The 71,403-nt window shown below is 49.7% G+C and overlaps 1 long non-coding RNA gene across 1 annotated transcript; it reads left to right on the forward strand.

The window, feature by feature from the left end:
* The first annotated feature begins 14,605 nt into the window (after positions 1 to 14,605).
* Positions 14,606 to 40,074, forward strand: LOC311427551. The gene is made up of 3 exons (XR_014687422.1): positions 14,606 to 15,138; positions 15,175 to 16,329; positions 39,757 to 40,074. It is a non-coding gene; the product is annotated as an uncharacterized lncRNA (long non-coding RNA).
* The last annotated feature ends 31,329 nt before the right edge of the window (positions 40,075 to 71,403 follow it).

Raw genomic sequence — 71,403 nt, forward strand, 5'->3', positions numbered from 1 at the left:
CCAAAGTATAGAATCGAAGATGTTACTGAGTACAAATACCAGGTTAGAGTCATGGCCAGATATTTCATCATCTCATAAGCCACTGATACAACACACAGTACCATAATGGTCTGAAACCAGGGCCCGGAGAGGATAAACAACATGACAGAGAGCACATACGGAAAATAACGTGCTATAATACTCAATTTGGAAAACAGGCGCAGCACAGTTGAGATTAAAGCAATCAGCATTATGACAAGTGACTATTAAGCAGGTCTAAATCTTATACCAATTTTAGTTTAACACACTCTGGTCAGATCTGCCGTTATCTCAACCTTTCGAGCCCCACGTTGGGCGCCAAAAAGACTGTCGTGGTTTAACCCGGCTGGCAGCTAAACACCACGCAGCCGTTCGCTCACCCTCCCCCCTCCCTCTCTGGGACAGGGGAGAGAAATGGAAAGTGAAGCCCGTGAGTTGAGATAAAGGCAGTTTAATAAGACAGGAAAATAATAATAATAATAATAATAATAATAATAATAATAATAATAATAATACAATGATGATAATAGTACTACTACTACTAATATGTACAAACAAGTGATGCACAATGCAATTGCTCACCACCCGCTGACCGATGCCCAGCTTAACCCCGAGCAGTCCGGCCCCCTCCCCCGGCTAGCCACCCCTATATATTGTTTAGCATGACATCAGATGGTATGGAATACCCCTTTGGCTAGTTTGGGTCACCTGTCCTGGGTCTGTCCCCTCCCAGCTCTTACTGCACCCCCAGCCTGCCTGTTGGCAGGACAGAGCAAAAGGCTGAGATGTCCTTGGCTTGGTATAAGCACTGCTCTGCAACAATTAAAACATCGGGGTGTTATCAGCACTCTTCTCATCCTAAGCCAAAACACAGCATTCCACCAGCTACTAGGAAGAAAATTAATTCTGTTCTAACTGAAACCAGGACAGACATCCACTTCTGACCCCAAATAGTAGAGCAGTGCATCCGCGAGACCCTGCTTCTCTTCACTGGTGGCCTCTTGGACAAACAGGATGTGGAATTCTTCTTCAATGGTATTGGCATTCTTACCGTGCAAATAAAAGTGGTCGCCGTGATCTTCTTTACTGTCTGCATGCTGGAGGTGGCTGGCACTTGCAACATGCTCAAAATGCTTCTCATGGTGAATGGATCATGTCTTCGAAGAATATCAGGAGTGTGAGCGGGAGATAGCAACTCCCTGCCATGCCTGAAGGAAAGGCACCAGGGTGAGACACCCCAAAGAGTGGCGGAGCCGCTGACCTGCTGAGCAGAGGGAGCGGACCTAGGAGTTGAGGAGGAATGGAAAGAGGTCCCTGCTAGACATCGCAGGCAACCCCCTTCCCTACTGGCCCTGCCTTCCCAGGTGCCCTTACACAACAGGTTTGAGGCCCTGGAGCTTGAGAGACTGATGGGTGAGGACGAGGTGAACAGTCTACCCAGGAGGATGCCTAGGGCAAGGAAGTCAATTCCACGCTTCAGGACTGCCTCCACGAAGAAAGAAGGAAGGGTGATTGTTGTAGGTGACTCACTTCTCAGGGGAACAGAGGGCCCTATTTGTTGACATGACCCTCCCCGTAGAGAAGTCTGCTGCCTCCCTGTGGCCTGGGTCAGGGACATTGCCAGAAAGCTTCCCAACCTGGTTCACCCCTCTGACTATTATCCTCTTTTGATAGTCCAGGCTGGCAGAGATGATATTGAGGAGAGAAGCCTGAAGGCTATCAAATGGGACTTTAGGGGACTGGAACGATTAGTAGATGGAATGGGAGTACAGGTCATGCTTTCCTCCATCCCTACAATGGCAGGGAGGGGTATAGAAAGGACCCGGAAAGCCTACCTGATAAACAGGTGGCTCAGAGGCTGGTGCAGAAATTTTGTGTTTTTTTGACCATGGGGCGCTTTACTTGGCACCCGGCCTGATGGCTGCAGATGGGTCCCACCTGCAAGGGGAAAACAGACACTAGCGCAAGAGCTGGCAGGGATCATTGAGAGGGCTTTAAGCTAGGTAGGAAGCAGATGGGGATGAAATAAGGTTTGCTGGAGGTGTGCCAGGGGGAACAATGTCCGAGCTGGGGGAGCAGGCAATGGCCCAGCTGAAGTACGTCTACACTAATGCACGCAGCATGGGCAACAAACAGGAGGTCTTGGAATCATGCAGCAGGCAGGCTATGACTTGGTTGCCATCACTGAGACGTGGTGGGACCACTCCCATGACTGCAGTGCTGCAATGACTGGCTCTAGGCTGTTCAGAATGAACAGGCAGCACAGAAGGGGTGGTGGCATAGCTCTCTGTATTAGAGAGTGTTTTGATGTTTTGGAACTTGAGACTGGGAATGATAAGGTTGAGTCCCTGTGGGTTAGCATCAGCGGGAAGGCCAAGAAGGCAAGCATCCTGGTGGGGGTCTGTTACAGACCGCCAAACCAGGTTGAGGAGACGGATGAGGAATTCTACAGGCAGCTGGCACAAGTTGTGAAATCGTCAGCTCTTCTCCTTGTGGGGGACTTCAACTTCCCAGACATATCCTGGAAGTACAATACAGCTCAGAGGTAGCAGTCTAGGAGGCTTCTGGAGAGTGTGGAAGATAACTTCCTGACACAGCTGGTTAGTGAGCCTACCAAGGGAGACACCCCACTGGACCTGCTGTTCACAAAGAGAGAAGGACTGGTGGGACATGTGGTGTTTGGGAGCTGTCTTGGGCAGAGTGACCACGAAATGGTAGAGTTCTCTATTCTTGGCGAAGTCAGGAGGGGGACCACTAACACTGCTGTCTTGGACTTCCAGAGGGCTGACTTTGAGCTATTGAGGACACTGGTTGGTAGAGTCCCTTAGGAGGCAGCTCTGAAAGGCAGAGGAGTCCAGAAAGGCTAGGCACTCCTCAAGAAGGAAATCTTAATGGCTCAGGAGCGGTCTGTCCCCATGTGCCCAAAGACAAGCTGGCATAGAAGACCACCAGCCTGGCTGAACAGAGAGTTGGGGGTAGAGCTTAGAGGGTTTATGATCTTTGGAAAAGAGGGTGGGCCACTCAGAAGGATTATAAGGATGTTGTAAGGATGTGTAGGGACAAAATTAGAAAGGCCAAAGCTCATCGGGAGCTCAATCTGGCTACTGCTGTTAAGGATAACAGAAAATGTTTTTATAAATACAATAACAGAAAAAGGAGGACTCAGGAGAATCTCCATCCTTTACTGAATGTGGGAGGAAACTTTGTGACGAGAGATGAGGAAAAGGCTGAGGTGCTTAATGCCTTCTTTGCCTCAGTCTTTAGCGCAAAACCAGTTCTTCTCTGGATACCCAGTACCCTGAGCTGGTAGAAGGGGATGGGGAGCAGAATGTGGCCCTCATAATCCACCAGGAAATGTTTGGTGACCTGCTACAGCACTTGGATGTGTGCAAGTCAATTGGGCCATATGGGATCCACCCGAGGGTACTGAGAGAACTGGTGGAAGAGCTGGCCAAGCTGCTTTCCATCATTTATTGGCAGTCCTGGCTATGAGGGGAGGTCCCAGTTGACTGGCGGCTAGAAAACATGACGCCCATCTACAAGAAGGTAAATCCTGGGAAACTATAAGCCTGTCAGTTTGACCTCAGTGCCAGGGAAGCTCAAGGAGCAGATTATCTTGAGTGTCATCACACAGCGCTTGCAGGGCAACCAGGCGATCAGGCCCAGTCAGCATGGGTTTATGAGAGGCAGGTCCTGACTGATGAACCTGATCACCTTCTATGACAAAGTGACGCGCTTGGTGGATGAGGGAAAGGCTTCAGTAAGGCTTTTGACACCATTTCCCACAGCATTCTCCTTAAGAAACTGGCTGCTCTTGGCTTGGACTAGCGTACGCTTTGTTGGGTTAGAAACTGTTGAGGAATTCTGGAAAGAGCAAGGAGGCCATGACTTGCTGCAGCTGAGCAAAGCAAGCTACCAGGACGCCTATGAGGAGTTGCCATAACAATGTTCTTCTATCCCCCAATTGAGGAATTAAAAATATTGTTGCAAGCAGCTGGCACTTTCTTCGAGGACAAGGTCTACGTGACTGCTATCACAAGGGGGTTGTTTTCTTGTAGTTGTTTGTCTGAGTGCTTTTGACCAATAATCTTGTGTTAGATGCTGTACGCCCCTACTAGATTGGCATAAGAATCAGGCTATTCGGGTAATAAAGAGAGAGCATGATCTGATCATATTGGGGTATGTCATGACTTCGGCCGTTCTTCCTGCAACAAGAAACTGGCTGGGTAGCCTGGCACAAAGCGTCGTGGTGGATGGAGTTAAATGCAGTTGGAGGCCCATCACTAGTGGAGTCCCCTAGGGCTCAGCACTAGGGCCAGTTCTCTTTAATATCTTTATCGATGATCTGGATGAGGGGATCGAGTGCACCCTCCGTAAGTTTGCAGATGACACCAAGTTAGGTGCGTGTGTTGATCTGCTCGAGGGTAGGAAGGCTCTGCAGGAGGATCTGGATAGGCTGGACCGATGGGCTGAGGTCAACTGTATGAAGTTCACCAAGGCCAAGTGCCGGGTCCTGCACCTGGGGCACAACAACCCCAAGCAGAGCTACAGGCTGGGAGATGAGTGGTTGAAAAGCTGCCTGGCAGAGAAGGACCTGGGAGTGATGGTTGACAGTCGGCTGAATATGAGCCAGCAGTGTGCTCAGGTGGCCAAGAAGGCCAACAGCATCCTGGCTTGTATCAGAAGCAGCGTGGCCAGCAGGGAAGTGATTGTCCCCCTGTACTCGGCTCTGGTGAGGCCACACCTCGAGTACTGTGTTCAATTTTGGGCCCCTCGCTACAAGAAGGACATGGAGGTGCTCGAGCAAGTCCAGAAAAGGGCAACAAAGCTGTTGAAGGTCTGGAGAACAAGTCTTACAAGAAGTGCTCAAGGGTGACCTTATTGCTCTCTATAGGTACCTTAAAGGAGACTGTAGCAAGGTGGAGGTTGGTCTATTCTCCCAAGTGCCTGGCGACAGGACAAGGGGGAATGGGCTAAAGTTGCGCCAGGGGAGGTTTAGGTTGGATATTAGGAAGAAATTCTTTACCAAAAGAGTTGTTAGACATTGGAACAGGCTGCCCAGGGAAGTGGTGGAGTCACCATCCCTGGACGTCTTTAAAAGGCGTTTAAATGTAGAGCTTAGTGATATGGTTTAGTGGAGGAAGGGTTAGTGTTAGGTCAGAGGTTGGACTGTTTAAATATATCTCCAATCCATGTAGGCATTTAATTCATGTAAGCACTTCTTGTATGTCTCTGATATGTTTTCTTTTTTTTTAAGATATTTTGTCCCAAGCTTCTGGAATTTGTCCACACTGTTTCCTCATTTTCCACCACTGGATTTACAACTAGTGTGGTTACTGTCACATTGTGATGTTGCTGCACCATGAGTAAACAGAAGTTCTCACTGCTAAACTGATTTCTGTAGCTATAAGTGGTACCCTGCATGGTGGTTTTCCAGAGTTCATTAATGAGATGAAATTTACAGTTTTCTGGTAAACATGAGCAGTTTTTATTGCAAACACACTTTATCTCTGAAGCTATCCTTCCCAATTGTTATTCATACTCACAATATTATGTAAGACAAAATGGATTTGGTGGGACAATATACTGCAGCATTTGTCTTTCCTTTCCTTTCCTTTCCTTTCCTTTCCTTTCCTTTCCTTTCCTTTCCTTTCCTTTCCTTTCCTTTCCTTTCCTTTCCTTTCCTTTCCTTTCCTTTCCTTTCCTTTCCTTTCCTTTCCTTTCCTTTCCTTCCCTTCCCTTCCCTTCCCTTCCCTTCCCTTCCCTTCCCTTCCCTTCCCTTCCCTTCCCTTCCCTTCCCTTCCCTTCCCTTCCCTTCCCTTCCCTTCCCTTCCCTTCCCTTCCCTTCCCTTCCCTTCCCTTCCCTTCCCTTCCCTTCCCTTCCCTTCCTTCCCTTCCCTTCCCTTCCCTTCCCTTCCCTTCCCTTCCCTTCCCTTCCCTTCCCTTCCCTTCCCTTCCCTTCCCTTCCCTTCCCTTCCCTTCCCTTCCCTTCCCCTCCCTTCCCTTCCCTTCCCTTCCCTTCCCTTCCCTTCCCTTCCCTTCCCTTCCCTTCCCTTCCCTTCCCTTCCCTTCCCTTCCCTTCCCTTCCCTTCCCTTCCCTTCCCTTCCCTTCCCTTCCCTTCCCTTCCCTTCCCTTCCCTTCCCTTCCCTTCCCTTCCCTTCCCTTCCCTTCCCTTCCCTTCCCTTCCCTTCCCTTCCCTTCCCTTCCCTTCCCTTCCCTTCCCTTCCCTTCCCTTCCCTTCCCTTCCCTTCCCTTCCCTTCCCTTCCCTTCCCTTCCCTTCCCTTCCCTTCCCTTCCCTTCCCTTCCCTTCCCTTCCCTTCCCTTCCCTTCCCTTCCCTTCCCTTCCCTTCCCTTCCCTTCCCTTCCCTTCCCTTCCCTTCCCTTCCCTTCCCTTCCCTTCCCTTCCCTTCCCTTCCCTTCCCTTCCCTTCCCTTCCCTTCCCTTCCCTTCCCTTCCCTTCCCTTCCCTTCCCTTCCCTTCCCTTCCCTTCCCTTCCCTTCCCTTCCCTTCCCTTCCCTTCCCTTCCCTTCCCTTCCCTTCCCTTCCCTTCCCTTCCCTTCCCTTCCCTTCCCTTCCCTTCCCTTCCCTTCCCTTCCCTTCCCTTCCCTTCCCTTCCCTTTCCTTTCCTTCCCTTCCCTTCCCTTTCCTTTCCTTTCCTTTCCTTTTTTGAGTTTGCCTTTAGACATTTCTCTGCTGCGTGCTTTTTAAACACTTGTGGGATAAAGAAACATCCCCTCCCTCACATCCTCTCCCTTCCTCCTTTCTTCCCTCTCTTATTCCCTTCTTCCCCGTCTGCCTTAGAAAACATGCCTACATTAACTACAGTTAAGATATGAATGAATCCCCCCGGAGAGAAATGTATCTTTAAGAATGCAGCTAAAATTTGGAGATACAAGTTACAATGTTGTATGCATGGGACTATGCCTGGTTCACGGTAATTTTCTTCAGTCACCTTACCATGGCTACTCCAGGCAGAAGACACAGAAATATATTTGATTTAAAAATAAAAAAAGCCAGTGATCCACATCAGATGAACTGTGTGTTGCAACAACAGAAACTTCTAAACCTATACTTAAAGGACCTCACAGGGGTGTTTTTTTGTCCCTGAAGCCCAGAAATGAGCTTTATGAGCTGATCATCTTTTCTGAAACCAGCATAATACAGACCACAGAAGCTTTTCTAATATCTCAATTGAGCACATAAGTTGTCTTTAAGTCTCCCTAGCTTCTCTTTCAGAGTATGGCACAGTAACTGTGGGATCCAGAGCATCCATGGCATCCTTAGGTAAGTTTAGGACTTAGAATTAGATACCTGCTTGGGTACTGTACGTAGGCCTTTCAAAAGAGCCTTACTGATGTGGGCGATATTTATTTCAGCTAGTTCCATTTGTTCATCACTATCATGATATGGCCTTAGAGGAAACAGATGACAATACACATTGTGTACTTTGGGTTGAGATTGTCTCTCCACGTGGAGCAGAGAGCAGTGAGGCAGTGCTGACTGCAGTCAGGCCATATTCCAAAGAAATAGCTCCCTTGGGTGATGTGAATCAGACGTAGCCTTTTGCATAAGCCTTACCAAAACTGTTTTGGCTTTCTGAGCTCATTTTGATTCCAGGCTGTAAAATCTATAAGATTAGGAAAAGCTCCCTCATTTATTTCCCACTGTTGAGCCAGTACTGTGATACGTTCAGTGGCCAGAACATCACTATGAGTCTCTGCTGTGCTTCAAAGCTAGCATCTTCACCATCCAGAGCCATCCAGTACTGGGTGAGATAATTAATCTCCCACTGTAGGAGGTCAGGTTCAAGACAAGCTAAGGAACCGGAAGGGTGCACAAGTCCATGGGGCCTGATAAGATGGATCCAGGTCCTGAGGAAATTGGCCCATACCATGTCCCTCATGATATCTTTGTCTCTAAATTTGAGAGATTTGACAGATGGACCTTGATTTGACAGATGGACCACTTGGTGGGTAAGGAATTGGCTAGATGGTTGCACTCAAAGAATTGTAGTCAACAGCTTAATATCCAGGTGGAGATCAGTAATGACTGGTATTCCTCAGGGATCAGTATTTGGATTGGTACTGTTCAACATCTTTGTCGGTGACATGGACAGTGGGACTGAGTGCACAATCAGCAAGTTTGATGATGACACGAAGCTGTGTGGCACCGTAGACAGGCTGGAGGGAAGGGATGCCATCCAGAAGGACCCAGGCAGACCTGAGAATTGAGTTTTTGTGAACCTCATGGAGTTCAACCAGTCCAAGTGCAAGTCCTGCAATCCCCAGCACAAATAAAGGCTGGGAGAAAAATGGATTGAGAGCAGCTCTGAGGAGCAGGACCTGGGGGTGTTGGTTGACATGAAGGTCGACATTGTCAGCAATGTGTGATTGTAGCTCAGAAAGCCATCTATATCCTGGGTTGCATCAAAAGCAGCGTGGCCATCAGGGAGAGGGAGGTGATTGTTTCCCTCTGCTCTGATCTCATGAGACCCCACCAGGAGTGCTGCGTTCAGCTCTGGGGCCTCTACCCAGCACAGGAAGGACATGGATGTATTAGAACAAGCCCAGAGGAGGTCCACAAGGATGATCAAAGGGCTGGAGTACCTCTGCTATTAGGATGTTTGGAACTTTATTGTTTGAAACCCAAACAGCTCAGTAATGTACATAACAATGATGGATGGATGTATAAGTACATTATAACTTCAAGATTCTGCTGATTCATATGTTTAAAAAATAATAATAAGAAGAAAACAATAACAAGAATAAGAGAAGCAGGTGATACACAATGCAGCTGGTCACCACAAGCCAACTGAGGCCCACCTTGTCCCTGAGCAATAGTGGCCTCTCCCACCCACCCCCCCAGCGTTATTGTCCCACATGACACCACATGCTATGGGACATCCCTGTGGCCAGTTGGGGTCAGCTGTCCTGGCCGTGTCCCCTCCCACCTCCCTGTGCACCCCCAGCCTTCTCGGATTCACCAGGAGGAAGTCGTGCTTGATAAACCTCTTAAAATTATATAATGAAAGGACTGGCTTGGAAGACAAGAAGAGGGCATTGGATTATGGTGGTTTTACTTGGGTGGGCAGCCGAGCTCCAGCACAACCGCTATCTCATTCCCCCTCCTCAAAGAGGAACACGGAGAAAATACGATGAAAAGGACTCAAGGGTTGAGATATGAACAAGGAGATCACACAGTAATTATTGTGATGGGAAAAACAGACTCAGAATAGGGAGGTAGTAAGGTTTATTACCTATTACTAACAAGCTAGAGAAGTGAGAAACAGAGGAAAGAAACCAAAAGCACCTTCCCCCCCCATCCGCCCTCTTCCACCTCCTCCCCCCGAGTGGTGCAGGGGAACAGGGGAATGGGGGTTCTGGTCAGTCTATAGCACTTCTCTTCTGCTCCTTCTCGGTCACTCTCGTCCCCTGTGCTGTGGGGTCCCTCCCATGGGATGCAGTCCTTCATGAACTGATCCGGCATGGGCTTCCCACAGGCAGCAGCTCTTTCAGAACTGCTCCAGATATGGGTCCGTACCACGGGGTCCATCCCTCAGGAGCAAACTGCTCCAGCCTGGGTTCCCCACGGGCAGCAGCTCCTGTCAGGTCACCTGCTCCTGTGTGGTCTCCTCTACACAGGCTACAGGTCCAGCCCGGAATCTCTTCTCGGACCAGAATGTCTTCCACAGGCTGCAGCCTCCATCGGTGCAGGTCCAACTGCTCCACCCCGGTTTCCTCCATGGACTGTAGTGTGGAACCCTGCTCCACAGTGGTACTCCATGGGCTGTAGGGGGAAATGCTGCTCCACCATGGTCCTCACCACAGGCCGCAGGAGACTTCTGCTCTGGCACCTGCAGCACCTATCCCCCTCCTTCACTGACCTTGGTGCAGGCAAGGCTGTTCCTCACTCCTCTCCCAGCTGCTGTGTGGTGCAGCATTTTTCTCTCTCCTGTCTTAAATATGCTCTCACCTATACAGGCTCAAAACAACATCATAAATTGGCTTGGCTCTGGTCAACAGTGGGGCTCATAGCAAACATGGGGCAGCTTCTAGATCCTTCTCACAGAAACCACTCCTAAGGCCCGCTGCTCCCAAAACCTTGCATGTAAACCCACTGCATGGATATCGACAGGGGGACTGATGCCTGAAGTGCAGCCCTGCAGAAAGAGAGTTGAGTACTGAGCTGCACAAATGCTCTGCTGCTACCACACTGCTATTAGTATTCAACAAGTGTGTAATTCAGAGCTTAACCAAGCCTCACAGAAGGAAGTGAAGTCCCAAATGAGTCCTCCTGAAAACTAACAGCATAAACACAAGTGTGACATCAGGGGAAATTCAGAGAAGATGGGACCGGTGTTGCAAAGGACAGGGCAAACTAGAATAAACACAGCATATGGTAAAAATAAAATAAAATAAAATAAAATAAAATAAAATAAAATAAAATAAAATAAAATAAAATAAAACAAAACAAAACAAAACAAAACAAAACAAAACAAAACAGTAACACGCAGAGGGTTGCCCGCTGCTGCTCAGATCCATTTCCTGCAGGACTGTACTAGGCGGGTCAGCCTCAGCTCCTTGCAGCAGGTCTTTGGGAGACACTTCTGGTTTTGCAGAACCCTGCCTACCACCTCCTGGAGGGTGACCAACATCCTTCCTTCCTCCTGAGAAAAGAATAAGATGAGAAGCTGAAGGAGAGGATGTTGCATGTCAATGGCAAAAGCCCTGTGAGCCACAAGACATCAGATGGGCATAAGGAAAAGGCAGAGCTTCCCAGGAGACCTCAGACAGAGTAAGTGTGCACGAGCCCCACCGAGGCCTGGGAATAGCCCTAGAGGCCCTGGAGTCCCTGCACCGTCTTCTGGGGTTCTTTCGGCTTGTCGTCCTCCCCTTCTTCTTGACACGGGAAGGAGCTGGGTGCGATGCCACCCCCAGGGGCCTCTCGGCATCCCCAGGCCTTTCCAAGACACAGGTCCGGAGGGGAAGGCTGTGGGTGCAAAGGGCCAAGGGGGCTGTGTCTGATGGTGTGCGTCTGCATGGGTTGTAACAACACATCCTATAGCTAGGGGCCTCAGTGATGCCTTGGGACAATTCTGTCCCTTCTTCCCCACCCAAACTGATGGCCTTTCTTTTGGATCCTGCAGGAAAGGGGAGAAGACGAGGCTCTTGGACAACCGTGAGAAGGCCCAGGGCATGCCGTCCACGCCAGGAAACCGCAAGCGGCCCTGCAGCTTCCAGCTGCAGAGGCCGTAGCCATCAGCTCCCATACCAAAAGCTGGAGCAGGCCTCGGCACCAGTACCAGGGACACTTGAGAAGAAGCTCCCACCTCTGCTCATGGCGCTGTCCCCTTTGCAGTGTGAGAGCTGTCAGCAAGGGGTGTGAGGAGCGCCTTCCAAAGAGTGACCTGCCAAATAAAGAGTGCTGGTGCTTGCTGCCAGCTGGACTGACCGCACTGCTCCCTGCATGGCCTTTGTTTTTGCACAGGAAAGGAGAAGCCCTGCAACTCCCAGTACTGCTCCCGTGGTTGCGAGCCACCTCTCCTGGTGGAGGGCAGCTCACGCAGGAGGGCCTCGGGCCCTGCGGCAGAGGGCTTCTCACAGTGCTGACGAGGACCATCTGCCACCAGGGACTTGCTGCTTTGCAACAATGGCCAGGAATGTCAAGCAGGCTTCTGTCTCTGGGACACCTTCCTTGCCATCCGTTCTACCATTTGTGGGGCCACAGACCCATTCTCCTGCTTTGGGGATTCCTTTGGGGTTTTCTCCACATGCCCTCTCAGCACTTTAGACCTTCACTAGAAGTACTCTGCTGTTGGGAATTGGCATAATTGTTCGATCTAAGCTTGCTTTAAGCAACCAGGAGTAGGCCTCAGAAATCTCAGGGCCTGCTGTAGCTGAGCAAACCAAGCTGCCAGAGTAACTGTGAGAAGCTCCCACTGCAATGACTCCCACATCACCCAATTAAGGAACTCAGATAATATTGTTATCAGCAGCTGGCCTCAAGGACTAGGTCTACGTGACCGTTAAGCACAAAGGGGGTTGTTTTCCTAACTTCTAATCAAAAGGGGGGTTCTTTTCTTGCAGGTGGTGTTATTTTCTTAACGGTTTGTCTGAGTGCTCTTGACCAATAATCTTGTGTGAAACACTGTCCACCCCTGTAAAATTCACTATAAAAGTTGGGCTATTCGGGCAATAAAATGGAGCAGCATGATCTGACTCAACTGGTGTCTGTCGTGCTTTCGTCCGTGCTTCGCAACAAATGGCGCCCGAACAGGCTGAGACCTGAACAGGACCTGAACAGGACATCGCAGCGGGACAGACATTGCACCGGAGCAGGACATCGCAGCACCGGAGCAGACATCGCAGCCGAGCACGGACATCGCAGCGGCGCCGGGGCGAACATCGCAGCGCAGCGGGACACCAGCGCAGAGGGACACCAGCGGCGCCGGCACATCCAAACGCAGGCAGAGCAGGAGACCAGCGGCGTCGGGACCAGTGCCGCAGGGGACCACCGGCGCCGCGACATCACAGCGCCGAGACTGAGACATCGGAGCGGCGCGGGACATCGGAGTGGACATCGGAGCGGACATCGGACTGGCGCTGCACCTGACCAGACACCGAGCCGCAAACACTGTACAAAGGACTCACGGTAAGACACGGGGAAAAGAAACCGTGGGGAGCGTGGGAAAAGATCCGCGGGGAAGCGTGGGAAAAGGAATCGCGGAGGGAAGTGGAAAAAGGAATTGCGGAGAGACGCGGGAAACGGAGCCGCGGAAAACGAGGGATATTGAAGTAATCGCGGTGTGATGCGGGACATCCGAGATTGAGTTGCTACCGGAGACCAGAGGCGTCAGCGGACAACGGCAGTCGACTCTCACCGTGTGGCGAGTCGGCACAGAGCAGAGGGACGGACATCAGGACCCTGCAGCCTGTCTGACGGAACCATGGAGGCAGCGGCAGCAGCGGCTGTGCTGCTTCTCTCTAGCATTCCTTTTATAAGAGGTTTATCTTGCAATGCAAAAAAGACTATTCGTCCCCAGATCGGTGTTATAACTATGTTTCTGGATAACATTCCGTGGGGTTGCCACATTCTACAGACTATTAATGACGATTTAGCCCTATTGCAGGGCAGGAGTGCAGAGACGCAGATTACACCGCCAAATGACCACCGGCAGGCTTGTTCACAAACAGCTTCTAAGGTTGCAGCTGGCACGGCCTGCAGCCGTATAGCAGACGTTACACTCTCTTTCCTAACTAGTAATCATGTGTCTCATCCATTTGTGGTGATTGGTCAGTGGCAAAAAGAAAAGGGGGAGAGTAAGGGGCGACAAAGACAGAAACGGTACCAGGAGGATGCCACTGACAGTAACAGCACGGGTAATAGGAGTAGTATAAGTGACACAGGTGCAGGGCGGCGGCGGGTGCTGCTGTGCTGCGGGGCACTCTGCCTGCTGCTCGCCCTCGCCGGCCTGTGCACTGCTGCCGACAGTGCTAGAACAAAATGTGAAGACTGCTCAGATGGCAGTGATGAGAGTGCTTGTGTGAAGAAGATGTGTGCTGAATCTGACTTTGTGTGCAACAGTGGTCAGTGTGTGCCAAACAGATGGCAGTGTGATAGGGATCTGGACTGTGAAGATGGGTCTGACGAAAGTTCTGAGCTGTGTCATATGAGAGCATGCCGGGTAAATGAAATCAGCTGTGGTCCTCAGTCAACCCAGTGTATCCCAGTGTCCTGGAAATGTGATGGTGAAAAAGACTGTGACAGAGATCCTGATTGCAAGGATGGAAGTGATGAAATTAACTGCCCTTCTCAGACCTGCAGGCCAGACCAGTTCAGATGTGAAGATGGGAACTGTGTCCATGGGAGTAGGCAGTGCAGTGGTGTGAGAGACTGTCTGGATGGCACTGATGAAGCAAAATGTAACAATGTTATTCAGTGCTCTGGACCTGGCAAATTCAAGTGCAGAAGTGGAGAACGCGTAGATATCAATATAGTGTGTAACCAGCAAAGAGACTGCAAGGACTGGGGTGATGAGCCCCTGAAGGAATGCAACAAAAATGAATGTGACTGTCCAGCTGGGTTTGAGTTTGTAGACAAGAGAAACTGTGGAGATATTGATGAATGTCAAAACCCTGGTATCTGTAGTCAAATCTGTATCAACCTGAAAGGTGGCTACAAATGTGAATGTAGCCGTGGCTATCAGATGAATTCTGCTACAGGAACCTGGAAAGGGCCATACGGGTATAGAAATACAAATAACACCTGTGATTACAATGACGCTGCTAAGCAGGGTTTAGGCGTTTATAGCATGGAGACAAGGGGTCACAACTACAGTGTTTGGAACAATTGTACAGCTTTGGCCTTACCTCCTGATGTTTTTCTGATTTGTGGGGATAGGGCCTGGCAAGGTATTGCTGCAAATGCTATCAGATGTCCATGTTACTTAGATAAACGAGTTGTATTTGCTCCTAGCTTGTTACAGTTGTGTGAGATCACCAGACATAAATGGGCATTGCTTGCACCGGATTGCAATGATAATGTTGAATTGTGGGGGGTTGCAGCTAGAGCGGCATTGGCAATTTTAGTGCCTGGAGTGGCATCTGCGGCCGCACGTAACAACTGCTCGGCTGCGGGGATCGGCTGTGGTGTGGACGCCCCTAGGTGCACCCTGAGCGTTTTGTTCGGAGGGGACTCCACTCTCAGCTGCTCACCGCAGGAGCAGACAAAGATCTCCTGAAGCTGCAGACAAACAGTATGTTTTCAGCTGCTGGAGGGATACTAACTGGAGTGTTAATAATTGTGTGTGTTATTCTTAAATGTCCAGGTATTTTGTGTTGAAAGTATTTGTGTAAGGGTAAGGTTTTAAAACAAAGTGTTGCAAGTCATTTCACGAGGAACACAATGAGAGACAATACTTGTTTGTTTGCTTATCATTCTAAATTATATTCTTGTGGTATGATTGAGGTTGTGGTATGATTGAGAGTGAGATGTGCCAGAGGCCTCTGGGTGTGCGATTGTGCTCTGTATGTGTGATTGTGCTGTGTACTGTGTGAGTGAGAGCGCGCTTTTGCCACAGTGCAGGTTATTGCCTTAGTGCAGGTTTGCCATAGTGCAGGTTATTGCCATAGTGCAGGTGTTTGCCACAGTGCAGGTTATTGCCTTAGTGCAGGTTTGCCACAGTGCAGGTTATTGCCTTAGTGCAGGTTATTGCCATAGTGCAGGATTCCGGAATACGGCCCTAGTACAGGTTATCATTGCCATAGTGCAGGATTCCGGAATATAGCCATAGTTCAGGTTATTGTTGCCACAGTGCAGGATCCCGGGATATAGCCATAGGGCAGGCTAAAAGCATAGGAAATTGGTGCCAGCAAAAATCAGAAGAAATGGATTTATTACAGCGCTGTTAGAAAAACGGGGAGTCAGTTGTAAGCAACTAGCAGGGCTAGTTGTGATCGGTTGAGCAAAATCAAGTTTCACTAGTACGGAGTCATTGTTTGAAGTAGCCACTTGGAGAAATTTAAGGGAATGTACTGTTTAGACCTTTTCAACTCACAAATTCATTATTTTCCTGAAAGAGCACATGAGAAAGAGTCAATATGGTATCAATCGTTTCAATCAATGGTTCACTGATTTGTTTGAAACAATGCATAGATGGTTACTGGGATTAGTCAAAGGGGGATTAAGGATTCTGTTCATTGTGGTGTCAATCATCATTACACGTAGTATTGTGATAAATGTGGTTAAAGGGTTACTTGCAAAATGTTATAGGGATTTTGAAGTGGTGCCGGGAACAGGTACCCAGTGGATCACTGCAAAGTGGACTGAAGCAGTTTTAGAATCTGTACACGCTGAAGACGACCATGAAGAGGTTCCTGATAATCATTCTGACAATGACGTGGGCTGTGACACCTCAAGGACTGTCAAGAACAGCCTTTGATCACCATCAAGTGATTAGGTTTAAGTGTGTTACTATTAAGTTGTGTTACTTACTATTAAATTGTGTTACCATTAAGTGCTTACAGTAATTATAGTGTTATTAGGGTTAAGTTGTATAGTTGTGTTGATCACCATCAAGTGATTAGGTTTAAGTGTGTTACTATTAAGTTGTGTTACTTACTATTAAATTGTGTTACCATTAAGTGCTTACAGTAATTGTAGTGTTATTAGGATTAAGTTATATAGTTGCGTTATGTTATGTATTTGACATCTGCTGTAAAACCAAGTACTGCTTGTACAAAAAGAAAACGGGGGAATTGTTGGGAATTGGCATAATTGTTCGATCTAAGCTTGCTTTAAGCAACCAGGAGTAGGCCTTAGAAACCTCAGGGCCTGCTGTAGCTGAGCAAACCAAGCTGCCAGAGTAACTGTGAGAAGCTCCCACTGCAATGACTCCCACATCACCCAATTAAGGAACTCAGATAATATTGTTATCAGCAGCTGGCCTCAAGGACTAGGTCTACGTGACCGTTAAGCACAAAGGGGGTTGTTTTCCTAACTTCTAATCAAAAGGGGGGTTCTTTTCTTGCAGGTGGTGTTATTTTCTTAACGGTTTGTCTGAGTGCTCTTGACCAATAATCTTGTGTGAAACACTGTCCACCCCTGTAAAATTCACTATAAAAGTTGGGCTATTCGGGCAATAAAATGGAGCAGCATGATCTGACTCAACTGGTGTCTGTCGTGCTTTTTGTCCGTGCTTCGCAACACTCTGCTTTTCCAGGTTCAATGTGCAAAAAAAGAAAAGGTGGTTTTTTAGCCGAGACACTACTTGCTCCGCTGGCCTTTGAGCAGATTGCCTCAGACATCCACTTCGATATTGATCGAATTGGGCCTTTTCTTGAGATACGCTTTACCCACTTAATCCAAAAAAAAATCAACAAGTTTATAGTCCTCTGAATATATATATTCTTCTTGCATAGTTGGGGCTATTAGGTCATCTACATCCTGTGCCTTTGCCTGGGAGTGAGCTCCAAGCCTCAAGCTCCTTTGCTAGCTGATTACCAAACATCGTCAGGCTATTTTAAGCCCTTGAGGTAACGCTGTCCAAGACAACTGAATCTTTCTGCCATTTAACGGATTTTCTCACACAAAAGCAAATACTTTTTGACAAAAGAAGGCATCTTTCAAGCCCAACATGGTAAATCACACATGGTCAGTTTTGAATTTGGGGTAGATGTGCTCCAGGATTTCACTAGGCAGGAGAGTACTGTTGGTACCTGTATTAACTTAAAAATTGGATTAGCTGAATCACAGAATCACAGAACTGTAGGGGTTGGAAGGGACCTCGAAAGATCATCAGGTCCAACCCCCCTGCCAAAGCAGGTTCCTTAGAGCAGGCTGCCCAGGGAGGCGTCCAGACGGGCCTCGAATATCTCCAGAGAAGGAGACTCCACAACCTCCCTGGGCAGCCTGTCCCAGTGCTCCGTCACCCTCCCCGTGAAGAGGTTCTTTGGCATGTTGGTGCGGAACTTCCTGTGCTCTATCTTGTGGCCATTACTCCTTGTCCTGTCTCCACAAACCACTGAAAAGAGGTTGGCCAAATCCCTCTGTCTCCCACACCTCAGCTATTTCTACGCATTGATGAGATCCCCTCTCAGTCTTCTTTGCTCCAGGCTGAACAGACCTAGGTCTCTCAGCCTTTCCTCATAGGGAAGATAAGATAAGCTGCGTCTCTTTTACTTGGAGCTCCTTGGGCAAAACGTTATGCATGCTCCTGATTGTTTTAACAAATCTCTTCCCAACAATGGTTTAGGTGATCCTGGCAAATACAAAAATTGATGCGTACCACTTTGCATCCCAATCTTATATTTAAGGAGTTGCTTTAAAAAAATCTTTCTCAGTTTGGCCAGCAGCTCCAACTACATTACCAAAATCTTTGCGATTCCGTTGTGATCTCTGGAATCGCCTTGTGAGTGTTGGGTGGAGTGGTGTTCCCGCGCTGCTGGCCCCTCCCTGCTCACAGTGGGCAGCGACGCGTCACTCGTGGTCTGGCGCTGCGCCTGCGCATGTGGCTGCTCCGGCTCTGACGCGGCTGACCTCAGCTACTGAGATGAGGCCCTGAGCAACACCATCTAGTGGGTGGCGTCCCTGCCCATGGCAGGGGGGCGGATCTAGGTGATGCTTGAGAGCCCTTCCACCCAAGCCATTCTATGATTCCTTTTTCTTGCCTAAACTAGAGGTCTTTAGGATGCTTGGACTTGCTATCAACCCCATTGGAATAAATCTCACTGCCTCTGCCTACTTCTTTTAGTAAACATGGTCAGATACTACTCCTGTTCATTAAGGCACACATGAGGGGTCCAAGAGAGTTGTCATGGAAACAAAAAAGGTGCTAACTCTTAAAACAACCTGAGTTCATGCATGAGCTCAGATTGCCAATGGGACCGCTCAGGGAACTGTCAACGATTGCATTACCCTGACCACCCCCCTCACTGAGACCCTAATCCCTCTGGAAATTATGTAAATACCAAAATCTGGTTAGCTTGGGAACTGAGAATCTGTTCCAACAAGGTCCAAAAGAACCCCTATGGAATTTTCAAATTTTGGGGCCAACTTTTAAATGCAATGAAAAAAAAAAATGGACCTGGCATCTGAAAACAAACAGAGGCAATTGGCTAGCCTCTTTCTAGGGCAATCGGCCCTTGATATCAGAAAGAAATTGTCTTAGGCTGCAGGATAAACTTACAACAGTCAGGAATGACGGGGACCAGGAGCATCTACCCTAGCAGGTCCACTAGTTGAAATAAAACTAGGAAACGAAGAGAGAGGCTTGAATTTTTTTGTTGGTTATGGGAGCTTCTTCCTCTGTGTTAATTAGTCTGTAAATGTAATAGGAGCAACTGGCCAACAGGAAAAGGTGGGTTTTTTTTTTGCAATACCAGAAATTTAAATTGGGAAAATTGGGGAAGAAAAGGGACTCATAGGCACTCAAGGAAAAGGGCTAATTCACCAAACTGTAGTTACTCAAATATTGCCCGCATTGAGAGGACCTAGGGAAATTGCCGTAGTACATGTCAGAGGACATCAAAAGGGAACTGGTTTCCACATAAGAGGGAATGACCTAGCAGATAAAGAAGCTAGGGAAGCAGCTCTTAGGAAGCATGACGTAGTTCTAACCCTACAGGAATCGGATAATGAAAAAGGGACACAAGAGAAAAAGTATACAGAAGCAGAAATAAAAACTATAAAGACAATAGGGGCAGAACTGAAAGAAGGAAAATGGATTCTGCCTGATGGAAGAGAAATGCTGCCAAAGGAACAAGCTAGGTGTGTACTTCTACAGTTATTACTACAAACCCATTAGGGAACAACAGCATTGAGTGATCAATTTCTAAAATTTTATGGGTGTGTAGGAATACATGAGATGGCCAAACAAACTGTCCAGGAGCAAAAAACAAGCAGTAGCAGGGAAAATTCGGATTAGCAAAAGAAAACAGTGTTAGCCAGGAGGTGCTTTCACAGTGATGGCTAGCTCAGCTTTACCACACAGGTCTCTCACCCTACCCCTGCTCAAAGGAAAGTGAGGAGAAAATGTGACAAAAAAGGGGTTAGATCAGGACAGTTTACAAAGGAATAAAGAAAGGAAAAAAAAAATCAGAAAACAATAACACAAATAAAAGAAGCAGGTGATGCACAATGCAGCTGGTCACCACAAGCCAACTGATGCCCACCTGGTCCCAAGAGAGCAACAGTGACCTCTCCTGCCAACCCCCCCAGCGTTATTGTCCCACATGACACCACATGCTATGGGACATCCCTGTGGCCAGTTGGGGTCAGCTGTCCTGGCCGTGTCCCCTCCCACCTCCCTGTGCACCCCCAGCCTTCTCAGGTTCACCACGAGGAAATCATGCTTGATAAACTGCTTAAAATTGCATGATGAAAGGACTGGCTTGGAAGACAAGAAGAAGGTATTGCATATAGACAGGGGGACTGATGGCTGAAGTGCAGCCCTGCAGAAAGAGAGTTGAGTACTGAGCTGCACAACTGCTCTGCTGCTACCACACTGCTATTAGTATTCAACAAGTGTGTAATTCAGAGCTTAACCCAGCCTCACAGAAGGAAGCGAAGTCCCAAATGTGTCCTCCTGAAAACTAACAGCCTAAACACAAGTGTGACATCAGGGGAAATTCAGAGAAGGTGGGACCGGTGTTGTGAAGGACAGGGCAAACTAGAATAAACACAGCATATGGTAGGATCAAAGAAGGAAACGGTTGTTCATCCCTTGAGACATAAAAATAAGATTTCAATGGGAAGAGAAAGTAAAACAGCACAGCACAAAATAAAAAACAGCGTTATTTATTATATACCCTGCATCTTCCCTTGGAACAGCCACAGTGAGGTCCCGACTCCCCTCCCACCCCATTTTCCCTCTAACCCTTGCTGATAAGATCAGCAGATTAAGGAGATGAACAACTCTTGTCATCTTTGGTCGCTGTCTCCCAAGTGAGAAACCTGCACGCAGGCAGAGAGAGGTAAGTGTACCTCTCCAAAAAATAAATAAATAAATAAATAAAAATAATTAAAAGAAAAAAAAATGAAACAACAACAGAACAAACAAACAAACGAACAATAAAACAGCCACACTCAGTGGTATTCTACTGCAACAACACAATCTTTGTTTCTCACACTCCCTGGTCAGAAACCTGCACACAGGCAGAGACAGTCAAGTGTTTCTCTCAGAAATTGATAAATAAATTAATAAACAAAATAAAACATCCACACTCGGGCGTAAGGGACACCTGTGACAGAGAACTGGCACAGGGTGCCCAGAGAGGCTGTGGAGCCTCCCCCAACAGAGATCCTCAAAAGCAGCCTGTGCATGCTCCTCGGCAACCTGCTGTAGGTGGCCCTGCTTGAGAGGATCTAGGATTCCTCTCTGATCTATGGTTCCGTGATTCTCTTAATTTTGAAAGCAAAGAATTCACCTGAACATCAAAAGCAGCCTGAAGAAAACAGCCGTGCTCTGGAAGAACACTTTGAAGGAGCATATGCAACTAAGCTGGGCCTGACTGGCAAGGAGCCTTACTGCAGCCTCCAGCTTGTTAGGACACGGTTTGCGCAGACCCTGGCAAAACCAGGCTGTGGGTCTTGTTTTGAGCAGTGAGCTGAACAAATTCTCTACAGGCACTGCGGTGATACCTATGTTCAGCCTGCGTGGAGTTCTGAGCTCAAAGCAGCCTCACACAAGGGAGTGAAGTCCAAAATGTGTCCTCCTCACAACAGTAATTGCAATTAATTACTTAATTAGTAATTGGACGTGGGGGTGCTGGAAAGGTGGAGGCAGTATATCAAAGAAAACGGTGCGCTGGAGTAACAGGAGCATATGGTAACAAGCTGAGGTGAGAGATGGAGGCAGAGGTGTCTGCACCGCCCCCTCAGGGGCCTCCCTCTGCACCCCTGCCCATGCTGAGGCAAGATGTGGGTGGCCTGTGAGGTGTCATCCCATTGTGACGCGTTCGATGATGTCATGGGGCTCGGCTATAAATACCGGCCCTGCCGTGCCTGGCCACACTCCCCAGCAAGGCCTGGGAAGTGTTGGAGCTGCTCTCGCCAGCGCTACTCTGCTCCACAGGAGCTGCTCTGCCGGCAGCAGAAGGCGAGGGGAGCCTGTGGTAGAGAACGCTGGTTGGGAAGTGTTGAGGAAAAGGAGGAGGAGCCAAGGGAGTTTTGTAGCACGAAGAGCACGTCTTTCCCGGCTTCTGTAAGGCTAGGGTAAAGATGAAGCACTACCTGCTGTTCAACCCCTTGAAGCCTGAGGACCTTTCATTAATTAAGGAGCTCACCAGGAAAGGTAAGGCCCTGGGGGGCCCTTGTGGAAGCGCTGTTGTTGCAAAGATGGACATGAGCTGTGGAAAGCTTGCGGCTGGGGCTGCCGGGGGAAGGTCTTCTGAAGGGTCCTGGCGTCTGCAAGGAGAGCCCTGAGTGCATCCAATGTGCTTCCCAAAGCGCATCTAACGCCTCCCCTCCCTCCCCAGGCCATTCCTGGGCACAGCGTGGGCTTCTTGCAAGCTGGGCAAGGTTCAGGAGCTGTGCAGCAGCTTGCCCCAGCGGTGCGAGTGCTGGTTGAGGGCAAGGCAGAGCTTGATCACACACCACTGTCACCTCTGTGGCTGTGGGGGTTCAGACTTCACGGGCATTGCCAACTCACAGCATCTTGGGATCTGTCGTTTGCTTTCCAGAAATCGCCCAAGTGTGGAATAGTACATGCAGATACATCAGAAGGCAACTGTTGCAGAAGAAGGTGAGCCTTACATCCTGCCCCTGGCCCATCTTGCCCCTTTGGACCTGGGCCACCATCTTCAGTGCCAGCAAGTCACCCAGCACCCTTCCAGCTCTGCCCAGCACTGCCATTGGTCCCTCTTCTTGCTTGCGTTTTCAGGCGGTGAATATTGGAATCGGGACATTTGCCGTTGTGTCAGCGAAGACCACTGGTGCGGATGGCAGGGCTATGGTTGTTCGCAAACCCATATTCAAGCCCTGCAGGTTTATGAAGATGTTTTACAAGCTCAAGTGTGCTGAGAGCAGAATTCCTAGTAAGAAGATTTTTGCTTTGCTTTCCCTCTGCAGCCCTTGCCTTTCGCTCCATGCAGTCGTCCTTGTGCCACGGCAGAGCAAAGTCTCTTGCACCATGGAGAGGCTGAGTGTGGGTGCACATACAGCATCCCAGAACATGCCCCTGCCCTGGGAGTCAGCCCCGTCTGCAGCTCATCCCACCCTCTAGCAGGATGCTCGTAGCAGGTGGCAGAGCTTCCCTTGGCCTTCTGTTCCCCATCTGCTGTGCTCTGGAGATGTGGCCAAAGCTGGCAAGGACCTTCCCCGTGGCACAGCATCGCGCGAGGGCTGGGTGCTGCACACACTTCGTCTGTGAGTTTGCTGAACTGAGTGAGGACTGACATTGTTCCTTCATGGTTGTTTTCTAGTCGAGACCCTAATTGATCCGCTGGACTTTGAGAAAATTGCCGCAGCCATCTACTTCCGACCACAAATAGTAGAGCAGTGCATCCACGAGACCCTGCTTCTCTACGCTGGTGGCCTCTTGGACAAACACGATGTGGAATTCTTCTTCAAGGGCATTGGCATTCTTACTGTGCGAAGAAGAGTGGTCACCATGAACTATTACACCGAGTTCCTGATGGAAGTGGATGACACACGCAATATGCGTGAAGCTCTACTCACGGTGAGCGGATCATGTCTCCAGGGCAGCTTGCAGCTCTGGCAATGCTGTCAAAGCTCTCTCAAACTGCTTTCTCCTTGCCTGCCTCACCATTGGGTGAGACAGGCTTGAGGAGCTACACAAACTGTCGGTAGCACCTTGGCCTGTTTGTGTTGGGGGCTAATGACACCAAAGGACAAAGTGGGGCAAGGATTTTGGAGAGCTAGCCACGTTCCTGAGCAGTGGGAACGTTTGCTACCTTTGGGAGCAAGGAGCACATATCCTTGGCTCCTGCTGACGTGTGTCTGTCCCATTTGCAGAACCCCAAGATGATGGATATGCTTGCGTTCAACGGCAAAAATAAATATACTCGTATCAGTGGAAATACTTTCCTCACACTACCAACGTGAGTACCTTCTCTTCTATAACATCTGACTGGCCAGGGGAGCTGGTGCCCAGCTCGTGCGTTGGGTGCAGCCTCTTCTTGATGCTTCTCTCCTGCCAGAGTGAGGCAGGACCAGCTCGTTCCTGGGAGGCCTTCCAGGCTGACCCCCTGCTCAGTCCTTCTGGGCAGTGCAGATGAAGCAGCCAGTCTGAAGTTGAGGGTCCCTGAGAGCGGTGGGAGGGTGTGAGGGGACAGCGAGGAGGACTTGTGTTGGGTCTGGCAGTAAGGCATAAGAAGCACGGGAAGAAGCTGCTGGAGGCTGTAGGGCCCCTCAGCTCGCACAGGCCATTGTGTCCTCCAGAGGCTCGGCAGTGGCTCCCAAAGAACCCTGCCAGCAGCTTCTTAGTGTGGGGCACCAAGGGAACATAGTGCCTTATTTGACAACTGGTGTCTTCCTGTTTGCAGGCTTATACTTAAGGAGCCACAACGCAAACCGATTTGCATCAAGCCCAGAAGAGATCCGCAGCCTTGGGGCATGGGTGGCCGAAGATGTAATGTCCCAGTGGGCTCCTGGCAGGGGGTTGCGTGTTCTCCTTTTGTCCTCGCAGGGCAGGAGAGCCAATGTTGATGTGGGGGGGATGGGAGAGAAGGCAGCTGTGTGGGATAAAATGCCCCAGGAGTGGTGGCTCCCAGCGGTGGCAATGAGTGTGGGTGGGCATGGCTGAGCAGCTCTGCTGCTGCCGCTCCCCTGCACAGACACAGAGGTGACATCGTGGTGTTGTCTTGCAGTGAGTGTGCTGGACCCGGTGGTGATGGCTCGGAGGAGGGTTTCTCTAGCCAAGAGGGCAGAGAAGAAAAGAATGGAGGATGCAAAGAAGCAGGGTGACCAAGCCAGGTGAGCCTGCTGGGGAAGTGTTGTGGCGGAGTTAGGGGACTCGCTGTGCTCTTGCCTTTTGTGCCAGTGAGAAGTTTCCATAGGCTGCAGTGCCGGTGCTCATGCCAGCAGGCACTGGAAACATCAAAGGGACAGGAGTTGTCCGGGCGGGGGCGTGGTCTTCCTCCTGCAGAAGCACCTTGTGCTGCTGGAGCTAAGATGTGAGCTGCGAGCCCGCCTTTTAGAGACTGCCTCCCATAAGCTAAACCTGCTGTGTCTTTCTAGATCCCTGCCACCAATTCATGAGAGGTCTGAGGAGGAGCTGAAGAAACCAACACCTTCAGCTTATCCACGGTCATCCATAATCCCGGCTTGTGATAAGGACACTCCAACAATGGTATGCCATAGGCATTTGTCAGTCCCGTTTCACTTTGGGGGTTCCAGAGCAAGGCAGAAGCAGCAGCTGTTGCTGCCCACTGTCCCTGTGCTCGTGCCTGTGCCCAGCCCCAGGAGACTAACGCTGCATGCAGATGTGTTTCCCTTGCCTGCAGGGAGTGCGCTCTGTGCGCGCTCAGATAGAAGACGGGCATGAATGCTGCTGGTCCACAGGCTCAGAAAGATTGAAGCTGAAATGTGGGACCAATGATATGTATGCATATGGAGTAGGAGCAAGGAGCATGGCGTGTTTTCAGAGAGCCTAGGAAAAAATGCCCCCAGCAGGCTTTTGCCCTGCTCCTTGGGAGGGAGGGGAGCAGTGCAGGTCTCCGGCACGGCAGCGTTGCAGTCCCCACCTGGCCAGGCATGTGCCTGCTGTCTGCCCGCTCCCCTGCACGTTGCCATGCGGGACGAGCTGTTGCAGTGAGCAAAGGGCAAAGCCAGCAGCGAGCTGGGCATGGGCAAGGATCTGCCGAGGGTCTGTACCGCCCTGCGAGGGATGAGTGCCCGCTGTACCTGCACCCTGAAGACTAAAGTGAGGCTGTGCGAGGCACCTGCCTCAGCAGAAGCACACACGCAAGCAGAAAGAACAGGCCCTGCCCTGGGCTCAGGGAGCAAGGGCTGCAGCCTTGAAAGCACTGTCTGTTGGTAGGAGACCCCATTGGAGAGCGTGGCCCGCTGCTGCTCAGAGCCATTTCCTGCAGGAACGCACTGGGAGGAGCAGCCTCAGCTGCTTGCAGCAGTTCTTTAGGAGACTCTCTTCTCGTTTTGCAGAAATCGTTCTGCCAAATACTCAAGTGCACGCGAGTTCCTTCCCACATTGTGAGAAAGGAGTATGATAAGATGCTGAAGAAGAGAATAAAGGACAAGTTGAAAGGCCAAATGCCTACGAGCCAGAAGGCACCAAAGGAGTGGCAGCAAGTGCCACAGCAACCAAGGACAGCACAGAGAAAGTAAGTGTGCACCGGTCCAGCTGAGGCCTGGGAACAGCCCTGGAGGCCCTGAGCCCCTGAGCCGTGTTCTGGGGTTCCAGGTCTTGTCGTCTTCCCCTTCCTCGTGACACGGGAAGGAGCTGGGTGCGATGCCAACCCAGGGATCTCTCTGCACCCCATAACTGAGGCATGACACAGGTCCCGAGGGGAAGGCTGTGGGTGCAAAGGGCCAATGGCGCCATGTCTGATGGTGTGCGTCTGTGTTCGACTTAGCAACACATCCTACAACTACGGGCCTGAGTGAGGCCTTGGGACAATTCTGTCCCTTTTTCCCCACACAAGTGGAGGAAGTCAGATGGTTTTGTGCCAGTGAGATGTTTCCCTTGGCTGCAGTGAATGTGCTCATGCCAAAAGGCACTGGAAACATCAAAGGGACAGGTGTCGTCCTGGTGTGGTCGTGGTCTTCCTCTGCCAGAAGCACCTTGTGCTGCTGGAGCTAAGCTGTGAGCTGCGAGCCCAGCTCTGAGTAACTGCCTCCAAGTGTACCCCCATAAACTAAGCCTGTTCTGTCTTTCTAGATTAATGCCACCAATTTACGAGGGATCTGAGGAGGAGTTGAAGAAACCAACACCTCCAGCTTACCCAAAGCCTAGGACCCCTGAGTGCCTGGATAATCCTCAGGACCCTTCAACAACGGTACTCCATAGGCATTTCCCAGCCCCGTTTCCCCTCGGAGATTCCAGAGCAGGGCAGAAGCAGCAGATGTGGCGGCCCACCGTCCCTGTGCTCCTGCCTGTGCCCAGTCCTAGGAGACTAACGCTGCATGCGGATGTGTTTTCCTTGCCTGCAGGGAGCGCGCTCTGTACGCGCTAAGATAGAAGAAAGAAGGCACCGCATACTGATGGCCCATAAGCTCAAAAATCTTGAGGCTGAAACATGGAACCAATATGACTCAAGGCTGAAAAAGCTGATGATGGAGCACAAGCAGGTATGACATGCGTTCAGAGCCCCCAGGAAGAAAATGTCCCAACAGGCATTTCCCCTGCTCCTTGGGAGGGAGGGGAGCAGTGCAGGTCTCCGGCACAGCAGCATTGCAGTCCCCACCTGGCCAGCCACATGCCTGCTGTCTGCCCACTCCCCTGTGTGTTGCCATGAGGGACGAGCTATTGCAAGAAGAAAAGGGCAGAGCCAGCAGTGAGCTGGGCATGGGCATGGGTCTGCCAAGGGACTGTACCTCCCTGCGAGGGATGAGTGCCCGCTGTACCTGCACCCTGAAGACTAAAGTGAGGCTGTGCGAGGCACCTGCCTCAGCAGAAGCACACACGCAAGCAGAAAAGGCAGGCCCTGCCCTGGGCTCAGGAAGTAAGGGCTGCAGCCTTGAAAGTGCTGGCTGTTGGAAAGAGACCCCATTGGAGAGGGTAGCCCACTGCTGCTCAGCACCATTTCCTGCAGCAGTGCACTGGGAGGGGCAGCCTCAGCTCCTTGCAGCAGGTCTTTAGGAGACTCTCTTCTCGTTTTGCAGAACCCCGTCTACCCCACACAGGAGTATGACCGACGTCCTTCCTTCCTCTTGAGAAAAGAATACGATGAGAAGCTGAAGGAGAGGATGTTGCATGTCAATGGCAAAAACCCTGCGAGCCACAAGACATCAGATGGGCATAAGGAAAAGGCAGAGCTTCCCAGGAGACCTCAGACAGTGTAAGTGTGCACGAGCCCCACCGAGGCCTGGGAATAGCCCTAGAGGCCCTGGAGTCCCTGCACCGTCTTCTGGGGTTCTTTCGGCTTGTCGTCCTCCCCTTCTTCTTGACACGGGAAGGAGCTGGGTGCGATACCACCCCCAGGGGCCTCTCGGCATCCCCAGGCCTTTCCATGACACAGGTCCGGAGGGGAAGGCTGTGGGTGCAAAGGGCCAAGGGGGCCGTGTCTGATGGTGTGCGTCTGCGTGGGACATAGCAACACATCCCACAGCTAGGGGCCTGAGTGAGGCCTTGGGACATTTTTGTCCCTTCTTCCCCACACAAGTGGAGGAAGTCAGATGGTTTTGTGCCAGTGAGATGTTTCCCTTGGCTGCAGTGAATGTATTCATGCCAAAAGGCACTGGAAACATCAAAGGGACAGCTGTTGTCCTGGTGGAGACATGGTCTTCCTCCAGCAGGAGCACCTTGTGCTGCTGGAGCTATGCTGTGAGCTGTGAGCCCAGCTCTTAGAAACTGCCTCCAAGTGTACTCCCATAAGCTAAGCCTGCTGTGTCTTTTCAGATTCCTGCCACCAATTCATGGGAGGTCTGAGAAGGAGCTGAAGAAGCCAAAACCTCCAGCTTATCCACAGGCTAAACCCCATGAGCGCCTGTCTTTTGCTGCTCAGAAAACAGCAACATCGGTACGCCATAGGCATTTCCCAGCCCCGTTTCCCCTTGGAGATTCCAGAGCAGGGCAGAAGCAGCAGCTCTGGCTGCCCACCTGTCGCTGTGCTCAGGGTAGCCTGCAGCTGCTCGGAGCCAGTTCCTGCAGGAGTGCACTGGGAGGGGCAGCCTCAGCTGCTTCCTGCAGTTCTTTAGGAGACTCTCTTCTGGTTTTGCAGAACTCCGTCAACCCCTTGCAGATGTGTGACCGACGTCCTTCCTTCCACATTAGAAAAGAGTACGATGAGAAGCTGAAGGAGAGGGTGATGCCTGTCAGTGGCCGAATAAAGAGTGCTGGTGCCTGCTGCCAGCTGGACTGACTGCACTGCTCCCTGCATGGCCTTTTTTTTTGCGCAGAGGAGGAGAGGAGAAGCCCTGCAACTCCTGGTACTGCTCCCACGGTTGCGAGCCACCTCTCCCAGTGGAGGGCAGCTCGTGCAGTGGGGTCTCGGGCCCTGTGGTAGGGGGCTTCTCACAGTGCTGACGAGGACCATCTGCCACCAGGGACTTGCTGCTTTGCAACAGTGGCCGGGAATGACAAGCAGGCTTCTGTCTCCGGGACACCTTCCTTGCCATCCGTTCTACCATTTGTGGGCCCACAGACCCATTCTCCTGCTTTGGGGATTCCTTTGGGGTTTTCTCCACATGCCCTCTCAGCACTTTAGACCTTCACTAGAAGTACTCTGCTTTTCCTGGTTCAGTGTGCAAAAAAAAAGAAAAGGTGGTTTTCTAGCCGAGACACTACTTGCTCCACTGGACTTTGAGCAGATTGCCTCGGACATTGTCATGGTTTAACCCGGCTGGCAGCTAAACACCATGCAGCCGTTCGCTCATCCTCCCCCTTCCCTCTCAGGGACGGGGGAGAGAAATGGAAAGTGAAGCCCGTGAGTTGAGATAAAGACAGTTTAATAAGACAGGAAAATAATAATAATAATAATAATAATAATAATAATAATAATAATAATAATAATAATAATAATAATAATAATACAATGATGATAATAGTACTACTACTACTAATATGTACAAACAAGTGATGCACAATGCAATTGCTCACCACCCGCTGACCGATGCCCAGCTTAACCCCGAGCAGTCCGGCCCCCTCCCCCGGCTAGCCACCCCTATATATTGTTTAGCATGACGTCAGATGGTATGAAATACCCCTTTGGCTAGTTTGGGTCACCTGTCCTGGGTCTGTCCCCTCCCAGCTCTTACTGCACCCCCAGCCTGCCTGTTGGCAGGACAGAGCAAAAGGCTGAGATGTCCTTGGCTTGGTATAAGCACTGCTCTGCAACAATTAAAACATCGGGGTGTTATCAGCACTCTTCTCATCCTAAGCCAAAACACAGCATTCCACCAGCTACTAGGAAGAAAATTAATTCTGTTCTAACTGAAACCAGGACAGACATCCACTTCTGACCCCAAATAGTAGAGCAGTGCATCCGCGAGACCCTGCTTCTCTTCACTGGTGGCCTCTTGGACAAACAGGATGTGGAATTCTTCTTCAATGGTATTGGCATTCTTACCGTGCAAATAAAAGTGGTCGCCGTGATCTTCTTTACTGTCTGCATGCTGGAGGTGGCTGGCACTTGCAACATGCTCAAAATGCTTCTCATGGTGAATGGATCATGTCTTCGAAGAATATCAGGAGTGTGAGCGGGAGATAGCAACTTCCTGCCATGCCTGAAGGAAAGGCACCAGGGTGAGACACCCCAAAGAGTGGCGGAGCCGCTGACCTGCTGAGCAGAGGGAGCGGACCTAGGAGTTGAGGAGGAATGGAAAGAGGTCCCTGCTAGACATCGCAGGCAACCCCCTTCCCTACTGGCCCTGCCTTCCCAGGTGCCCTTACACAACAGGTTTGAGGCCCTGGAGCTTGAGAGACTGATGGGTGAGGACGAGGTGAACAGTCTACCCAGGAGGATGCCTAGGGCAAGGAAGTCAATTCCACGCTTCAGGACTGCCTCCACGAAGAAAGAAGGAAGGGTGATTGTTGTAGGTGACTCACTTCTCAGGGGAACAGAGGGCCCTATTTGTTGACATGACCCTCCCCGTAGAGAAGTCTGCTGCCTCCCTGTGGCCTGGGTCAGGGACATTGCCAGAAAGCTTCCCAACCTGGTTCACCCCTCTGACTATTATCCTCTTTTGATAGTCCAGGCTGGCAGAGATGATATTGAGGAGAGAAGCCTGAAGGCTATCAAATGGGACTTTAGGGGACTGGAACGATTAGTAGATGGAATGGGAGTACAGGTCATGCTTTCCTCCATCCCTACGATGGCAGGGAGGGGTATAGAAAGGACCCGGAAAGCCTACCTGATAAACAGGTGGCTCAGAGGCTGGTGCAGAAATTTTGTGTTTTTTTGACCATGGGGCGCTTTACTTGGCACCCGGCCTGATGGCTGCAGATGGGTCCCACCTGCAAGGGGAAAACAGACACTAGCGCAAGAGCTGGCAGGGTTCATTGAGAGGGCTTTAAGCTAGGTAGGAAGCAGATGGGGATGAAATAAGGTTTGCTGGAGGTGTGCCAGGGGGAACAATGTCCGAGCTGGGGGAGCAGGCAATGGCCCAGCTGAAGTACGTCTACACTAATGCACGCAGCATGGGCAACAAACAGGAGGTCTTGGAATCATGCAGCAGGCAGGCTATGACTTGGTTGCCATCACTGAGACGTGGTGGGACCACTCCCATGACTGCAGTGCTGCAATGACTGGCTCTAGGCTGTTCAGAATGAACAGGCAGCACAGAAGGGGTGGTGGCATAGCTCTCTGTATTAGAGAGTGTTTTGATGTTTTGGAACTTGAGACTGGGAATGATAAGGTTGAGTCCCTGTGGGTTAGCATCAGCGGGAAGGCCAAGAAGGCAAGCATCCTGGTGGGGGTCTGTTACAGACCGCCAAACCAGGTTGAGGAGACGGATGAGGAATTCTACAGGCAGCTGGCACAAGTTGTGAAATCGTCAGCTCTTCTCCTTGTGGGGGACTTCAACTTCCCAGACATATCCTGGAAGTACAATACAGCTCAGAGGTAGCAGTCTAGGAGGCTTCTGGAGAGTGTGGAAGATAACTTCCTGACACAGCTGGTTAGTGAGCCTACCAAGGGAGACACCCCACTGGACCTGCTGTTCACAAAGAGAGAAGGACTGGTGGGACATGTGGTGTTTGGGAGCTGTCTTGGGCAGAGTGACCACGAAATGGTAGAGTTCTCTATTCTTGGCGAAGTCAGGAGGGGGACCACTAACACTGCTGTCTTGGACTTCCAGAGGGCTGACTTTGAGCTATTGAGGACACTGGTTGGTAGAGTCCCTTAGGAGGCAGCTCTGAAAGGCAGAGGAGTCCAGGAAGGCTAGGCACTCCTCAAGAAGGAAATCTTAATGGCTCAGGAGCGGTCTGTCCCCATGTGCCCAAAGACAAGCTGGCATAGAAGACCACCAGCCTGGCTGAACAGAGAGTTGGGGGTAGAGCTTAGAGGGTTTATGATCTTTGGAAAAGAGGGTGGGCCACGCAGAAGGATTATAAGGATGTTGTAAGGATGTGTAGGGACAAAATTAGAAAGGCCAAAGCTCATCGGGAGCTCAATCTGGCTACTGCTGTTAAGGATAACAGAAAATGTTTTTATAAATACAATAACAGAAAAAGGAGGACTCAGGAGAATCTCCATCCTTTACTGAATGTGGGAGGAAACTTTGTGACGAGAGATGAGGAAAAGGCTGAGGTGCTTAATGCCTTCTTTGCCTCAGTCTTTAGCGCAAAACCAGTTCTTCTCTGGATACCCAGTACCCTGAGCTGGTAGAAGGGGATGGGGAGCAGAATGTGGCCCTCATAATCCACCAGGAAATGTTTGGTGACCTGCTACAGCACTTGGATGTGTGCAAGTCGATTGGGCCATATGGGATCCACCCGAGGGTACTGAGAGAACTGGTGGAAGAGCTGGCCAAGCTGCTTTCCATCATTTATTGGCAGTCCTGGCTATGAGGGGAGGTCCCAGTTGACTGGCGGCTAGAAAACATGACGCCCATCTACAAGAAGGTAAATCCTGGGAAACTATAAGCCTGTCAGTTTGACCTCAGTGCCAGGGAAGCTCAAGGAGCAGATTATCTTGAGTGTCATCACACAGCACTTGCAGGGCAACCAGGCGATCAGGCCCAGTCAGCATGGGTTTATGAGAGGCAGGTCCTGACTGATGAACCTGATCACCTTCTATGACAAAGTGACGCGCTTGGTGGATGAGGGAAAGGCTTCAGTAAGGCTTTTGACACCATTTCCCACAGCATTCTCCTTAAGAAACTGGCTGCTCTTGGCTTGGACTAGCGTACGCTTTGTTGGGTTAGAAACTGTTGAGGAATTTTGGAAAGAGCAAGGAGGCCATGACTTGCTGCAGCTGAGCAAAGCAAGCTACCAGGACGCCTATGAGGAGTTGCCATAACAATGTTCTTCTATCCCCCAATTGAGGAATTAAAAATATTGTTGCAAGCAGCTGGCACTTTCTTCAAGGACAAGGTCTACGTGACTGCTATCACAAGGGGGTTGTTTTCTTGTAGTTGTTTGTCTGAGTGCTTTTGACCAATAATCTTGTGTTAGATGCTGTACGCCCCTACTAGATTGGCATAAGAATCAGGCTATTCGGGTAATAAAGAGAGAGCATGATCTGATCATATTGGGGTATGTCATGACTTCGGCCGTTCTTCCTGCAACAAGAAACTGGCTGGGTAGCCTGGCACAAAGCGTCGTGGTGGATGGAGTTAAATGCAGTTGGAGGCCCATCACTAGTGGAGTCCCCTAGGGCTCAGCACTAGGGCCAGTTCTCTTTAATATCTTTATCGATGATCTGGATGAGGGGATCGAGTGCACCCTCCGTAAGTTTGCAGATGACACCAAGTTAGGTGCGTGTGTTGATCTGCTCGAGGGTAGGAAGGCTCTGCAGGAGGATCTGGATAGGCTGGACCGATGGGCTGAGGTCAACTGTATGAAGTTCACCAAGGCCAAGTGCCGGGTCCTGCACCTGGGGCACAACAACCCCAAGCAGAGCTACAGGCTGGGAGATGAGTGGTTGAAAAGCTGCCTGGCAGAGAAGGACCTGGGAGTGATGGTTGACAGTCGGCTGAATATGAGCCAGCAGTGTGCTCAGGTGGCCAAGAAGGCCAACGGCATCCTGGCTTGTATCAGAAGCAGCGTGGCCAGCAGGGCTAGGGAAGTGATTGTCCCTCTCTACTCGGCTCTGGTGAGGCCACACCTCGAGTACTGTGTTCAATTTTGGGCCCCTCGCTACAAGAAGGACATGGAGGTGCTCGAGCAAGTCCAGAAAAGGGCAACAAAGCTGTTGAAGGTCTGGAGAACAAGTCTTACAAGAAGTGGCTGAGGGAGCTGGGCTTGTTCAATCTGGAAAAGAGGAGGCTCAAGGGTGACCTTATTGCTCTCTATAGGTACCTTAAAGGAGACTGTAGCAAGGTGGAGGTTGGTCTATTCTCCCAAGTGCCTGGCGACAGGACAAGGGGGAATGGGCTAAAGTTGCGCCAGGGGAGGTTTAGGTTGGATATTAGGAAGAAATTCTTTACCAAAAGAGTTGTTAGACATTGGAACAGGCTGCCCAGGGAAGTGGTGGAGTCACCATCCCTGGACGTCTTTAAAAGGCGTTTAAATGTAGAGCTTAGTGATATGGTTTAGTGGAGGAAGGGTTAGTGTTAGGTCAGAGGTTGGACTGTTTAAATATATCTCCAATCCATGTAGGCATTTAATTCATGTAAGCACTTCTTGTATGTCTCTGATACGTTTTCTTTTTTTTTAAGATATTTTGTCCCAAGCTTCTGGAATTTGTCCACACTGTTTCCTCATTTTCCACCACTGGATTTACAACTAGTGTGGTTACTGTCACATTGTGATGTTGCTGCACCATGAGTAAACAGAAGTTCTCACTGCTAAACTGATTTCTGTAGCTATAAGTGGTACCCTGCATGGTGGTTTTCCAGAGTTCATTAATGAGATGAAATTTACAGTTTTCTGGTAAACATGAGCAGTTTTTATTGCAAACACACTTTATCTCTGAAGCTATCCTTCCCAATTGTTATTCATACTCACAATATTATGTAAGACAAAATGGATTTGGTGGGACAATATACTGCAGCATTTGTCTTTTCTTTTCTTTTCTTTTCTTTTCTTTTCTTTTCTTTTCTTTTCTTTTCTTTTCTTTTCTTTTCTTTTCTTTTCTTTTCTTTTCTTTTCTTTTCTTTTCTTTTCTTTTCTTTTCTTTTCTTTTCTTTTCTTTTCTCTTTTCTTTTCTTTTCTTTTCTTTTCTTTTCTTTTCTTTTCTTTTCTTTTCTTTTCTTTTCTTTTCTTTTCTTTTCTTTTCTTTTCTTTTCTTTTCTTTTCTTTTCTTTTCTTTTGAGTTTGCCTTTAGACATTTCTCTGCTGCGTGCTTTTTAAACACTTGTGGGATAAAGAAACATCCCCTCCCTCACATCCTCTCCCTTCCTCCTTTCTTCCCTCTCTTATTCCCTTCTTCCCCGTCTGCCTTAGAAAACATGCCTACATTAACTACAGTTAAGATATGAATGAATCCCCCCAGAGAGAAATGTATCTTTAAGAATGCAGCTAAAATTTGGAGATACAAGTTACAATGTTGTATGCATGGGACTATGCCTGGTTCACGGTAATTTTCTTCAGTCACCTTACCATGGCTACTCCAGGCAGAAGACACAGAAATATATTTGATTTAAAGATAAAAAAAGCCAGTGATCCACATCAGATGAACTGTGTGTTGCAACAACAGAAACTTCTAAACCTATACTTAAAGGACCTCACAGGGGTGGTTTTTTGTCCCTGAAGCCCAGAAATGAGCTTTATGAGCTGATCATCTTTTCTGAAACCAGCATAATACAGACCACAGAAGCTTTTCTAATATCTCAATTGAGCACATAAGTTGTCTTTAAGTCTCCCTAGCTTCTCTTTCAGAGTATGGCACAGTAACTGTGGGATCCAGAGCATCCATGGCATCCTTAGGTAAGTTTAGGACTTAGAATTAGATACCTGCTTGGGTACTGTACGTAGGCCTTTCAAAAGAGCCTTACTGATGTGGGCGATATTTATTTCAGCTAGTTCCATTTGTTCATCACTATCATGATATGGCCTTAGAGGAAACAGATGACAATACACATTGTGTACTTTGGGTTGAGATTGTCTCTCCATGTGGAGCAGAGAGCAGTGAGGCAGTGCTGACTGCAGTCAGGCCATATTCCAAAGAAATAGCTCCCTTGGGTGATGTGAATCAGACGTAGCCTTTTGCATAAGCCTTACCAAAACTGTTTTGGCTTTCTGAGCTCATTTTGATTCCAGGCTGTAAAATCTATAAGATTAGGAAAAGCTCCCTCATTTATTTCCCACTGTTGAGCCAGTACTGTGATACGTTCAGTGGCCAGAACATCACTATGAGTCTCTGCTGTGCTTCAAAGCTAGCATCTTCACCATCCAGAGCCATCCAGTACTGGGTGAGATAATTAATCTCCCACTGTAGGAGGTCAGGTTCAAGACAAGCTAAGGAACCGGAAGGGTGCACAAGTCCATGGGGCCTGATAAGATGGATCCAGGTCCTGAGGAAATTGGCCCATACCATGTCCCTCATGATATCTTTGTCTCTAAATTTGAGAGATTTGACAGATGGACCTTGATTTGACAGATGGACCACTTGGTGGGTAAGGAATTGGCTAGATGGTTGCACTCAAAGAATTGTAGTCAACAGCTTAATATCCAGGTGGAGATCAGTAATGACTGGTATTCCTCAGGGATCAGTATTTGGATTGGTACTGTTCAACATCTTTGTCGGTGACATGGACAGTGGGACTGAGTGCACAATCAGCAAGTTTGATGATGACACGAAGCTGTGTGGCACCGTAGACAGGCTGGAGGGAAGGGATGCCATCCAGAAGGACCCAGGCAGACCTGAGAATTGAGTTTTTGTGAACCTCATGGAGTTCAACCAGTCCAAGTGCAAGTCCTGCAATCCCCAGCACAAATAAAGGCTGGGAGAAAAATGGATTGAGAGCAGCTCTGAGGAGCAGGACCTGGGGGTGTTGGTTGACATGAAGGTCGACATTGTCAGCAATGTGTGATTGTAGCTCAGAAAGCCATCTATATCCTGGGTTGCATCAAAAGCAGCGTGGCCATCAGGGAGAGGGAGGTGATTGTTTCCCTCTGCTCTGATCTCATGAGACCCCACCAGGAGTGCTGCGTTCAGCTCTGGGGCCTCTACCCAGCACAGGAAGGACATGGATGTATTAGAACAAGCCCAGAGGAGGTCCACAAGGATGATCAAAGGGCTGGAGTACCTCTGCTATTAGGATGTTTGGAACTTTATTGTTTGAAACCCAAACAGCTCAGTAATGTACATAACAATGATGGATGGATGTATAAGTACATTATAACTTCAAGATTCTGCTGATTCATATGTTTAAAAAATAATAAGAAGAAGAAAACAATAACAAGAATAAGAGAAGCAGGTGATGCACAATGCAGCTGGTCACCACAAGCCAACTGAGGCCCACCTTGTCCCTGAGCAATAGTGGCCTCTCCCACCAACCCCCCCAGCGTTATTGTCCCACATGACACCACATGCTATGGGACATCCCTGTGGCCAGTTGGGGTCAGCTGTCCTGGCCGTGTCCCCTCCCACCTCCCTGTGCACCCCCAGCCTTCTCGGATTCACCAGGAGGAAGTCGTGCTTGATAAACCTCTTAAAATTATATAATGAAAGGACTGGCTTGGAAGACAAGAAGAGGGCATTGGATTATGGTGGTTTTACTTGGGTGGGCAGCCGAGCTCCAGCACAACCGCTATCTCATTCCCCCTCCTCAAAGAGGAACACGGAGAAAATACGATGAAAAGGACTCAAGGGTTGAGATATGAACAAGGAGATCACACAGTAATTATTGTGATGGGAAAAACAGACTCAGAATAGGGAGGTAGTAAGGTTTATTACCTATTACTAACAAGCTAGAGAAGTGAGAAACAGAGGAAAGAAACCAAAAGCACCGTCCCCCCCCCATCCGCCCTCTTCCACCTCCTCCCCCCGAGTGGTGCAGGGGAACAGGGGAATGGGGGTTCTGGTCAGTCTATAGCACTTCTCTGCTGCTCCTTCTCGGTCACTCTCGTCCCCTGTGCTGTGGGGTCCCTCCCATGGGATGCAGTCCTTCATGAACTGATCCGGCATGGGCTTCCCACAGGCAGCAGCTCTTTCAGAACTGCTCCAGATATGGGTCCGTACCACGGGGTCCAAACCTCAGGAGCAAACTGCTCCAGCCTGGGTTCCCCACGGGCAGCAGCTCCTGTCAGGTCACCTGCTCCTGTGTGGTCTCCTCTACACAGGCTACAGGTCCAGCCCGGAATCTCTTCTCGGACCAGAATGTCTTCCACAGCCTGCAGCCTCCATCGGTGCAGGTCCAACTGCTCCACCCCGGTTTCCTCCATGGACTGTAGTGTGGAACCCTGCTCCACAGTGGTACTCCATGGGCTGTAGGGGGAAATGCTGCTCCACCATGGTCCTCACCACAGGCCGCAGGAGACTTCTGCTCTGGCACCTGCAGCACCTATCCCCCTCCTTCACTGACCTTGGTGCAGGCAAGGCTGTTCCTCACTCCTCTCCCAGCTGCTGTGTGGTGCAGCATTTTTCTTTCTCCTGTCTTAAATATGCTCTCACCTATACAGGCACAAAACAACATCATAAATTGGCTTGGCTCTGGTCAACAGTGGGGCTCATAGCAAACATGGGGCAGCTTCTAGATCCTTCTCACAGAAACCACTCCTAAGGCCCGCTGCTCCCAAAACCTTGCATGTAAACCCACTGCATGGATATAGACAGGGGGACTGATGCCTGAAGTGCAGCCCTGCAGAAAGAGAGTTGAGTACTGAGCTGCACAAATGCTCTGCTGCTACCACACTGCTATTAGTATTCAACAAGTGTGTAATTCAGAGCTTAACCCAGCCTCACAGAAGGAAGTGAAGTCCCAGATGAGTCCTCCTGAAAACTAACAGCATAAACACAAGTGCGACATCAGGGGAAATTCAGAGAAGATGGGACCAGTGTTGCAAAGGACAGGGCAAACTAGAATAAACACAGCATATGGTAAAAATAAAATAAAATAAAATAAAATAAAATAAAATAAAATAAAACAAAACAAAACAAAAAAAAACAAAACAAAACAAAACAAAACAAAACAGTAACACGCAGAGGGTTGCCCGCTGCTGCTCAGATCCATTTCCTGCAGGACTGTACTAGGCGAGTCAGCCTCAGCTCCTTGCAGCAGGTCTTTGGGAGACTCTTCTGGTTTTGCAGAACCCTGCCTACCACCTCCTGGAGGGTGACCAACATCCTTCCTTCCTCTTGAGAAAAGAATACGATGAGAAGCTGAAGGAGAGGATGTTGCATGTCAACGGCAAAAGCCCTGCGAGCCACAAGACATCAGATGGGCATAAGGAAAAGGCAGAGCTTCCCAGGAGACCTCAGACAGAGTAAGTGTGCACGAGCCCCACCGAGGCCTGGGAATAGCCCTAGAGGCCCTGGAGTCCCTGCACCGTCTTCTGGGGTTCTTTCGGCTTGTCATCCTCCCCTTCTTCTTGACACGGGAAGGAGCTGGGTGCGATGTCACCCCCAGGGGCCTCTCGGCATCCCCAGGCCTTTCCAAGACACAGGTCCGGAGGGGAAGGCTGTGGGTGCAAAGGGCCAAGGGGGCTGTGTCTGATGGTGTGCGTCTGCATGGGTTGTAACAACACATCCTATAGCTAGGGGCCTGAGTGAGGCCTTGGGACAATTCTGTCCCTTCTTCCCCACCCAAACTGATGGCCTTTCTTTTGGATCCTGCAGGAAAGGGGAGAAGACGAGGCTCTTGGACAACCGTGAGAAGGCCCAGGGCATGCCGTCCACGCCAGGAAACCGCAAGCGGCCCTGCAGCTTCCAGCTGCAGAGGCCGTAGCCATCAGCACCAATACCAAAAGCTGGAGCAGGCACCGGCACCAGTACCAGGGACACTCGAGTAGAAGCTCCCACCTCTGCTCATGGCGCTGTCCCCTTTGCAGTGTGAGAGCTGTCAGCAAGGGGTGTGAGGAGCGCCTTCCAAAGAGTGACCTGCCAAATAAAGAGTGCTGGTGCCTTCTGCCAGCTGGACTGACCACACTGCTCCCTGCATGGCCTTTGTTTTTGCACAGGAAAGGAGAAGCCCTGCAACTCCCAGTACTGCTCCCGTGGTTGCGAGCCACCTCTCCTGGTGAAGGGCAGCTCACGCAGGAGGGCCTCGGGCCCTGCGGCAGAGGGCTTCTCGCAGTGCTGACGAGGACCATCTGCCACCAGGGACTTGCTGCTTTGCAACAATGGCCGGGAATGTCAAGCAGGCTTCTGTCTCTGGGACACATTCCTTGCCATCCGTTCTACCATTTGTGGGCCCACAGACCCATTCTCCTGCTTTGGGGATTCCTTTGGGGTTTTCTCCACATGCCCTCTCAGCACTTTAGACCTTCACTAGAAGTACTCTGCTGTTGGGAATTGGCATAATTGTTCGATCTAAGCTTGCTTTAAGCAACCAGTAGGCCTTAGAAATCTCAGGGCCTGCTGTAGCTGAGCAAACCAAGCTGCCAGAGTAACTGTGAGAAGCTCCCACTGCAATGACTCCCACATCACCCAATTAAGGAACTCAGATAATATTGTTATCAGCAGCTGGCCTCAAGGACTAGGTCTACGTGACCGTTAAGCACAAAGGGGGTTGTTTTCCTAACTTCTAATCAAAAGGGGGGTTCTTTTCTTGCAGGTGGTGTTATTTTCTTAACGGTTTGTCTGAGTGCTCTTGACCAATAATCTTGTGTGAAACACTGTCCACCCCTGTAAAATTCACTATAAAAGTTGGGCTATTCGGGCAATAAAATGGAGCAGCATGATCTGACTCAACTGGTGTCTGTTGTGCTTTTTGTCCGTGCTTCGCAACACTCTGCTTTTCCAGGTTCAATGTGCAAAAAAAGAAAAGGTGGTTTTTTAGCCGAGACACTACTTGCTCCGCTGGACTTTGAGCAGATTGCCTCAGACATCCACTTCGATATTGATCGAATTGGGCCTTTTCTTGAGATACGCTTTACCCACTTAATCCAAAAAAAAATCACAAGTTTATAGTCCTCTGAATATATATATTCTTCTTGCATAGTTGGGGCTATTAGGTCATCTACATCCTGTGCCTTTGCCTGGGAATGAGCTCCAAGCCTCAAGCTCCTTTGCTAGCTGATTACCAAACATCGTCAGGCTATTTTAAGCCCTTGAAGTAACACTGTCCAAGACAACTGAATCTTTCTGCCATTTAACGGATTTTCTCACACAAAAGCAAATACTTTTTGACAAAAGAAGGCATCTTTCAAGCCCAACATGGTAAATCACACATGGTCAGTTTTGAATTTGGGGTAGATGTGCTCCAGGATTTCACTAGGCAGGAGAGTACTGTTGGTACCTGTATTAACTTAAAAATTGGATTAGCTGAATCACAGAATCACAGAACTGTAGGGGTTGGAAGGGACCTCGAAAGATCATCAGGTCCAACCCCCCTGCCAAAGCAGGTTCCTTAGAGCAGGCTGCCCAGGGAGGCGTCCAGACGGGCCTCGAATATCTCCAGAGAAGGAGACTCCACAACCTCCCTGGGCAGCCTGTCCCAGTGCTCCGTCACCCACCCCCGTGAAGAGGTTCTTTGGCATGTTGGTGCGGAACTTCCTGTGCTCTATCTTGTGGCCATTACTCCTTGTCCTGTCTCCACAAACCACTGAAAAGAGGTTGGCCAAATCCCTCTGTCTCCCACACCTCAGCTATTTCTACGCATTGATGAGATCCCCTCTCAGTCTTCTTTGCTCTATGCTGAACAGACCTAGGTCTCTCAGCCTTTCCTCATAGGGAAGATAAGATAAGCTGCGTCTCTTTTACTTGGAGCTCCTTGGGCAAAACGTTATGCATGCTCCTGATTGTTTTAACAAATCTCTTCCCAACAATGGTTTAGGTGATCCTGGCAAATACAAAAATTGATGCGTACCACTTTGCATCCCAATCTTATATTTAAGGAGTTGCTTTAAAAAAATCTTTCTCAGTTTGGCCAGCAGCTCCAACTACATTACCAAAATCTTTGCGATTCCGTTGTGATCTCTGGAATCGCCTTGTGAGTGTTGGGTGGAGTGGTGTTCCCACGCTGCTGGCCCCTCCCTGCTCACAGTGGGCAGCGACGCGTCACTCGTGGTCTGGCGCTGCGCCTGTGCATGTGGCTGCTCCGGCTCTGACGCGGCTGACCTCAGCTACTGAGATGAGGCCCTGAGCAACACCATCTAGTGGGTGGCGTCCCTGCCCATGGCAGGGGGGCGGATCTAGGTGATGCTTGAGAGCCCTTCCACCCAAGCCATTCTATGATTCCTTTTTCTTGCCTAAACTAGAGGTCTTTAGGATGCTTGGACTTGCTATCAACCCCATTGGAATAAATCTCACTGCCTCTGCCTACTTCTTTTAGTAAACATGGTCAGATACTACTCCTGTTCATTAAGGCACACATGAGGGGTCCAAGAGAGTTGTCATGGAAACAAAAAAGGTGCTAACTCTTAAAACAACCTGAGTTCATGCATGAGCTCAGATTGCCAATGGGACCGCTCAGGGAACTGTCAACGATTGCATTACCCTGACCACCCCCCTCACTGAGACCCTAATCCCTCTGGAAATTATGTAAATACCAAAATCTGGTTAGCTTGGGAACTGAGAATCTGTTCCAACAAGGTCCAAAAGAACCCCTATGGAATTTTCAAATTTTGGGGCCAACTTTTAAATGCAATGAAAAAAAAAAATGGACCTGGCATCTGAAAACAAACAGAGGCAATTGGCTAGCCTCTTTCTAGGGCAATCGGCCCTTGATATCAGAAAGAAATTGTCTTAGGCTGCAGGATAAACTTACAACAGTCAGGAATGACGGGGACCGGGAGCATCTACCCTAGCAGGTCCACTAGTTGAAATAAAACTAGGAAACGAAGAGAGAGGCTTGAATTTTTTGTTGGTTATGGGAGCTTCTTCCTCTGTGTTAATTAGTCTGTAAATGTAATAGGAGCAACTGGCCAACAGGAAAAGGTGTTTTTTTTTTTTTGCAATACCAGAAATTTAAATTGGGAAAATTGGGGAAGAAAAGGGACTCATAGGCACTCAAGGAAAAGGGCTAATTCACCAAACTGTAGTTACTCAAATATTGCCCGCATTGAGAGGACCTAGGGAAATTGCCGTAGTACATGTCAGAGGACATCAAAAGGGAACTGGTTTCCACATAAGAGGGAATGACCTAGCAGATAAAGAAGCTAGGGAAGCAGCTCTTAGGAAGCATGACGTAGTTCTAACCCTACAGGAATCGGATAATGAAAAAGGGACACAAGAGAAAAAGTATACAGAAGCAGAAATAAAAACTATAAAGACAATAGGGGCAGAACTGAAAGAAGGAAAATGGATTCTGCCTGATGGAAGAGAAATGCTGCCAAAGGAACAAGCTAGGCGTGTACTTCTACAGTTATTACTACAAACCCATTAGGGAACAACAGCATTGAGTGATCAATTTCTAAAATTTTATGGGTGTGTAGGAATACATGAGATGGCCAAACAAACTGTCCAGGAGCAAAAAACAAGCAGTAGCAGGGAAAATTCGGATTAGCAAAAGAAAACAGTGTTAGCCAGGAGGTGCTTTCACAGTGATGGCTAGCTCAGCTTTACCACACAGGTCTCTCACCCTACCCCTGCTCAAAGGAAAGTGAGGAGAAAATGTGACAAAAAAGGGGTTAGATCAGGACAGTTTACAAAGGAATAAAGAAAGGAAAAAAAAAATCAGAAAACAATAACACAAATAAAAGAAGCAGGTGATGCACAATGCAGCTGGTCACCACAAGCCAACTGATGCCCACCTGGTCCCTGAGCAACAGTGACCTCTCCTGCCAACCCCCCCAGCGTTATTGTCCCACATGACACCACATGCTATGGGACATCCCTGTGGCCAGTTGGGGTCAGCTGTCCTGGCCGTGTCCCCTCCCACCTCCCTGTGCACCCCCAGCCTTCTCAGGTTCACCACGAGGAAATCATGCTTGATAAACTGCTTAAAATTGCATGATGAAAGGACTGGCTTGGAAGACAAGAAGAGGGTATTGCATATAGACAGGGGGACTGATGGCTGAAGTGCAGCCCTGCAGAAAGAGAGTTGAGTACTGAGCTGCACAACTGCTCTGCTGCTACCACACTGCTATTAGTATTCAACAAGTGTGTAATTCAGAGCTTAACCCAGCCTCACAGAAGGAAGCGAAGTCCCAAATGTGTCCTCCTGAAAACTAACAGCCTAAACACAAGTGCAACATCAGGGGAAATTCAGAGAAGGTGGGACCGGTGTTGTGAAGGACAGGGCAAACTAGAATAAACACAGCATACGGTAGGATCAAAGAAGGAAACGGTTGTTCATCCCTTGAGACATAAAAATAAGATTTCAATGGGAAGAGAAAGTAAAACAGCACAGCACAAAATAAAAAACAGCGTTATTTATTATATACCCTGCATCTTCCCTTGGAACAGCCACAGTGAGGTCCCGACTCCCCTCCCACCCCATTTTCCCTCTAACCCTTGCTGATAAGATCAGCAGATTAAGGAGATGAACAACTCTTGTCATCTTTGGTCGCTGTCTCCCAAGTGAGAAACCTGCACGCAGGCAGAGAGAGGTAAGTGTACCTCTCCAAAAAATAAATAAATAAATAAATAAAAATAATTAAAAGAAAAAAAAATGAAACAACAACAGAACAAACAAACAAACGAACAATAAAACAGCCACACTCAGTGGTATTCTACTGCAACAACACAATCTTTGTTTCTCACACTCCCTGGTCAGAAACCTGCACACAGGCAGAGACAGTCAAGTGTTTCTCTCAGAAATTGATAAATAAATTAATAAACAAAATAAAACATCCACACTCGGGCGTAAGGGACACCTGTGACAGAGAACTGGCACAGGGTGCCCAGAGAGGCTGTGGAGCCTCCCCCAACAGAGATCCTCAAAAGCAGCCTGTGCATGCTCCTCGGCAACCTGCTGTAGGTGGCCCTGCTTGAGAGGATCTAGGATTCCTCTCTGATCTATGGTTCCGTGATTCTCTTAATTTTGAAAGCAAAGAATTCACCTGAACATCAAAAGCAGCCTGAAGAAAACAGCCGTGCTCTGGAAGAACACTTTGAAGGAGCATATGCAACTAAGCTGGGCCTGACTGGCAAGGAGCCTTACTGCAGCCTCCAGCTTGTTAGGACACGGTTTGCGCAGACCCTGGCAAAACCAGGCTGTGGGTCTTGTTTTGAGCAGTGAGCTGAACAAATTCTCTACAGGCACTGCGGTGATACCTATGTTCAGCCTGCGTGGAGTTCTGAGCTCAAAGCAGCCTCACACAAGGGAGTGAAGTCCAAAATGTGTCCTCCTCACAACAGTAATTGCAATTAATTACTTAATTAGTAATTGGACGTGGGGGTGCTGGAAAGGTGGAGGCAGTATATCAAAGAAAACGGTGCGCTGGAGTAACAGGAGCATATGGTAACAAGCTGAGGTGAGAGATGGAGGCAGAGGTGTCTGCACCGCCCCCTCAGGGGCCTCCCTCTGCACCCCTGCCCATGCTGAGGCAAGATGTGGGTGGCCTGTGAGGTGTCATCCCATTGTGACGCGTTCGATGATGTCATGGGGCTCGGCTATAAATACCGGCCCTGCCGTGCCTGGCCACACTCCCCAGCAAGGCCTGGGAAGTGTTGGAGCTGCTCTCGCCAGCGCTACTCTGCTCCACAGGAGCTGCTCTGCCGGCAGCAGAAGGCGAGGGGAGCCTGTGGTAGAGAACGCTGGTTGGGAAGTGTTGAGGAAAAGGAGGAGGAGCCAAGGGAGTTTTGTAGCACGAAGAGCACGTCTTTCCCGGCTTCTGTAAGGCTAGGGTAAAGATGAAGCACTACCTGCTGTTCAACCCCTTGAAGCCTGAGGACCTTTCATTAATTAAGGAGCTCACCAGGAAAGGTAAGGCCCTGGGGGGCCCTTGTGGAAGCGCTGTTGTTGCAAAGATGGACATGAGCTGTGGAAAGCTTGCGGCTGGGGCTGCCGGGGGAAGGTCTTCTGAAGGGTCCTGGCGTCTGCAAGGAGAGCCCTGAGTGCATCCAATGTGCTTCCCAAAGCGCATCTAACGCCTCCCCTCCCTCCCCAGGCCATTCCTGGGCACAGCGTGGGCTTCTTGCAAGCTGGGCAAGGTTCAGGAGCTGTGCAGCAGCTTGCCCCAGCGGTGCGAGTGCTGGTTGAGGGCAAGGCAGAGCTTGATCACACACCACTGTCACCTCTGTGGCTGTGGGGGTTCAGACTTCACGGGCATTGCCAACTCACAGCATCTTGGGATCTGTCGTTTGCTTTCCAGAAATCGCCCAAGTGTGGAATAGTACATGCAGATACATCAGAAGGCAACTGTTGCAGAAGAAGGTGAGCCTTACATCCTGCCCCTGGCCCATCTTGCCCCTTTGGACCTGGGCCACACAGCACCATCTTCAGGGCCAGCAAGTCACCCAGCACCCTTCCAGCTCTGCCCAGCACTGCCATTGGTCCCTCTTCTTGCTTGCGTTTTCAGGCGGTGAATATTGGAATCGGGACATTTGCCGTTGTGTCAGCGAAGACCACTGGTGCGGATGGCAGGGCTATGGTTGTTCGCAAACCCATATTCAAGCCCTGCAGGTTTATGAAGATGTTTTACAAGCTCAAGTGTGCTGAGAGCAGAATTCCTAGTAAGAAGATTTTTGCTTTGCTTTCCCTCTGCAGCCCTTGCCTTTCGCTCCATGCAGTCGTCCTTGTGCCACGGCAGAGCAAAGTCTCTTGCACCATGGAGAGGCTGAGTGTGGGTGCACATACAGCATCCCAGAACATGCCCCTGCCCTGGGAGTCAGCCCCGTCTGCAGCTCATCCCACCCTCTAGCAGGATGCTCGTAGCAGGTGGCAGAGCTTCCCTTGGCCTTCTGTTCCCCATCTGCTGTGCTCTGGAGATGTGGCCAAAGCTGGCAAGGACCTTCCCCGTGGCACAGCATCGCGCGAGGGCTGGGTGCTGCACACACTTCGTCTGTGAGTTTGCTGAACTGAGTGAGGACTGACATTGTTCCTTCATGGTTGTTTTCTAGTCGAGACCCTAATTGATCCGCTGGACTTTGAGAAAATTGCCGCAGCCATCTACTTCCGACCACAAATAGTAGAGCAGTGCATCCACGAGACCCTGCTTCTCTACGCTGGTGGCCTCTTGGACAAACACGATGTGGAATTCTTCTTCAAGGGCATTGGCATTCTTACTGTGCGAAGAAGAGTGGTCACCATGAACTATTACACCGAGTTCCTGATGGAAGTGGATGACACACGCAATATGCGTGAAGCTCTACTCACGGTGAGCGGATCATGTCTCCAGGGCAGCTTGCAGCTCTGGCAATGCTGTCAAAGCTCTCTCAAACTGCTTTCTCCTTGCCTGCCTCACCATTGGGTGAGACAGGCTTGAGGAGCTACACAAACTGTCGGTAGCACCTTGGCCTGTTTGTGTTGGGGGCTAATGACACCAAAGGACAAAGTGGGGCAAGGATTTTGGAGAGCTAGCCACGTTCCTGAGCAGTGGGAACGTTTGCTACCTTTGGGAGCAAGGAGCACATATCCTTGGCTCCTGCTGACGTGTGTCTGTCCCATTTGCAGAACCCCAAGATGATGGATATGCTTGCGTTCAACGGCAAAAATAAATATACTCGTATCAGTGGAAATACTTTCCTCACACTACCAACGTGAGTACCTTCTCTTCTATAACATCTGACTGGCCAGGGGAGCTGGTGCCCAGCTCGTGCGTTGGGTGCAGCCTCTTCTTGATGCTTCTCTCCTGCCAGAGTGAGGCAGGACCAGCTCGTTCCTGGGAGGCCTTCCAGGCTGACCCCCTGCTCAGTCCTTCTGGGCAGTGCAGATGAAGCAGCCAGTCTGAAGTTGAGGGTCCCTGAGAGCGGTGGGAGGGTGTGAGGGGACAGCGAGGAGGACTTGTGTTGGGTCTGGCAGTAAGGCATAAGAAGCACGGGAAGAAGCTGCTGGAGGCTGTAGGGCCCCTCAGCTCGCACAGGCCATTGTGTCCTCCAGAGGCTCGGCAGTGGCTCCCAAAGAACCCTGCCAGCAGCTTCTTAGTGTGGGGCACCAAGGGAACATAGTGCCTTATTTGACAACTGGTGTCTTCCTGTTTGCAGGCTTATACTTAAGGAGCCACAACGCAAACCGATTTGCATCAAGCCCAGAAGAGATCCGCAGCCTTGGGGCATGGGTGGCCGAAGATGTAATGTCCCAGTGGGCTCCTGGCAGGGGGTTGCGTGTTCTCCTTTTGTCCTCGCAGGGCAGGAGAGCCAATGTTGATGTGGGGGGGATGGGAGAGAAGGCAGCTGTGTGGGATAAAATGCCCCAGGAGTGGTGGCTCCCAGCGGTGGCAATGAGTGTGGGTGGGCATGGCTGAGCAGCTCTGCTGCTGCCGCTCCCCTGCACAGACACAGAGGTGACATCGTGGTGTTGTCTTGCAGTGAGTGTGCTGGACCCGGTGGTGATGGCTCGGAGGAGGGTTTCTCTAGCCAAGAGGGCAGAGAAGAAAAGAATGGAGGATGCAAAGAAGCAGGGTGACCAAGCCAGGTGAGCCTGCTGGGGAAGTGTTGTGGCGGAGTTAGGGGACTCGCTGTGCTCTTGCCTTTTGTGCCAGTGAGAAGTTTCCATAGGCTGCAGTGCCGGTGCTCATGCCAGCAGGCACTGGAAACATCAAAGGGACAGGAGTTGTCCGGGCGGGGGCGTGGTCTTCCTCCTGCAGAAGCACCTTGTGCTGCTGGAGCTAAGATGTGAGCTGCGAGCCCGCCTTTTAGAGACTGCCTCCCATAAGCTAAACCTGCTGTGTCTTTCTAGATCCCTGCCACCAATTCATGAGAGGTCTGAGGAGGAGCTGAAGAAACCAACACCTTCAGCTTATCCACGGTCATCCATAATCCCGGCTTGTGATAAGGACACTCCAACAATGGTATGCCATAGGCATTTGTCAGTCCCGTTTCACTTTGGGGGTTCCAGAGCAAGGCAGAAGCAGCAGCTGTTGCTGCCCACTGTCCCTGTGCTCGTGCCTGTGCCCAGCCCCAGGAGACTAACGCTGCATGCAGATGTGTTTCCCTTGCCTGCAGGGAGTGCGCTCTGTGCGCGCTCAGATAGAAGACGGGCATGAATGCTGCTGGTCCACAGGCTCAGAAAGATTGAAGCTGAAATGTGGGACCAATGATATGTATGCATATGGAGTAGGAGCAAGGAGCATGGCGTGTTTTCAGAGAGCCTAGGAAAAAATGCCCCCAGCAGGCTTTTGCCCTGCTCCTTGGGAGGGAGGGGAGCAGTGCAGGTCTCCGGCACGGCAGCGTTGCAGTCCCCACCTGGCCAGGCATGTGCCTGCTGTCTGCCCGCTCCCCTGCACGTTGCCATGCGGGACGAGCTGTTGCAGTGAGCAAAGGGCAAAGCCAGCAGCGAGCTGGGCATGGGCAAGGATCTGCCGAGGGTCTGTACCGCCCTGCGAGGGATGAGTGCCTGCTGTACCTGCACCCTGAAGACTAAAGTGAGGCTGTGCGAGGCACCTGCCTCAGCAGAAGCACACACGCAAGCAGAAAGAACAGGCCCTGCCCTGGGCTCAGGGAGCAAGGGCTGCAGCCTTGAAAGCACTGTCTGTTGGTAGGAGACCCCATTGGAGAGCGTGGCCCGCTGCTGCTCAGAGCCATTTCCTGCAGGAACGCACTGGGAGGAGCAGCCTCAGCTGCTTGCAGCAGTTCTTTAGGAGACTCTCTTCTCGTTTTGCAGAAATCGTTCTGCCAAATACTCAAGTGCACGCGAGTTCCTTCCCACATTGTGAGAAAGGAGTATGATAAGATGCTGAAGAAGAGAATAAAGGACAAGTTGAAAGGCCAAATGCCTACGAGCCAGAAGGCACCAAAGGAGTGGCAGCAAGTGCCACAGCAACCAAGGACAGCACAGAGAAAGTAAGTGTGCACCGGTCCAGCTGAGGCCTGGGAACAGCCCTGGAGGCCCTGAGCCCCTGAGCCGTGTTCTGGGGTTCCAGGTCTTGTCGTCTTCCCCTTCCTCGTGACACGGGAAGGAGCTGGGTGCGATGCCAACCCAGGGATCTCTCTGCACCCCATAACTGAGGCATGACACAGGTCCCGAGGGGAAGGCTGTGGGTGCAAAGGGCCAATGGCGCCATGTCTGATGGTGTGCGTCTGTGTTCGACTTAGCAACACATCCTACAACTACGGGCCTGAGTGAGGCCTTGGGACAATTCTGTCCCTTTTTCCCCACACAAGTGGAGGAAGTCAGATGGTTTTGTGCCAGTGAGATGTTTCCCTTGGCTGCAGTGAATGTGCTCATGCCAAAAGGCACTGGAAACATCAAAGGGACAGCTGTCGTCCTGGTGTGGTCGTGGTCTTCCTCTGCCAGAAGCACCTTGTGGTGCTGGAGATAAGATGTGAGCTGCGAGCCCAGCTCTGAGTAACTGCCTCCAAGTGTACCCCCATAAACTAAGCCTGTTCTGTCTTTCTAGATTAATGCCACCAATTTACGAGGGATCTGAGGAGGAGCTGAAGAAACCAACACCTCCAGCTTACCCAAAGCCTAGGACCCCTGAGTGCCTGGATAATCCTCAGGACCCTTCAACAACGGTACTCCATAGGCATTTCCCAGCCCCGTTTCCCCTCGGAGATTCCAGAGCAGGGCAGAAGCAGCAGATGTGGCGGCCCACCGTCCCTGTGCTCCTGCCTGTGCCCAGTCCTAGGAGACTAACGCTGCATGCGGATGTGTTTTCCTTGCCTGCAGGGAGCGCGCTCTGTACGCGCTAAGATAGAAGAAAGAAGGCACCGCATACTGATGGCCCATAAGCTCAAAAATCTTGAGGCTGAAACATGGAACCAATATGACTCAAGGCTGAAAAAGCTGATGATGGAGCACAAGCAGGTATGACATGCGTTCAGAGCCCCCAGGAAGAAAATGTCCCAACAGGCATTTCCCCTGCTCCTTGGGAGGGAGGGGAGCAGTGCAGGTCTCCGGCACAGCAGCATTGCAGTCCCCACCTGGCCAGCCACATGCCTGCTGTCTGCCCACTCCCCTGTGTGTTGCCATGAGGGACGAGCTATTGCAAGAAGAAAAGGGCAGAGCCAGCAGTGAGCTGGGCAAGGGCATGGGTCTGCCAAGGGACTGTACCTCCCTGCGAGGGATGAGTGCCCGCTGTACCTGCACCCTGAAGACTAAAGTGAGGCTGTGCGAGGCACCTGCCTCAGCAGAAGCACACACGCAAGCAGAAAAGGCAGGCCCTGCCCTGGGCTCAGGAAGTAAGGGCTGCAGCCTTGAAAGTGCTGGCTGTTGGAAAGAGACCCCATTGGAGAGGGTAGCCCACTGCTGCTCAGCACCATTTCCTGCAGGAGTGCACTGGGAGGGGCAGCCTCAGCTCCTTGCAGCAGGTCTTTAGGAGACTCTCTTCTCGTTTTGCAGAACCCCGTCTACCCCACACAGGAGTATGACCGACGTCCTTCCTTCCTCTTGAGAAAAGAATACGATGAGAAGCTGAAGGAGAGGATGTTGCATGTCAATGGCAAAAACCCTGCGAGCCACAAGACATCAGATGGGCATAAGGAAAAGGCAGAGCTTCCCAGGAGACCTCAGACAGTGTAAGTGTGCACGAGCCCCACCGAGGCCTGGGAATAGCCCTAGAGGCCCTGGAGTCCCTGCACCGTCTTCTGGGGTTCTTTCGGCTTGTCGTCCTCCCCTTCTTCTTGACACGGGAAGGAGCTGGGTGCGATACCACCCCCAGGGGCCTCTCGGCATCCCCAGGCCTTTCCATGACACAGGTCCGGAGGGGAAGGCTGTGGGTGCAAAGGGCCAAGGGGGCCGTGTCTGATGGTGTGCGTCTGCGTGGGACATAGCAACACATCCCACAGCTAGGGGCCTGAGTGAGGCCTTGGGACATTTCTGTCCCTTCTTCCCCACACAAGTGGAGGAAGTCAGATGGTTTTGTGCCAGTGAGATGTTTGCCTTTGCTGCAGTGAATGTATTCATGCCAAAAGGCACTGGAAACATCAAAGGGACAGCTGTTGTCCTGGTGGAGACATGGTCTTCCTCCAGCAGGAGCACCTTGTGCTGCTGGAGCTAAGCTGTGAGCTGTGAGCCCAGCTCTTAGAAACTGCCTCCAAGTGTACTCCCATAAGCTAAGCCTGCTGTGTCTTTTCAGATTCCTGCCACCAATTCATGGGAGGTCTGAGAAGGAGCTGAAGAAGCCAAAACCTCCAGCTTATCCACAGGCTAAACCCCATGAGCGCCTGTCTTTTGCTGCTCAGAAAACAGCAACATCGGTACGCCATAGGCATTTCCCAGCCCCGTTTCCCCTTGGAGATTCCAGAGCAGGGCAGAAGCAGCAGCTCTGGCTGCCCACCTGTCGCTGTGCTCAGGGTAGCCTGCAGCTGCTCAGAGCCAGTTCCTGCAGGAGTGCACTGGGAGGGGCAGCCTCAGCTGCTTCCTGCAGTTCTTTAGGAGACTCTCTTCTGGTTTTGCAGAACTCCGTCAACCCCTTGCAGATGTGTGACCGACGTCCTTCCTTCCACATTAGAAAAGAGTACGATGAGAAGCTGAAGGAGAGGGTGATGCCTGTCAGTGGCCGAATAAAGAGTGCTGGTGCCTGCTGCCAGCTGGACTGACTGCACTGCTCCCTGCATGGCCTTTTTTTTTGCGCAGAGGAGGAGAGGAGAAGCCCTGCAACTCCTGGTACTGCTCCCACGGTTGCGAGCCACCTCTCCCGGTGGAGGGCAGCTCGTGCAGTGGGGTCTCGGGCCCTGTGGTAGGGGGCTTCTCACAGTGCTGACGAGGACCATCTGCCACCAGGGACTTGCTGCTTTGCAACAGTGGCCGGGAATGACAAGCAGGCTTCTGTCTCCGGGACACCTTCCTTGCCATCCGTTCTACCATTTGTGGGCCCACAGACCCATTCTCCTGCTTTGGGGATTCCTTTGGGGTTTTCTCCACATGCCCTCTCAGCACTTTAGACCTTTACTAGAAGTACTCTGCTTTTCCTGGTTCAGTGCGCAAAAAAAAAGAAAAGGTGGTTTTCTAGCCGAGACACTACTTGCTCCACTGGACTTTGAGCAGATTGCCTCGGACATTGTCGTGGTTTAACCCGGCTGGCAGCTAAACACCATGCAGCCGTTCGCTCATCCTCCCCCTTCCCTCTCTGGGACGGGGGAGAGAAATGGAAAGTGAAGCCCGTGAGTTGAGATAAAGACAGTTTAATAAGACAGGAAAATAATAATAATAATAATAATAATAATAATAATAATAATAATAATAATAATAATAATAATAATACAATGATGATAATAGTACTACTACTACTAATATGTACAAACAGGTGATGCACAATGCAATTGCTCACCACCCGCTGACCGATGCCCAGCTTAACCCCGAGCAGTCCAGCCCCCTCCCCCGGCTAGCCACCCCTATATATTGTTTAGCATGACGTCAGATGGTATGGAATACCCCTTTGGCTAGTTTGGGTCACCTGTCCTGGGTCTGTCCCCTCCCAGCTCTTACTGCACCCCCAGCCTGCCTGTTGGCAGGACAGAGCAAAAGGCTGAGGTGTCCTTGGCTTGGTATAAGCACTGCTCTGCAACAATTAAAACATCGGGGTGTTATCAGCACTCTTCTCATCCTAAGCCAAAACACAGCATTCCACCAGCTACTAGGAAGAAAATTAATTCTGTTCTAACTGAAACCAGGACATCTATCCACCCCTTATTCCATACCATTTATGTCATGCTCAGGTTACACTCTTTTCCATACATTCTAATTAGTCACCTATAGTAGTCATGGTAGTGATAACATACAGTATTATATAGTAATTAACATGGTACAATTCAGTTCATGGGCTATTCTCACCCAGTATTAAATCTCCTTGAGGTACACACCGGACCTCTCCGTTCTTTTGCATCACCCACCAAGTGTATCCAGGTCCCTGAGCGAAAACAATTCCATGAATAGGTTTGCCTTTTCCTGAGGCAGGAGTAGCCCAGACTGTTTTACCCAGCATATTTTTTACATGCACTACAGGAACTTTATCCCCATCTACAGTACATAACAGGTTTGATTGGGCAGGTCCAGCTCGGTTGGCCGATCCCCTAGTATTGACTAGCCAGGTGGCCTTTGCCAAATGCGTATCCCAGTTTTTGAATGTCCCAGCGCCCATTGCTGTAACCATCCCCACAGGGCATTTGCTACCATCCATGAATCGGTGTAGAGATAGAGAACTGGCCATTTTTCTCGTTCAGCAATGTCTAAAGCCAGCTGAATGGCCTTCACTTCTGCAAACTGACTCGATTCACCTTCTCCCTCAGCAGCTTCTGCAACTTGTCGTGTAGGACTCCATACAGCAGCCTTCCATCTCCGATGCTTCCCCACAATACGACAGGACCCATCAGTGAACAGGGCATATTTCTTTTCATTCTCTGGTAACTGGTTGTACAGTGGGGCTTCTTCAGCACGACCCACCTCCTCCTCTGATGATATCCCAAAGTATTTGCCTTCTGGCCAGTCCATAATCACTTCCAATATTCCTGGGCGACTGGGGTTTCCTATTCGAGCCCGCTGAGTAATCAGTGCAACCCACTTGCTCCATGTAGCATCAGTTGCATGATGCGTAGAAGAGACCCTTCCCTTGAACATCCAGCCTAGTACCGGCAATCGGGGTGCTAGGAGGAGCTGCGCTTCAGTACCGACCACCTCCGAAGCCGATCGAACTCCTTCATATGCTGCCAATATCTCCTTTTCAGTTGGAGTATAGCGGGCCTCAGATCCTCTGTATCCCCGACTCCAAAACCCCAGGGGCCGACCTCGAGTTTCCCCAGGTTCTTTCTGCCAGAGGCTCCAGGTGGGGCCGTTCTCCCCGGCTGCAGTGTAGAGCACATTCTTTACATCTGGTCCTGTTCGAACTGGCCCAAGGGCTACTGCATGGACTATTTCCTGCTTGATTTGTTCAAAGGCTTGTCGTTGTTCAGGGCCCCATTCAAACTCATTCTTCTTACGGGTTACTTGGTAGAGCGGGTTTACAATCAGACTGTAATTTGGGATGTGCATTCTCCAAAACCCCACAACACCGAGGAAAGTCTGTGTTTCTTTTTTGTTAGTTGGTGGAGACATAGCTGTTATTTTGTTGATCACATCCATTGGGATTTGACGACGTCCATCTTGCCATTTTATTCCTAAAAACTGGATCTCTCGTGCAGGTCCTTTGACTTTATTTTGTTTTATGGCAAAACGGGCTTTCAGAAGGATTTGGACTATTTTCTTCCCTTTCTCGAAAACTTCCTCTGCTGTGTCACCCCACACAACAATGCCATCGATGTACTGCAGGTGTTCAGGAGCTTCCCCCTGCTCTAGCACAGACTGGATCGGTCCATGGCAAATGGTAGGGCTGTGTTTCCACCCCTGGGGCAGCCGATTCCAAGTATATTGGACTCCCCTCCAAGTGAAAGCAAACTGTGGCCTGCACTCTGCTGCTAGAGGGATGGAGAAAAATGCATTAGCGATATCAATTGTGGCGTACCACTTGGCTGCCTTCGATTCAAGTTCATACTGAAGTTCCAGCATGTCCGGCACTGCAGCACTCAGTGGTGGCGTCACTTCGTTCAGGCCACGATAGTCCACTGTTAGTCTCCACTCGCCATTAGACTTTCGCACTGGCCATATGGGACTATTGAAAGGTGAATGAGTCTTGCTGATCACTCCTTGGCTCTCCAATTGACGAATTAGCTTATGGATGGGAATCAGGGAGTCCCGGTTAGTGCGATATTGCCGCCGGTGCACAGTTGTGGTAGCGATTGGCACTTGCTGTTCTTCGACCCTCAGCAACCCCACAACAGAGGGGTCCTCTGAGAGACCAGGCAAGGTAGATAATTGTTTAATGCCCTCTGTCTCTAAGGCAGCTATACCAAAAGCCCACCGGAACCCTTTTGGGTCCTTGCAATATCCTCTTCTAAGATAGTCTATGCCAAGGATACATGGAGCATCTGGGCCAGTCACAATACGGTGCTTTTCCCACTCATTCCCAGTCAGACTCACTTCAGCCTCCAATACAGTCAACTGCTGAGATCCCCCTATCACTCCACAAATATAGATGGGCTCTGGTCCTTTATAGCTCGATGGCATTATAGTGCATTGTGCACCGGTGTCTACTAAAGCCTTATACTTCTGTGCGTCTGATGTGCCAGGCCATCGAATCCACACAGTCCAATAAACTCGATTATCCCTTTCCTGCCCCTGGCTGGAGGCAGGGCCTCCCTAATCCTGGTCAGAATCTTCTTCGTTTCTGTGTTTGAAGGACTGTCTGCTGGAAGTTGGAGCAGCAAACTTTTCAGAGAACCCCTTTTTCCTGATTGTTTTCTTTTGCAACTCACGTACCCGTGCCTCTAGGGTCGCGGTAGATTTTCCATCCCATTTTCTCATGTCCTCTCCATGGTCTCGTAAGTAAAACCACAGGGTGGCACGGGGTGAGTACCCACCATATCGTCTTCCTTGTGTGGATGAACGACTACCCCTGATAGCTGAGACACTGCTTTGTACAGGTATGGAGGAGAATAATCTCTCTTCAAGTTGGTGAACCTTTTCAGAAAGTTTCTCCCAAGTGTTCTCTTTTGGTCGGTGGACACTGGTTGGTTCAGGTGGGGATGAAGATAGATTCTCTTTAAGTTGGTGGAACTCTTCAGAAAGTTTCTCCACAGCTGAGACGCAGGCCTGTAAGGAAGAGGAGAGACTTTCTTCGTACTGCCGGAGTTGTTTAGCCACTTCATCCACTGTGGGTTCCTCATCCTCTTTCCAGGCCATTATTGCCAATGAGCTGGCATATGATGATGGTGCACTCCGTACAAACTTCCGCCACATGGGTCGTGTACACCTGACTTCATCTGGATCTTTGGATGTTTGTCTGAGGTCTGGATCCTCATAAATCACTTCCCGTACGGCTAATTCCCTCAGGTACTGGATTCCCTTCTCCATAGTGGTCCACTTGCCTGGTAGACATAAAAGTTCTTCCTTGAAGGGATACCTTTCCCTCACAGCTGAGAGGAGACGCCTCCAGAGGCTGTGAGATTGTGCTCCGTCTGCAATTGCTTTGTCAATGCCTGCGTCTCTAGCAAGGGATCCCAGTCGCTTGGCTTCCCTGCCATCTAATTCCACACAATTGGCTCCAGTGTCCCAGCATCGGAGCAGCCAGGTGACAAGCTGCTCACCTATACAGCGACCAAAATCTTTTCGCACATCTCGTAACTCACGCTCGTTTAGGCTTCGGGTAGTTACTGTTGATTTTTTGGCATCCCCATCTTCCTCCTCCTGAACCCTTGATGGCCCAGCGTCGTCGTCGTCTCCGTCGTCTCTATACCTAGATTTGGCAGAAGATTCTCTGCGTTCTAAATGACCTGAATCTCTATACCATTTTTTCACCTTCTCTACAGGGGCAGCTTGCACTGCTACTGCTCGTTTCTCTGACCTTGTTACAGGGTCTGCCACAGAGGTTGGAATACCCTCCGCAGGGTCAACTTGCACTGCTACAGCTCGTTTCTCTGACCTTGTTATAGGGTCTGCCACAGAGGTTGGAATACCCTCTGCAGGGTCAACTTGCACTGCTACAGCTCGTTTCTCTGACCCAGCCACAGGAGCTGGAGTGGCTGCAGGAGCTGGAGCAGCTGCAGGAACCGGAGCTGGAGCAGCTGCAGGAGCTGGAACTGGTGCGGCTGCAGGAGCTTGAACTGGAGCGGCTGCAGGAGCTGGAGCTGGAGCAGCTGCAGGAGCTGGGACTGGAGCGGCTGCAGGAGCTGGGACTAGAGCATCTGCAGGAGCTGGGACTGGAGCAGCTGCAGAGTCCACCGTAGGGGTCACAGTGACCGTTGGATCTGTCACGGGACTTGGAGTGGCCGCAGGGTCTGTCACTAAGTTGATAGCAGTATCCATGGCAGCTCGATAGGCATGAGCCACGCCCCAGCATGTTACAATGATTTGTGTTACTTTGGAACTTCCCGAATCGCGACACCTTTTTTTTCAAGCATTCTGCCAGTTTTTTAGGATTTTTCAGTTGTTCAGGGGTGAATTTCCAAAACACTGGGGGTGCCAACTGCTCTAGATGCCTGCCCATATCCTCCCATACTCCCTGCCACCCACAAGTATACTGCCTCCGGGCAGATCTCCGGATGAGCTTCCTAAGTAGTTGTTTAACTTTAAGCAGAACCTGAAGTGCATTCAGGAGGCAGAACAACAAGACTATGCTGGTCTGAGTATCCCAAGGATATTCAATATCTTGGAGAGCTATTGTAATAAACTCGGAGGATAAGAGGGTGGTGAAGGAGGAAGGGAGAGTGATCAAGGAGGATACAGGGGTGGTGAAGGAGAAAGGGAGAGTGATCAAGTAAGAAAAATTATCTTCCCCTTTCCCCTCCACAGATTGACTCCCTAATGAAAAAAGGCAACAGATATAATTGCTAATAGTTTCCAAAATACAGTTTCCAAAGTATAGAATCGAAGATGTTACTGAGTACAAATACCAGGTTAGAGTCATGGCCAGATATTTCATCATCTCATAAGCCACTGATACAACACACAGTACCATAACGGTCTGAAACCAGGGCCCGGAGAGGATAAACAACATGACAGAGAGCACATACGGAAAATAACGTGCTATAATACTCAATTTGGAAAACAGGCGCAGCACAGTTGAGATTAAAGCAATCAGCATTATGACAAGTGACTATTAAGCAGGTCTAAATCTTATACCAATTTTAGTTTAACACACTCTGGTCAGATCTGCCGTTATCTCAACCTTTCGAGCCCCACGTTGGGCGCCAAAAAGACTGTCGTGGTTTAACCCGGCTGGCAGCTAAACACCACGCAGCCGTTCGCTCACCCTCCCCCCTCCCTCTCTGGGACGGGGGAGAGAAATGGAAAGTGAAGCCCGTGAGTTGAGATAAAGGCAGTTTAATAAGACAGGAAAATAATAATAATAATAATAATAATAATAATAATAATAATAATAATAATAATAATAATAATAATACAATGATGATAATAGTACTACTACTACTAATATGTACAAACAAGTGATGCACAATGCAATTGCTCACCACCCGCTGACCGATGCCCAGCTTAACCCCGAGCAGTCCGGCCCCCTCCCCCGGCTAGCCACCCCTATATATTGTTTAGCATGACGTCAGATGGTATGGAATACCCCTTTGGCTAGTTTGGGTCACCTGTCCTGGGTCTGTCCCCTCCCAGCTCTTACTGCACCCCCAGCCTGCCTGTTGGCAGGACAGAGCAAAAGGCTGAGATGTCCTTGGCTTGGTATAAGCACTGCTCTGCAACAATTAAAACATCGGGGTGTTATCAGCACTCTTCTCATCCTAAGCCAAAACACAGCATTCCACCAGCTACTAGGAAGAAAATTAATTCTGTTCTAACTGAAACCAGGACAGACATCCACTTCTGACCCCAAATAGTAGAGCAGTGCATCCACGAGACCCTGCTTCTCTTCACTGGTGGCCTCTTGGACAAACAGGATGTGGAATTCTTCTTCAATGGTATTGGCATTCTTACCGTGCAAATAAAAGTGGTCGCCGTGATCTTCTTTACTGTCTGCATGCTGGAGGTGGCTGGCACTTGCAACATGCTCAAAATGCTTCTCATGGTGAATGGATCATGTCTTCGAAGCATATCAGGAGTGTGAGCGGGAGATAGCAACTCCCTGCCATGCCTGAAGGAAAGGCACCAGGGTGAGACACCCCAAAGAGTGGCGGAGCCGCTGACCTGCTGAGCAGAGGGAGCGGACCTAGGAGTTGAGGAGGAATGGAAAGAGGTCCCTGCTAGACATCGCAGGCAACCCCCTTCCCTACTGGCCCTGCCTTCCCAGGTGCCCTTACACAACAGGTTTGAGGCCCTGGAGCTTGAGAGACTGATGGGTGAGGACGAGGTGAACAGTCTACCCAGGAGGATGCCTAGGGCAAGGAAGTCAATTCCACGCTTCAGGACTGCCTCCACGAAGAAAGAAGGAAGGGTGATTGTTGTAGGTGACTCACTTCTCAGGGGAACAGAGGGCCCTATTTGTTGACATGACCCTCCCCGTAGAGAAGTCTGCTGCCTCCCTGTGGCCTGGGTCAGGGACATTGCCAGAAAGCTTCCCAACCTGGTTCACCCCTCTGACTATTATCCTCTTTTGATAGTCCAGGCTGGCAGAGATGATATTGAGGAGAGAAGCCTGAAGGCTATCAAATGGGACTTTAGGGGACTGGAACGATTAGTAGATGGAATGGGAGTACAGGTCATGCTTTCCTCCATCCCTACGATGGCAGGGAGGGGTATAGAAAGGACCCGGAAAGCCTACCTGATAAACAGGTGGCTCAGAGGCTGGTGCAGAAATTTTGTGTTTTTTTGACCATGGGGCGCTTTACTTGGCACCCGGCCTGATGGCTGCAGATGGGTCCCACCTGCAAGGGGAAAACAGACACTAGCGCAAGAGCTGGCAGGGTTCATTGAGAGGGCTTTAAGCTAGGTAGGAAGCAGATGGGGATGAAATAAGGTTTGCTGGAGGTGTGCCAGGGGGAACAATGTCCGAGCTGGGGGAGCAGGCAATGGCCCAGCTGAAGTACATCTACACTAATGCACGCAGCATGGGCAACAAACAGGAGGTCTTGGAATCATGCAGCAGGCAGGCTATGACTTGGTTGCCATCACTGAGACGTGGTGGGACCACTCCCATGACTGCAGTGCTGCAATGACTGGCTCTAGGCTGTTCAGAATGAACAGGCAGCACAGAAGGGGTGGTGGCATAGCTCTCTGTATTAGAGAGTGTTTTGATGTTTTGGAACTTGAGACTGGGAATGATAAGGTTGAGTCCCTGTGGGTTAGCATCAGCGGGAAGGCCAAGAAGGCAAGCATCCTGGTGGGGGTCTGTTACAGACCGCCAAACCAGGTTGAGGAGACGGATGAGGAATTCTACAGGCAGCTGGCACAAGTTGTGAAATCGTCAGCTCTTCTCCTTGTGGGGGACTTCAACTTCCCAGACATATCCTGGAAGTACAATACAGCTCAGAGGTAGCAGTCTAGGAGGCTTCTGGAGAGTGTGGAAGATAACTTCCTGACACAGCTGGTTAGTGAGCCTACCAAGGGAGACACCCCACTGGACCTGCTGTTCACAAAGAGAGAAGGACTGGTGGGACATGTGGTGTTTGGGAGCTGTCTTGGGCAGAGTGACCACGAAATGGTAGAGTTCTCTATTCTTGGCGAAGTTAGGAGGGGGACCACTAACACTGCTGTCTTGGACTTCCAGAGGGCTGACTTTGAGCTATTGAGGACACTGGTTGGTAGAGTCCCTTAGGAGGCAGCTCTGAAAGGCAGAGGAGTCCAGAAAGGCTAGGCACTCCTCAAGAAGGAAATCTTAATGGCTCAGGAGCGGTCTGTCCCCATGTGTCCAAAGACAAGCTGGCATAGAAGACCACCAGCCTGGCTGAACAGAGAGTTGGGGGTAGAGCTTAGAGGGTTTATGATCTTTGGAAAAGAGGGTGGGCCACTCAGAAGGATTATAAGGATGTTGTAAGGATGTGTAGGGACAAAATTAGAAAGGCCAAAGCTCATCGGGAGCTCAATCTGGCTACTGCTGTTAAGGATAACAGAAAATGTTTTTATAAATACAATAACAGAAAAAGGAGGACTCAGGAGAATCTCCATCCTTTACTGAATGTGGGGGGAAACTTTGTGACGAGAGATGAGGAAAAGGCTGAGGTGCTTAATGCCTTCTTTGCCTCAGTCTTTAGCGCAAAACCAGTTCTTCTCTGGATACCCAGTACCCTGAGCTGGTAGAAGGGGATGGGGAGCAGAATGTGGCCCTCATAATCCACCAGGAAATGTTTGGTGACCTGCTACAGCACTTGGATGTGTGCAAGTCAATTGGGCCATATGGGATCCACCCGAGGGTACTGAGAGAACTGGTGGAAGAGCTGGCCAAGCTGCTTTCCATCATTTATTGGCAGTCCTGGCTATGAGGGGAGGTCCCAGTTGACTGGCGGCTAGAAAACATGACGCCCATCTACAAGAAGGTAAATCCTGGGAAACTATAAGCCTGTCAGTTTGACCTCAGTGCCAGGGAAGCTCAAGGAGCAGATTATCTTGAGTGTCATCACACAGCGCTTGCAGGGCAACCAGGCGATCAGGCCCAGTCAGCATGGGTTTATGAGAGGCAGGTCCTGACTGATGAACCTGATCACCTTCTATGACAAAGTGACGCGCTTGGTGGATGAGGGAAAGGCTTCAGTAAGGCTTTTGACACCATTTCCCACAGCATTCTCCTTAAGAAACTGGCTGCTCTTGGCTTGGACTAGCGTACGCTTTGTTGGGTTAGAAACTGTTGAGGAATTCTGGAAAGAGCAAGGAGGCCATGACTTGCTGCAGCTGAGCAAAGCAAGCTACCAGGACGCCTATGAGGAACTGCCATAACAATGTTCTTCTATCCCCCAATTGAGGAATTAAAAATATTGTTGCAAGCAGCTGGCACTTTCTTCAAGGACAAGGTCTACGTGACTGCTATCACAAGGGGGTTGTTTTCTTGTAGTTGTTTGTCTGAGTGCTTTTGACCAATAATCTTGTGTTAGATGCTGTACGCCCCTACTAGATTGGCATAAGAATCAGGCTATTCGGGTAATAAAGAGAGAGCATGATCTGATCATATTGGGGTATGTCATGAATTTGGCCGTTCTTCCTGCAACAAGAAACTGGCTGGGTAGCCTGGCACAAAGCGTCGTGGTGGATGGAGTTAAATGCAGTTGGAGGCCCATCACTAGTGGAGTCCCCTAGGGCTCAGCACTAGGGCCAGTTCTCTTTAATATCTTTATCGATGATCTGGATGAGGGGATCGAGTGCACCCTCAGTAAGTTTGCAGATGACACCAAGTTAGGTGCGTGTGTTGATCTGCTCGAGGGTAGGAAGGCTCTGCAGGAGGATCTGGATAGGCTGGACCGATGGGCTGAGGTCAACTGTATGAAGTTCACCAAGGCCAAGTGCCGGGTCCTGCACCTGGGGCACAACAACCCCAAGCAGAGCTACAGGCTGGGAGATGAGTGGTTGAAAAGCTGCCTGGCAGAGAAGGACCTGGGAGTGATGGTTGACAGTCGGCTGAATATGAGCCAGCAGTGTGCTCAGGTGGCCAAGAAGGCCAACAGCATCCTGGCTTGTATCAGAAGCAGCGTGGCCAGCAGGGAAGTGATTGTCCCCCTGTACTCGGCTCTGGTGAGGCCACACCTCGAGTACTGTGTTCAATTTTGGGCCCCTCGCTACAAGAAGGACATGGAGGTGCTCGAGCAAGTCCAGAAAAGGGCAACAAAGCTGTTGAAGGTCTGGAGAACAAGTCTTACAAGAAGTGCTCAAGGGTGACCTTATTGCTCTCTATAGGTACCTTAAAGGAGACTGTAGCAAGGTGGAGGTTGGTCTATTCTCCCAAGTGCCTGGCGACAGGACAAGGGGGAATGGGCTAAAGTTGCGCCAGGGGAGGTTTAGGTTGGATATTAGGAAGAAATTCTTTACCAAAAGAGTTGTTAGACATTGGAACAGGCTGCCCAGGGAAGTGGTGGAGTCACCATCCCTGGACGTCTTTAAAAGGCGTTTAAATGTAGAGCTTAGTGATATGGTTTAGTGGAGGAAGGGTTAGTGTTAGGTCAGAGGTTGGACTGTTTAAATATATCTCCAATCCATGTAGGCATTTAATTCATGTAAGCACTTCTTGTATGTCTCTGATATGTTTTCTTTTTTTTTAAGATATTTTGTCCCAAGCTTCTGGAATTTGTCCACACTGTTTCCTCATTTTCCACCACTGGATTTACAACTAGTGTGGTTACTGTCACATTGTGATGTTGCTGCACCATGAGTAAACAGAAGTTCTCACTGCTAAACTGATTTCTGTAGCTATAAGTGGTACCCTGCATGGTGGTTTTCCAGAGTTCATTAATGAGATGAAATTTACAGTTTTCTGGTAAACATGAGCAGTTTTTATTGGCAAACACACTTTATCTCTGAAGCTATCCTTCCAATTGTTATTCATACTCACAATATTATGTAAGACAAAATGGATTTGGTGGGACAATAACTGCAGCATTTCTCTTTCCTTTCCTTTTCCTTTCTTCCTTTTCTTTCCTTTCCTGCCTTTCCTGTTCCTTCCCTTTCCTTTCTCTTTCCTTTCCTTTCCTTCTTTCCTTTCCTTTCCTTTCTTTTCTTTCCTTCCTTTCCTTTCCTTCCTTTCTTTCTTTCCTTTCTTTCTTTCTTTCCTTTCCTTTCTTTCTTTCTTTCCTTTCCTTTCCTTTCCTTTCCTTTCCTTTCCTTTCCTGCCCTTTTCTTTCCTTTCCTTTCCTTTCCTTTCCTTTCCTTTCCTTTCCTTTCCTTTCCTTTCCTTTCCTTTCCTTTCCTTTCCTTTCCTTTCCGTTCCTTTCCTTTCCTTTCCTTTCCTTTCCTTTCCTTTCCTTTCCTTTCCTTTCCTTTCCTTTCCTTTCCTTTCTTCCTTTCCTTTCCTTTCCTTTCCTTTCCTTCCTTCCTTTCCTTTCCTTCTTTCCTTCCTTCCTTCCTTTCTTCCTTCCTTTCCTTTCCTTTCCTTTCCTTTCCTTTCTTTCTTTCCTTTCCTTTCCTTTCCTTTCCTTTCCTTTCCTTTCCTTTCCTTTCCTTTCCTTTCCTTTCCTTTCCTTTCCTTTCCTTTCCTTTCCTTTCCTTTCCTTTCCTTTCCTTTCCTTTCCTTTCCTTTCCTTTCCTTTCCTTTCCTTTCCTTTCCTTTCCTTTCCTTTCCTTCCTTTCCTTTCCTTTCCTTTCCTTTCCTTTCCTTTCCTTTCCTTTCCTTTCCTTTCTTCCTTTCCTTTCCTTTCCTTTCCTTTCCTTTCTTTCCTTTCCTTTCCTTTCCTTTCCTTTCCTTTCCTTTCCTTTCCTTTCCTTTCCTTTCCTTTCCTTTCCTTTCCTTTCCTTTCCTTTCCTTTCCTTTCCTTTCCTTTCCTTTCCTTTCCTTTCCTTTCCTTTTTTGAGTTTGCCTTTAGACATTTCTCTGCTGCGTGCTTTTTAAACACTTGTGGGATAAAGAAACATCCCCTCCCTCACATCCTCTCCCTTCCTCCTTTCTTCCCTCTCTTATTCCCTTCTTCCCCGTCTGCCTTAGAAAACATGCCTACATTAACTACAGTTAAGATATGAATGAATCCCCCCGGAGAGAAATGTATCTTTAAGAATGCAGCTAAAATTTGGAGATACAAGTTACAATGTTGTATGCATGGGACTATGCCTGGTTCACGGTAATTTTCTTCAGTCACCTTACCATGGCTACTCCAGGCAGAAGACACAGAAATATATTTGATTTAAAAATAAAAAAAGCCAGTGATCCACATCAGATGAACTGTGTGTTGCAACAACAGAAACTTCTAAACCTATACTTAAAGGACCTCACAGGGGTGTTTTTTTGTCCCTGAAGCCCAGAAATGAGCTTTATGAGCTGATCATCTTTTCTGAAACCAGCATAATACAGACCACAGAAGCTTTTCTAATATCTCAATTGAGCACATAAGTTGTCTTTAAGTCTCCCTAGCTTCTCTTTCAGAGTATGGCACAGTAACTGTGGGATCCAGAGCATCCATGGCATCCTTAGGTAAGTTTAGGACTTAGAATTAGATACCTGCTTGGGTACTGTACGTAGGCCTTTCAAAAGAGCCTTACTGATGTGGGCGATATTTATTTCAGCTAGTTCCATTTGTTCATCACTATCATGATATGGCCTTAGAGGAAACAGATGACAATACACATTGTGTACTTTGGGTTGAGATTGTCTCTCCACGTGGAGCAGAGAGCAGTGAGGCAGTGCTGACTGCAGTCAGGCCATATTCCAAAGAAATAGCTCCCTTGGGTGATGTGAATCAGACGTAGCCTTTTGCATAAGCCTTACCAAAACTGTTTTGGCTTTCTGAGCTCATTTTGATTCCAGGCTGTAAAATCTATAAGATTAGGAAAGTACTGGGTGAGATAATTAATCTCCCACTGTAGGAGGTCAGGTTCAAGACAAGCTAAGGAACCGGAAGGGTGCACAAGTCCATGGGGCCTGATAAGATGGATCCAGGTCCTGAGGAAATTGGCCCATACCATGTCCCTCATGATATCTTTGTCTCTAAATTTGAGAGATTTGACAGATGGACCTTGATTTGACAGATGGACCACTTGGTGGGTAAGGAATTGGCTAGATGGTTGCACTCAAAGAATTGTAGTCAACAGCTTAATATCCAGGTGGAGATCAGTAATGACTGGTATTCCTCAGGGATCAGTATTTGGATTGGTACTGTTCAACATCTTTGTCGGTGACATGGACAGTGGGACCGAGTGCACAATCAGCAAGTTTGATGATGACACGAAGCTGTGTGGCACCGTAGACAGGCTGGAGGGAAGGGATGCCATTCAGAAGGACCCAGGCAGACCTGAGAATTGAGTTTTTGTGAACCTCATGGAGTTCAACCAGTCCAAGTGCAAGTCCTGCAATCCCCAGCACAAATAAAGGCTGGGAGAAAAATGGATTGAGAGCAGCTCTGAGGAGCAGGACCTGGGGGCGTTGGTTGACATGAAGGTCGACATTGTCAGCAATGTGTGATTGTAGCTCAGAAAGCCATCTATATCCTGGGTTGCATCAAAAGCAGCGTGGCCATCAGGGAGAGGGAGGTGATTGTTTCCCTCTGCTCTGATCTCATGAGACCCCACCAGGAGTGCTGCGTTCAGCTCTGGGGCCTCTACCCAGCACAGGAAGGACATGGATGTATTAGAACAAGCCCAGAGGAGGTCCACAAGGATGATCAAAGGGCTGGAGTACCTCTGCTATTAGGATGTTTGGAACTTTATTGTTTGAAACCCAAACAGCTCAGTAATATACATAACAATGATGGATGGATGTATAAGTACATTATAACTTCAAGATTCTGCTGATTCATATGTTTAAAAAATAATAATAAGAAGAAAACAATAACAAGAATAAGAGAAGCAGGTGATGCACAATGCAGCTGGTCACCACAAGCCAACTGAGGCCCACCTTGTCCCTGAGCAATAGTGGCCTCTCCCACCAACCCCCCCAGCGTTATTGTCCCACATGACACCACATGCTATGGGACATCCCTGTGGCCAGTTGGGGTCAGCTGTCCTGGCCGTGTCCCCTCCCACCTCCCTGTGCACCCCCAGCCTTCTCGGATTCACCAGGAGGAAGTCGTGCTTGATAAACCTCTTAAAATTATATAATGAAAGGACTGGCTTGGAAGACAAGAAGAGGGCATTGGATTATGGTGGTTTTACTTGGGTGGGCAGCCGAGCTCCAGCACAACCGCTATCTCATTCCCCCTCCTCAAAGAGGAACACGGAGAAAATACGATGAAAAGGACTCAAGGGTTGAGATATGAACAAGGAGATCACACAGTAATTATTGTGATGGGAAAAACAGACTCAGAATAGGGAGGTAGTAAGGTTTATTACCTATTACTAACAAGCTAGAGAAGTGAGAAACAGAGGAAAGAAACCAAAAGCACCATCCCCCCCCCATCCGCCCTCTTCCACCTCCTCCCCCCGAGTGGTGCAGGGGAACAGGGGAATGGGGGTTCTGGTCAGTCTATAGCACTTCTCTGCTGCTCCTTCTCGGTCACTCTCGTCCCCTGTGCTGTGGGGTCCCTCCCATGGGATGCAGTCCTTCATGAACTGATCCGGCATGGGCTTCCCACAGGCAGCAGCTCTTTCAGAACTGCTCCAGATATGGGTCCGTACCACGGGGTCCATCCCTCAGGAGCAAACTGCTCCAGCCTGGGTTCCCCACGGGCAGCAGCTCCTGTCAGGTCACCTGCTCCTGTGTGGTCTCCTCTACACAGGCTACAGGTCCAGCCCGGAATCTCTTCTCGGACCAGAATGTCTTCCACAGGCTGCAGCCTCCATCGGTGCAGGTCCAACTGCTCCACCCCGGTTTCCTCCATGGACTGTAGTGTGGAACCCTGCTCCACAGTGGTACTCCATGGGCTGTAGGGGGAAATGCTGCTCCACCATGGTCCTCACCACAGGCCGCAGGAGACTTCTGCTCTGGCACCTGCAGCACCTATCCCCCTCCTTCACTGACCTTGGTGCAGGCAAGGCTGTTCCTCACTCCTCTCCCAGCTGCTGTGTGGTGCAGCATTTTTCTCTCTCCTGTCTTAAATATGCTCTCACCTATACAGGCTCAAAACAACATCATAAATTGGCTTGGCTCTGGTCAACAGTGGGGCTCTTAGCAAACATGGGGCAGCTTCTAGATCCTTCTCACAGAAACCACTCCTAAGGCCCGCTGCTCCCAAAACCTTGCATGTAAACCCACTGCATGGATATAGACAGGGGGACTGATGCCTGAAGTGCAGCCCTGCAGAAAGAGAGTTGAGTACTGAGCTGCACAAATGCTCTGCTGCTACCACACTGCTATTAGTATTCAACAAGTGTGTAATTCAGAGCTCAACCAAGCCTCACAGAAGGAAGTGAAGTCCCAAATGAGTCCTCCTGAAAACTAACAGCATAAACACAAGTGCGACATCAGGGGAAATTCAGAGAAGGTGGGACCGGTGTTGCAAAGGACAGGGCAAACTAGAATAAACACAGCATATGGTAAAAATAAAATAAAGTAAAATAAAATAAAATAAAATAAAATAAAATAAAATAAAATAAAATAAAATAAAACAAAACAAAACAAAACAAAACAAAACAAAACAAAACAAAACAGTAACACGCAGAGGGTTGCCCGCTGCTGCTCAGATCCATTTCCTGCAGGACTGTACTAGGCGAGTCAGCCTCAGCTCCTTGCAGCAGGTCTTTGGGAGACACTTCTGGTTTTGCAGAACCCTGTCTACCACCTCCTGGAGGGTGACCAACATCCTTCCTTCCTCTTGAGAAAAGAATACGATGAGAAGCTGAAGGAGAGGATGTTGCATGTCAATGGCAAAAGCCCTGTGAGCCACAAGACATCAGATGGGCATAAGGAAAAGGCAGAGCTTCCCAGGAGACCTCAGACAGAGTAAGTGTGCACGAGCCCCACCGAGGCCTGGGAATAGCCCTAGAGGCCCTGGAGTCCCTGCACCGTCTTCTGGGGTTCTTTTGGCTTGTCGTCCTCCCCTTCTTCTTGACACGGGAAGGAGCTGGGTGCGATGTCACCCCTAGGGGCCTCTCGGCATCCCCAGGCCTTTCCAAGACACAGGTCCGGAGAGGAAGGCTGTGGGTGCAAAGGGCCAAGGGGGCTGTGTCTGATGGTGTGCGTCTGCATGGGTTGTAACAACACATCCTACAGCTAGGGGCCTGAGTGAGGCCTTGGGACAATTCTGTCCCTTCTTCCCCACCCAAACTGATGGCCTTTCTTTTGGATCCTGCAGGAAAGGGGAGAAGACGAGGCTCTTGGACAACCGTGAGAAGGCCCAGGGCATGCCGTCCACGCCAGGAAACCGCAAGCGGCCCTGCAGCTTCCAGCTGCAGAGGCCGTAGCCATCAGCACCAATACCAAAAGCTGGAGCAGGCGCCGGCACCAGTACCAGGGACACTCGAGTAGAAGCTCCCACCTCTGCTCATGGCGCTGTCCCCTTTGCAGTGTGAGAGCTGTCAGCAAGGGGTGTGAGGAGCGCCTTCCAAAGAGTGACCTGCCAAATAAAGAGTGCTGGTGCCTTCTGCCAGCTGGACTGACCACACTGCTCCCTGCATGGCCTTTGTTTTTGCACAGGAAAGGAGAAGCCCTGCAACTCCCAGTACTGCTCCCGTGGTTGCGAGCCACCTCTCCTGGTGAAGGGCAGCTCACGCAGGAGGGCCTCGGGCCCTGCGGCAGAGGGCTTCTCGCAGTGCTGACGAGGACCATCTGCCACCAGGGACTTGCTGCTTTGCAACAATGGCCGGGAATGTCAAGCAGGCTTCTGTCTCTGGGACACCTTCCTTGCCATCCGTTCTACCATTTGTGGGCCCACAGACCCATTCTCCTGCTTTGGGGATTCCTTTGGGGTTTTCTCCACATGCCCTCTCAGCACTTTAGACCTTCACTAGAAGTACTCTGCTGTTGGGAATTGGCATAATTGTTCGATCTAAGCTTGCTTTAAGCAACCAGGAGTAGGCCTTAGAAATCTCAGGGCCTGCTGTAGCTGAGCAAACCAAGCTGCCAGAGTAACTGTGAGAAGCTCCCACTGCAATGACTCCCACATCACCCAATTAAGGAACTCAGATAATATTGTTATCAGCAGCTGGCCTCAAGGACTAGGTCTACGTGACCGTTAAGCACAAAGGGGGTTGTTTTCCTAACTTCTAATCAAAAGGGGGGTTCTTTTCTTGCAGGTGGTGTTATTTTCTTAACGGTTTGTCTGAGTGCTCTTGACCAATAATCTTGTGTGAAACACTGTCCACCCCTGTAAAATTCACTATAAGAGTTGGGCTATTCGGGCAATAAAATGGAGCAGCATGATCTGACTCAACTGGTGTCTGTCGTGCTTTCGTCCGTGCTTCGCAACACTCTGCTTTTCCAGGTTCAATGTGCAAAAAAAGAAAAGGTGGTTTTTTAGCCGAGACACTACTTGCTCCGCTGGACTTTGAGCAGATTGCCTCAGACATCCACTTCGATATTGATTGAATTGGGCCTTTTCTTGAGATACGCTGTACCCACTTAATCCAAAAAAAAATCAACAAGTTTATAGTCCTCTGAATATATATATTCTTCTTGCATAGTTGGGGCTATTAGGTCATCTACATCCTGTGCCTTTGCCTGGGAGTGAGCTCCAAGCCTCAAGCTCCTTTGCTAGCTGATTACCAAACATCGTCAGGCTATTTTAAGCCCTTGAGGTAACGCTGTCCAAGACAACTGAATCTTTCTGCCATTTAACGGATTTTCTCACACAAAAGCAAATACTTTTTGACAAAAGAAGGCATCTTTCAAGCCCAACATGGTAAATCACACATGGTCAGTTTTGAATTTGGGGTAGATGTGCTCAAGGATTTCACTAGGCAGGAGAGTACTGTTGGTACCTGTATTAACTTAAAAATTGGATTAGCTGAATCACAGAATCACAGAACTGTAGGGGTTGGAAGGGACCTCGAAAGATCATCAGGTCCAACCCCCCTGCCAAAGCAGGTTCCTTAGAGCAGGCTGCCCAGGGAGGCGTCCAGACGGGCCTTGAATATCTCCAGAGAAGGAGACTCCACAACCTCCCTGGGCAGCCTGTCCCAGTGCTCCGTCACCCTCCCCGTGAAGAGGTTCTTTGGCATGTTGGTGCGGAACTTCCTGTGCTCTATCTTGTGGCCATTACTCCTTGTCCTGTCTCCACAAACCACTGAAAAGAGGTTGGCCAAATCCCTCTGTCTCCCACACCTCAGCTATTTCTACGCATTGATGAGATCCCCTCTCAGTCTTCTTTGCTCTATGCTGAACAGACCTAGGTCTCTCAGCCTTTCCTCATAGGGAAGATAAGATAAGCTGCGTCTCTTTTACTTGGAGCTCCTTGGGCAAAACGTTATGCATGCTCCTGATTGTTTTAACAAATCTCTTCCCAACAATGGTTTAGGTGATCCTGGCAAATACAAAAATTGATGCGTACCACTTTGCATCCCAATCTTATATTTAAGGAGTTGCTTTAAAAAAATCTTTCTCAGTTTGGCCAGCAGCTCCAACTACATTACCAAAATCTTTGCGATTCCGTTGTGATCTCTGGAATCGCCTTGTGAGTGTTGGGTGGAGTGGTGTTCCCGCACTGCTGGCCCCTCCCTGCTCACAGTGGGCAGCGACGCGTCACTCGTGGTCTGGCGCTGCGCCCGCGCATGTGGCTGCTCCGGCTCTGACGCGGCTGACCTCAGCTACTGAGATGAGGCCCTGAGCAACACCATCTAGTGGGTGGAATCCCTGCCCATGGCAGGGGGGCGGATCTAGGTGATGCTTGAGAGCCCTTCCACCCAAGCCATTCTATGATTCCTTTTTCTTGCCTAAACTAGAGGTCTTTAGGATGCTTGGACTTGCTACCAACCCCATTGGAATAAATCTCACTGCCTCCGCCTACTTCTTTTAGTAAACATGGTCAGATACTACTCCTGTTCATTAAGGCACACATGAGGGGTC

Source organism: Aythya ferina (assembly GCF_964211825.1).
Source record: "Aythya ferina genome assembly, chromosome: Z".
In the NCBI taxonomy this organism is placed as follows: domain Eukaryota; kingdom Metazoa; phylum Chordata; class Aves; order Anseriformes; family Anatidae; genus Aythya; species Aythya ferina.